The following is a 60,948-nucleotide window of genomic DNA, read 5'->3' as shown; positions in this document are numbered from 1 at the left end:
GATCTACGTGCGTAGGCTTCAAATCAGCGCGCGTCAGTAGGGTTTTTGGCTTTTGAAGTGGCTTAGGCTAGGATTAGATTCAAGGGTTTTGCAAACACTTATCATTTCCGAGGTGTTCTTGATCTAATTCATCATCGGGGAATCAAATACCGTAAGTAAACTAATCTGGAAGTCCAGATTGGGGTGTCTATAACAGCTGACTTAGTTTGGTTACAACAGCTCTTTTCTGAACTTCATATTCCATCTTCTACACCTCATGTTTTGTGGTGTGACAATAAGTCTGCTATTGCTCTCGCGTGTAATCCTGTCTTCCATGCTAGAACCAAGCACATTGAAATCGACTATCACTTTATCCGAGATCAAGTTTTGAATAACAAGATTGTGTTGTATCATATCAGTTCAGAGGCTCAACTAGCTGATATTTTTACCAAGGGTTTGTCAGTTTCCAGATTTCAGCTTCTTAAGTCCAAACTCAGAGTTACTAATCCACCCCTGAGTTTGAAGGGGGTGTAAAGGAGTTAGGGGCATTGACCACACCTGATTGTAGCTCTCACTCAACAGATACAACTCCTATCATCTCCATGTCAGCTGGGTCTGTTAGTGGAACTAGTAATTAGTTGTTTAGTTAGTTGTTGATTGAGTGGGGTTTAGGGAGTTGAGATTCTGAGATATAAAAAGCATTGTATTTTTCCTCTCTGATAGATAATCGAGAAAATGGAAAACCACTTTACTTTCTCTCTCTTCTTCTTGTTGAATCTTGTTTTGGTGAGTTTCTGTAAATTCTTCACTACCGCCCAGTTGCAGGGTCTCAATTAAAGCCAGAACAAAGCTCCGTATGGAGTATCAAATGAATGATTAAGAAGGCCATCAAATCATTGGTGAGCAAAATTTCTTAGATATTATCCAAAGAGTGGACTTCTATTGCTACTAAGAGTCATCTAAGGCTGTGTTCTTATGAACTTAACTTAAATATGAAAATTGTCTTTATTTGAATTTTTTCCGCATTTGTTAGTTTTGTTCCAAATTTTTGTATGTTATTGATTCGTCTCGACGAGAGAAATCGGAAAAATAATTTTTTTTCTTTTTTTACATAAGTATTCTAAGAAATAACCACTTTTTAGCCACAAAAAAAAACTTTTTGGCCTAAAAAATAGTTATTTCTCAAAATACTAGGATAAAAGTAAAAAAAAATTACTTTTCGGATTCCTCTAGTCAAGATGAATCAATAACCCAAAAAAATTTGGCACAAAACTAACAAATGCGAAAAAAATTCAAATAAAAACAAAATTTTCAAATTTAAGTTAAGTTCTTTAGAATGCAGCCTTAGAATAATGCTTATCATAGGAGGATGACTTTGAATGGGAAAAATGTAGAATAAGGTGCCATGCTGATCCCACATAGAACCAGTGGCGGCTCAGCTCCAGTGAACCAAGTCCAAATTTTACATAGATCAGGGATCAAATCAAAGGGTGCTTTTCATCATTTTCTTTGGAAAAGTCGGATGATGTGGGGACGCCCGCTTTCCAGATTTTTCAGTGCCGAGCGGATATATTCTACGTGGTACCCGTTCGGCGCATCTGAGCCGTTAGATACATTTTTGAATGGCTCGGATTGAAACCCTCTCTCTCTTCTCACAAAACACTTTCTCTCTTCTTTTTCTCTCTCCAAATCTGAGTTGTTCAAACACGCAATGAACGAATCAGATGAGCAAACGGACACCACGTGGTACCTGCTCGGCACTGAAAATTTTTCCCTTACCAATAGTCGTTTTTGGACATCCACTTGCCAGACTCTTGGAGCAACTGTAATAACGGAAAGAAAACCAGATCAGGGTGAGAGACTGACTAAGTTGAGTAGGCGGGCCAGGGGCGGCTGAAATTTTGGTTTGCCTTGTTGTCTCAAAGGCAATTAGCAATAAGTGGAGCTGTTCCAGATGTTATTAAGTGATTACCCATTCAACTTCCAAATAATGTGGGATTCATTTGGATTGTGAATTTTTAAAATGTGGGATGGAACGGGTCCCGTTCTGATACCATGTGAAAATTTTATATCCATCTCAAAGCCAATTATACTATGTGGAAACTTTTTATCCAAAAGAGTTTTTTTTGTAGAGCTCATGGTACTCTCTGATCAACTCGATACATTTATTTTTGACGTACAATCTGCTATTTACTGGTAATTTCTTATTGATTAAAACCTCGTCGGAGTTAATTGTAAAAAAAAATTAGCAACGGATATTTAGATTTTTGTACTTATGTTTTGAATAACATTATGCTACAAGTTATGGTGCTTAATAGAGAATATTCAAATTTTTGTGCTCAGTATTTCTTCATTAAATTTAAATTTAACTATGAATATTTTTTTTTTTTGTCTGTTGTGAAAAGGTGCCCCCTCTGAACGAGATTTCTAGCTCCGCAACTGATCTGCACATTCCGGCCAAACCACGTATATCTTGGTGTTAGTGTTGTGCTTGTGAGTGGGCCCCGATCCCCGATAACAAAGAAAGTTGTTTGTCCATTAATTGTTTTATCTAGAAGTTTAATTTCCTGCATAAGCTCTTTTGCTTAGCAATCCATACGTCCAATTCTATTATGAAAAAAGAAGAAGTCATCATGCTTGCCTTGATTAGATTAGAAGTATTAATTGATGTGCGCGTAAACTTGGCCATGCCCAGAGCTACCAAATAAAAAATTACTTGCCTCGGTTAGTCTCGAAATGTTGTTCATACACACTGACACACACATAGGAGCTCTGGTCATTCAGATTTCAGCAGTACAATAGCATAGCATAGCAAAACCAACATTTCCATGTAGAGCTACAATAGCATAGCAGAGTTCCTGACACTAGCAAAAGCAAGGAGTGGCAACAACAATTAGAGGTGTTTTCTTGTAGACAGTTAAACTAATGACCTCACTCGTGTCCAAATCCTCTCCACTAGGCAATGACAAATCAAAGCTGTGCACAACATTTGCCAATGCAAGCTCATTCACATTCATGGCGAAAAGGATACCGGGGCACCCCCTCCGACCAGCACCGAAGGGAATAAACTCGAAATCATGTCCCTTTAAGTCTACTGAACTGTTCAAGAACCTCTCTGGCCTAAACTCCTCGGGATCTTCCCACGTCAAGGGATCTCTTGAAATCGCCCAAGCGTTGATTAGCACTTGTGTGCCAGCCGCGATGTCATAGCCCATTACCTTGGCATCTTGGATTGATTCTCGCGGAGTGAGTAATGGCAAGGGAGTACGCATCCGGAGTCCTTCTTTCATCACTGCTTTCAAGTAGTGCATTTTATCCAAGTCATCATCGGTTACGTTCGGTTTGCCTCTGGCTATTTCCCTCACCTCATGCTGCAACTTCTTCATGACTTGTGGATGTCTTAAGAGCTCAGTCATTGTCCACACAAGTGTTGATGATGTAGTGTCAGTTCCAGCACCAAGCATGTCCTATAAAAAAGGACCAAAAGAGAAAAAGAGATGATCAAAAGGATGAAATGGATAATTCGTAGAAAGACAGGGAAATATGGGGGGGGGGGGGGGTTTGTGTGTGTTGGGGTGGGTGGAAATGGCGATCAGCCACCAAGAAAAGACTAAAATGGTGTAGAGGTAGAAAGAGAAGACTGGAAAAATCAAATATGTATGACAAGTAAACCAAAGCAGCCAAACATTAAATAAATAAATAAAAAGAGAGACTTTTGGATCGGCTAAACAAGAAATAAAAGATTCTTAATTTCGGATTTATGAAGTTAACGACTAGGCAAACTCTTCACTGCCCCAAGATTTGGAACATGCAACCCCATGGAGGACAAGCACTTTTCTCATGCCTACTTGGCAAAAACCCTTGGGGTTGAAACTTTTTCTGGCTGGCACGTAAACCCGATTTAAGATTTATATAATGATCGCAATAGTTTATGATGGGTTACTAACAAAAAGACTCTGATCATCATCAGCAACAGAATGCAAAGAAAGGAACTAGTTCCTCTGTTCAATCTGTTCACTCTTTTAAGCATTTGAGAAGTATCTGTTCACTCTTTCATTTACAGGCCTCGCGATAGGTCAGAGCCCTTTGTTCATATCAAACAACTGCTTATCGTCATTGAAAATTAGAAACCCAAAATCAGGAGACAAAACAACGCATAAGAATCAACTTTAAATAAAAAATCGGAAGTCATTTTTACCAATATCAGCGCTTTGACAGTATCCCTATGAACAGGAGAGCAGCCAGTTGCGTTCTCTCTTTGAATTTCAAGCAATATATCGACGAAGCCCTGCGTTTCCTCACTGTCACCGTTCTCTCGTTGACAGCGATTCATTCGTTCTTCCACTACTCCCTCCAGAAACTCATCCATCCCCTTAGCAGCTTTGTCCACTTTGGCATCGAGCCCAGTGATACTGTTAATCCAAGCAAGCCACGGGATGTAGTCTCCCACATTGGAAACACCCAATAGCTTCCCAAGTCCCCCAATAAGCTCCGTAAACTTCTTCCCTTCTCCCCCTCCATCATACTTTCTCCCCAAGGACGCCCTGCACACGATGTTGCTTGTGAGCGACATCAAAACGTCGGTCATATTTACCAGTGAAGAGGAAGAGGAACGAGATCGTGATCTTATCTCATCGATCATAAGAGCTGTTTCTTCCTTCCTCACGTCGCGAAAGGATTGGACCCTCTTGTTGCTGAGAAGGTGGACGACACAAATGCTTCTTAGCTGCCTCCAGTACTGACCGTAGGGGCTGAATAACATGTCTTTTGAGTCATAAAGAAGTCGACTAGGAATGCTCAGTTTAGGCCTGCTCGAGAAAATCAGATCATGGGTTTTCATGATCTCGCGAGCTGCAAAAGCAGAGGAGACAACGAGAACCGGTGCACTGCCAAAGTGAAGCAACATAAGTGGTCCGTATTTTTGAGCTAGCGTATGCAGGGAGCGGTAGGGAAACGGGCCAATTTGGTGGAGGTTCCCCAAGATTGGGAGCTTTGGTGGGGAAGGTGGAAGGTTTTTCCGACTAGTGTTGTTGGAGAACTTGAAAAAGTAGAATATGAAGAAGAAGAAGAAGGGTAGAAAGTAGAAGGACAAGAGAGGTAATGAGAACATAGCTTCTTAGTTCTTGATTTCTTCAACAAGGGTGAAGCGTGTGTTGTTTTGTCTTCCCAAAACATCTCCTTTTATACCATAACCAGTATAGAAACAGTGCCGGTCCGGACATTTGGGTTGCCCAAGCCCGACCTTCTGTTTGGTTGTCCACTAGTGTTAAGTATAAAAAAGAAAGAAAAAAGACATACAAACAACAAAAAAAAAAAACAAAAACAAGATTATATTGTCCATTTAACTTGAATTACATCACTCGTCCCTTCTTGTTTTGGCTATAGCGTCCCTTTTCTTTTTTTCTTCTTATCTGATAGGCCTCCTAATTTTCTCTCTTAATAATTTGCTCTCCTAATTTTTTTTTATTTGTTATTTACCCCAAGTATAGAAAACCTCTCTTTGCCCTCCTAATTTTCTTAAGTATCATAATTTTTTAAAGTGGGTGGAAACCATACATATTTACTTTTTTAAAAAAATTTGTGCAAAATTTTTTGAATGATGGCCCTAAATATATTTTTTGCTGGATTTTTTTTTTTTTTGTATACATACAAAAAAAAAAAATTTTTTTGTTGCCCCTTGCCGGGGGTTGCCCGAGCTAGCCGGCTTGCCAGGCTTACCCCTGGCCGGCCCTATATAGAAAGGCACATTCAGATCTCTGTAACATTCTCACTGTATAGTAGGGGAGGTAATTTGAGACATAAGACATGGCAGGTCTCTGTAACATTCTCACCGTATGGTAGGGAGGTAATTTGAGACATAAGACATGGGCATATCCGGACAGAGAACCATTGAGCATTTTTGTTTTGATCGTAACTGAGCCGTTCGGGCCAGTTTACAATCATCTTAACTAATTCTGGAGGAACGATATGATTGAGCATTTGAGAGCAATTACATTAAAAAAGGAAAAAAAAGGGACTTATTTCTGATAAAGAAGTTAATCAAGTGGTAAAACGATGGCACCAATGGCAGCTCCAGGAAAGAAGTTACCTATAGGTGAAAATTAGAAGAGTGGATAAGTTTTCTACTCGTTGGACTAGGAGTGATATCATAGGAGCAAGACGTCTATGAATAGACAAGTGTCTAATGGAGTAGTGGTTCACGTCTCTTGTGGGCCTTGCCCTCCTTCGAGTTTGTTTTTTTCTTTCTTTTCTACGGTGTATTCGCATCTTGACTATTTTTCATATCAGTCAAGTCAAAAGTAAGCCATCCATGCCAGATTAGTAGATTCACAAGAGAGAAATTTTCTCTCTTGTGACCTAGCCCCAAAAGGTTGTGTCTGCATCTCGACTATTTTTTGCACTAAACATTGGGCCAGCACTGAGGACCATTTAATTTGATATTAAAATTTGGCTGATCTTTATGACAGTCTCAGGCTAAAAATTAATACTATATATTAATTTTGTGATTGGAGCAAGACCCAATAAATTTTAGTCTTGAAACTTGGCCCATGTTTTATTTTTTCAATTGTTGGAGGAAGTCCTAATCGGAGCAGTTAATGGAAATCTTCCAGAATCAAAATGGAAGGGTATTTGACTTTGTCAAAATGGCCCCATTATGCAATGGAGGAAAATCAAGTAGTGGGATTTCCACGATCTTAACCCATTCCATAGAAGAAGGAAGTGGGCTGCAAACTTTATTATTCCGATGGAGTAATAAAGTTCTTCTTCTTTATTTTTGTTCTCTACTTGTTCTCACAGGGTTGGAAAATTCTAAGTCGATTTCGTTGTGGCAAACCACGAACTATATTGTGGCCTCACCCTTTGGGTCACAAGCAATCGCATTACATACAGAGTCAGATCGAGGCTCACTGACTCAGGCCTACAATCATTGGACGTCGACAACTCCTGGCACACCCATGCTTATACTGTACATGCCATTGATTTCCCGCTCATGTCCACGCGGCCAGTGGGAACAAACAGGTTGCCAAGTTTCGAACTCAGGATGTCTTGATTTACAGTCCATCCTTGTTGCCACCCTCCTTCAAGTTTATATAGTTGTGATTCGCTACTCCTGGGTGGACAGTAGAAACCTAGTATGAAATTGGAATTATTCAAGACTGACTCCTTACAAGGTTCACCACGGCTTTGGAGTTCTCATAGTCACGTCCAGAAAAAGTTACTATAGTGTCATCCCCTCTTCCATCCTTTTTGCCTAGCATAACAATATAAAGAGAACAATTAGGGATCCTTTGGCCAAACTTTTTTGTGATTTTTTAACATGGTCCTTTTTTGTTGTTTTCTTTTAATTCTTATTAGATTTAGGTCACATCGTTCGGCTTGATGAAAGGAATTGAAAAAGTATAGAAATTTAAAAATTAAAATTGAAAAAAAAGATAATGTAAGAAGACGAAAAAGATTAAAAAAAAAATCTGTGTTTTTGTGAATAATTGACTATTTAGGTCTTTTTCGTCGTCTCATATGAATTTGGCTTCTTGTTTTGTGTTGAAGAGTACTCTTTAGCCACGTCCAAATTTTTTACGGCCCTGAGATTTCGGGAGCCGTAGGCGAACTTGAAGAATGGAGCCTATATATTTGCTAATTAAAAAAATATTCCTTAACAAATTCAAATGATTAAGAATCATTTGCCACTAAGTTAGAACTCAGCACTAGCCCTACGTACAAAAGAGTAACTACAGCAGTACCTCTTGACTGATAGCTGCTTTGCCACGAAGCATATTCACCATCAACTGAGCATCACTGCTTGACGATTTCCTAGACCTAAATTAATGGGTTGCCCCAAGCGTAGGGCGGAGACCGACGCAGCATAATATCCGGTAAGACCGGAGTTGAATCCACAAAGACGGTAATGTGTGCTGAACAAACACTCGGGTTGTTATAATTTAAACGGGCTTTTAGGTAGCCACCATTTGTTGTTTTGTTTGAGATTAACTAAAACTTAAAGAAAACAACTTTTCTTTCAAATAATTAAAGGAGGTACGGTCGTAGGGTTCATAGCATTCGTAACCAGTCCTGACTAACCTGCTCCATTCGGTGTTCTTAAAAACGTTCAATTTTACATTGAAAAAGATACCCTGCAAGATGCGAAACCTTAGGGTCGCCGTTTACCCATGCGCAGCGGAGAATGAGTTTTGGACCCCCATTCCCCCGTTCACATGGACTACGACAATGTCCGGGTTCGTCCGCGGGAAGTATTTTTCCAATCTTAAATCATTTTTACAGTGTTTGAAAACAAGAGCATTGCCCGAACTAGTCACAACGTGCTAATCACCCCGCGACCCTACCAAACGACTACTCACTAATCATTGCGCATAAAATAAAAGAAACTCAAACTTGAAACATGCTTCTATTACGCAAGATAGAAAATAAACATAAAACAACAACTAATTGAATACCAACGAATAACTTTTATAAATAACTGAAATTAAAATGAGTTACTAAAATACGAGTAATTAAATAAAATTTTAAATAATTTGAAAGGAATAAAACTCAGAAAAAAAATTGTACAATATTCGGAGCAAAAGAATCTGACGGCAGTCTCGTTCTCCGTTTCTTTTCTGTAAAAACCTCTTCGAATGTATTGCAGCATGCGTCTGCTTTTATATCCTTTCTGTAGCCAACTTTCCTCGTAAATTACAAACCCTCGTGACATGTCAATCACTTGGGCCCAGCCTTGGTCAAACTAAGGAGCATAAAACATTAGGCCCATTCAATGAACAAAGTGCAAGCCCAATTTTATTGGCCGATTAGCTTCCAAATAAGTAGTAGTTTGCGACTGTCAATGGACCCACCAATTGAAACTATTTTGATAATGGGCTTTGCCTGGACATCAAATAAATCTCAATTCTGCGCTCTTTATGTATCAAATCCTTCAAATACCTATAACACAAAAATAAAGCATAAATCTCTAAGTAATAATATAAAAATAGACTTAGTAAGGATAAATTAAGGGACGCGTATGTGAACATTTACGCGCCTATCAATCACTTTCTATAATCACTGACCCTAACCCAAGATGTGATCCCAACAAAATGCCATGCTGAAATGCCAAAGCTTCTGCAACTAAAGAACTTGCGCACCACGGGAAATCCCGATCGAGGCAGCAACAAACAAGCCTCTGGAATACCGAATCACAATGCCATAACCCCCTCTCAACACCCCTTTCTTCCATGACCCATCCACATTAATCTTGTTGTAATTGGACTTGTAAATATCATTCTCATTTTCCTAACTGAACAAGAAAAAATAAATAAGGAAATGGAGTTTGGTTCATTTTGTTTTACTATGTGTTTCGAAACAACAAAAACAAATTTTAACCTCAATGAAATTAAGAGGGTTTCCGCTAAGAAAAATAAGTATTTATTTTTTGAATTAAAGATGAAGTATTGTGAGAGAATGACCTGTCTCGTAAAATAAAAAATAAGTACTTACGAAAATAAGAATCTCAGCGGAATGAGGCCTGAGCCACTAGGCTGCATATGGATTTTAAAAAGACGGGCCTACACATATTTGACATCGATGATCTGTATTGTTTTTTTTAGAGCCAGCCAACTGGATCATCCACAGGAAAAGAGAGATTGAGTGAACACCTTGATCCAATTACGTTTATTTTGAGACAAAATGGGTAGTCATACGCCTATGTATTTTATTTTGGACAATTGTTTTTTTACAATCGTGTGACGTTCAATGTCTGTTCAGATTATTTTCATTTTTCGGTGATCCGTAAAAGTGAACGACATGAATTATCAAAGTGTGTTTTTGAATTACCAACACATAATACAAATACATCATGCTTACACAATACCTGCACACACAGAGAGAGAGAGAGAGAGAGAGAGAGAGAGAGAGAGAGAGAGAGAGAGAGAGAGAACTTTCTTAACAAATCTCTCTCATTCTCTCTCTCGCCCGTCCCTAAATTGATATTTTCCTCAAAAAGATCTCCTATTTTTCAGATGAACGAAACGGATGTACAAGTATGGCACCTCGTCATCTCCATTAGAAAACATTGGCTCGTCACACAGCACCACTAAAAGATCTCTTACCCTCCCTCTTCAACATCTCAAGCAAGAAATCAGCCCAAGTGTCAATGGGCCCAGGCAAGCACCAGTGAACACAGTCATTATACATGGTCACACTCTTATTTGCCCAATGCCCATACCTACTAGGGTGCCCATCTGGCCTCAACAGCATTGCATATGTTGTGTCAAGCACCCTATACCTCAACCCTCTCTTCCTCCCTTCTCTCTCCCCTGCCCTAAACTCCTCCATTTGGGTCATGTAGAATTCCAAGTCCTCACCCTCAAAATGGGCCTCACTACTCCTCAAAGGCCTTTTCCTCACGCAATTTCCCCCTTCATTCCACAGCCCACCTTCAAAATGAGATGGTGCAAAAGTCCTGAGAAATACTATCCCTTTGAAGTTTTCTAGCCCGTTGATGGCCCGAAAGGCGGTCTGGAACGCCCTTCGATACCCATAATACTTTGGGAGGCTGGTGACGTTGTCAACCTGGTAGAACCGACAGCCGACCAGCTGGCGGTTTTCGTAGAACATGGCCAGCCTGTAGAACCAGTGGCCGGCCGAGATGATCACGTAGTCGAATCCATCGATTTGGGTCGTCCATGTCTCGTCGAATTCGTCGAGGTAGAGGTTGAAAAGGCCCGTGCGCGTTGGACCGGTTTTGTCGGCTTCTTCGGCCTTGATCAAAAAGGGTGTCGTGAATATTGCTAGGGTGAAATTGTAGGACGTGTATTTCCAGCGCTTGAAATTCTCATCCGACGTGTATGAAGCATCTATGGGATATTCCACCTGAAAAAATAAAATAGCTTCTTAAACTCGGTGAACTTGGAAGAGGGTGTTATCGTCAAGACATACTTCTTCTGACCTATATTATTTTTCCTTTTCTAGAATTCAGAACCCGCACTAGTTAGAATTATTTTGAAACACTACTACAAAAATAGATAAAGACTTCGGTTATTTGGTGTGATCTTTCACTTTTAATCTCGCATTCAAAACCGTGGTCTATCAAGATGTAACTAAAAGTCTCTATCTTTTAACCACAGGATAAAAACTGTGATTAAAACTCATTAATACCGTGACTAAAAACATAAAAACTGTGATTAAAAAAGACAAAAATGTGACCTTTAATAGCTTAACATCTCAGTTTCATTATAAAACCGTGATTGTTTAGAGAGTAATAATCTCAGTTTTTGAAAAAACCGAGATTGAAAGTGGCGTTTTCCTGAAGGAAAAAATCCCCTTTTATTTATCCTGCTGGGTTTTGAACCTAAGTCTCTTGAGTTTTGCATAAAAGCTTCAACCAACTGCACCACACACACTTTTCAATATATTATTGAAATATTTAATATATAACATATGCGTTTAACATTAAAATATATTTCGAACATCATTTTGAACCTTCAAATATTAAAATTAGAAATTTTGATAAACATGAAAGTTGTAGCCATTTGTGTTATTGTTCAAACCCAATTTGAATTATCTCAATTAATGGAATTTTGAGCATAGAGTTGTACTCGAAATACATTTGGCGACGAAACGCAACCTTCATAAATTTCATCACCAAAGGTATCCATTTGGTGACGAAATATATTTTCATCGCCGAAAGTATCTCATTTTTTGACGAAATATTTTTTTGTAGAATGGTTGAGAGTGACATTTATTTAGGGGTATTGCGCGTGTAGTCGATTAAGGGATAAGCGACTTTCAACTTTTCCTATATAAGAGCTTTCATCTCAAGTCTAAAAAAAAATGTGATGTATTCTCTAACTTACGATCTCAGTTTCTAGATAATTGAAATTAAAGGTTCTTTTTATCTCAGTTTTTCAAAAACGAGTTCTATTCTTTAAGTTACAATCTCACTTTTAGATTATTGAGATTAAAAAATCTTTTCATCTCAGTTTTTTTCGAAACGAGATATATTCTTTCATATATAATCTCAGTTTTTTTAGAATGAGATTTATTCTTGAAGTTACAATCTCACCTTTTAGATTACTGAGATTAAAAAATCTTTCCATCTCAGTTTTTTCGTATGACTGAGATTAAAACTATAGTCCATAACATTTTATTACGCTTTTACAAAAAGTGAGATCTTTTTAATTTTTGGACCGTGATCTTTATACCATTTTGTAGTAGTGAAAGTAATTGACACAAAAATCTACGAATATAAAAAGTAAGTAAAATAAATAAGCTAGGCCAGATCCCCAGCCAAGTAATTGCATTATCCAATCTATTTATGCATGGCTGGTTTAGGGGACCAAATCTCTGAAGAAGGGAACCGAAACTATTAACAAGATGAATTATAGGGGTCAGCAACCCGCCCGAGTGATTATTCATACAATGAGATAGAGAAGGTCACCACGTCCAGAAGCAAGTAATAATGTCTATCCCCATGCCAGCAACCCACGTTGCAATGGGCATGGCTTCCCTAAAGTTTTGTCACCACACTAGAAGAAAAATTGTATTGGGTGACGAATGAAAATCATCGCAAATTGTATGTTTTTCGTCACAAATAATATAGGTGACGAAAAATAATTTGTCGACTAAAGGTTGTCGAGGATTCCTACCTGGTGATGAAATCTATTTTTCGTCACCTATAGTGCATTTTGGTAACGAAAAATTTCGTCACGGAAAAATGACTTGGTGACGAAATTTTCTTCGTCACTTATTGTGCTTTTTTGATGACAAAAAATTTCATCACAAATTATTCCCTTTGGCTCGTCAAAGGTGACCCATCGGTGACGAAATTTTTCGTCGCGAAAGACATTCTTATATGTGAAAAAAATCTCACTTTCTTGCTCCTGCAGGGTTTCGAACCCGAGTCTCCTAAGTTTTGCACGTAAGCTTTAACCAACTACACCACACATACTTTTCAGCGTATGTTTGAAAATATCTAATATATAACACATACATTGAACATTAAAATGTATTTTGAAAGGCATTTTGAACTATTAAACATTAAAATTAGCAATTTTAATAAACATGAAAGTCGTAGCTCTTTATGTTATTGTTCAAACCTAATTTAAATTATCTCAATCGGAGTTCTGAGCAAAGAGTTATGCCCGAAATATATTTGGTGACAAAGCGTAATTCATAAATTTTGTCACCAAATGATAAATTTTTCGTCACTGAAAACGTAAATAGAAAACAAAAATATTTTTCGTCGCCAAATTGGTTCATTTGGCGACAAAATATTTTTTCCGTCACCGAATAGTTATCTTTGGAGACAAAAAATAATTTCGTCTCCTTTTTTACTTTTTTGGCGACGAAAATTTTATTTCGTCGCCAAATAGGAGCATTTGGTGACAAAAATATCTTTTTCATCGCTAAATAGTTATAATTGGTGACAAAATAATTTCGTCAAGGAAGTTATCAAAACAGTGACGAATTTATTTTTTTGTTGCCAAATATACTTATTTAGCGACGAAATTAAATTTTGTCGCCACTTTTTCGTCACTAAACATATTTTTTCTTGTAGTGTCAAGTCCTTCTATTATGATGTAGATGTAAAAGTGACCCCTCTAATCATACCAACTTTTTTTTTTCTTTTTCTTTTTAACGAAGGAACTTTACAACCAAGCCATTAAATGATCACCCGACTGCGCAACGCAAACTTCTGGAGAACCTAGCGTGACCACACCAGTCACGACTGACGACCCCCCACTTACTACAAGATACTCACCTTGTGAAAAATCGCACCCCAAACCTTGAGGAATACTTTCAAAGACTAGGCACCTGTTCGAATCATTAGGACAACCCCTGAGTGTGTTAATCATACCAACTTTATTCATAAAAGAGTAGTGGAAATGTGGAATGCCCAAAAGCATCTGACATGCATGTCCTCAGCTGGCAAATAGATATATTCTTCATAAGCTAGCCATGTGGCTGTGTGGCCTATGAAAATTGATGTCTCCCCTTTGTGTTTCTCGTCCACCTCCTTTTGGATAGAATAAAGTCTCCTATATAACTATGAGGTTAATATAGTACTTCTTAAAGTAGTTTGTCTAAAAGTAGAATTTGAACTGTGCATTGAGGATTTGTTTTAAAGCTTTTGGAAGCTAATTGAAGAAGTTCTCTTTACCATTCAAACCTGGCAGTAGAGTGAAAAAAGTGCTCCTAGTCATTGTTATTGACTAGTAGGTATTTGGAATTCTTTGTTGACACCTACAAATTATCATGAAAAGCTTCAGCATTATTTCACCTTTTTGTGTTGGCGAAGGAACGAAGATTCCCTCGTGTGATCTTCTCATCCGAGGAGATCAAAATGGAACTTGCATAATCTTATTTTAACGATCGAAGCTTTTCATTTTGTAAAGTATGTCTTCGTGTGAAGATTATCTAACCAAAAATTCGATAAATCAAGTATGCATAATTAATTATTTGGTCGAAAATCATAACCGTCATAAAGAAAATGACTAGTCAAAAGTAAAATGGAACCTTCAAAATATGACCACCCACTTCTATCAATGGGGTGTTTTTACTAACAAAAATCACAAAAAAGTTAATTTGTTTGGTTGACAGTTTAGTTTAATTTAGTTTTGGTAGTGGGTGAAGAGAGAAATAGAGTAATGATTGGAGAGTAGGTAATAATTGGAGAGAGATAGAGAGAGATGAGAAAGTAATAATTAAAAAATAGGATAATGATTGGAGAAAAAAGTAGGGTAATAATTGAAAAACAAAACTAAAACAAAACTAAATTGGCAAACGAACACTACCAAATCATTTCGTTTTTACTAACAAAAAAGTTTCAGCATTTTACAATCTCGTTTCCACTAATAAAAAAGTTGTCAACAATTTTTTTTTTGCTACAGTAACTCTGCTCACAAATCTATCAACAACTTATTCACTACCGAAAACACCTAACAACTTCTCAACTATAAATAAAATCTACAAATTTTTCACTACTGGAAACACCTCCCAAGAATAATGCTATCTATCGAGATAGCTTTCATTAATGCCTCAGTAATTTGATATTTGGCATGAACGAATTTTTTTTTTTTTTTTTTTGAAAACAGCATGAATGATTCATACGTGAAGATTTTAAACTTAATTTAAATGGCTCGGATCATCTCACCGTGATGGTGGATTTCATTCTCCTCACATGATAGTCACATGCCGATACTGTCCCCTTCATATTCTATACTTAACCATTATAATAAGAAGATTATCTTAGTGAAAAAGAAGTCCATAAAAGCGTGAAGAGTTAGCTGCTGGATAAAAAGGTGATCATTTTTTAATTAACTTCGAGGTTATATCCCTTCGGGTTTTTTTTTTGGTTTTTGGTTGTAGGTTTAAGGATTGTTTAGGGTGTGCGGTTGGCTTTCTGCCTTTCTTTGGTTTTGGTTTTCGGGTGGCGTTTTTGTCAGTGTACCCGAAATCCGTTTAATCTTTGTTATCTTCTTCAAAGATTAATATTTTTTTGTTTTGCCTAGCAGGGAAAAAAAAAAAAAGAAGAGCTGATAATATCTTTTTTAAGTTAACCACCCTAAAGAAGACAATGATAGTCTTGATTTATGTTTTGTCGAAAAGCATTTTTTTTTTTTTTTGGGGGGTTGTTATAAAGTCGTCCAAAATTTAATAATTATTTACCTGCTCTAGGTAAACGATACAGAGGAAAAGTACAAAACCTCTCATATAATTACAAAGGGACCTGGGGAACGTCCCAAATAATTCATTTTGTTTCGTCCGTCGAGTTTGTCATCATGTAAAAAAATCACACTGATCCTCCATAAGTAGCGACACGATCGAACGGACCAATGTTTTCATTAAAAAAATAGTAACCGGTGGAATATTTTCAAAATAAACTTCAAGATAAATGTGTTTCAATCTTGTGGTTTTAGATATTCAATCAATGTCTCTTACGTACATGAAAACTCGACAAGCCAAACAAAATGAAGAGGTCAAATATCTTTTTTGAGGCCAGAATGGCGCGCTTATTAAGAGCGTAACATACCTGTAATGCCCATGTATATATCCAAGATTGGAACTAATCACTTGCCAGAATAGACTAGATATTTGAACTAGTTATAAATTTATTAAGTGTTATTACTTTGGTCAAATATTCAGGCGATCCTACTTTCTGGATTCCATTTCGATGCAAAAGGGAAAAAGTAAGTTTAATTTGCCACACCTTATTACTTGGGAAAAGGAAGAAAGGAAAATACATACTCCCTCCGTCCCAAAATATTTGGTATTTTTCGATATTCGTGCCGTTCTTTAAACTCTTATATCTCCCAATTTATGATATTTTTTATAATTTTGAAAACTTTGTATTATAGATCTAATCGAGAACTATCAAACAAGATCCATATTGCATATTGTTGGAGATTCATATTGAAAGATACAAACGATTGAAAACTGACACAAATATCGAAAAAGTCCAAATAATATGGGACGGAGGGAGTAATTACCCTAAAGTCAACATTTTAGTAGTAGTAGTGACATGATACATACTGTGTTTTACCTAAACCTTGAAATGCGTGCTGCATGGCTTAGGTGATCAACTAACCTTGTCACTGGTCTAGTACTCTCACCTGATCTTCAACTTAAAAGTTAGAGAAATTCCTATAGAAATAACAAAACTAATGGATCTGTTTGTTTAATCGGGTATGAGCATCGCGCTAATTCGACTCTACATCTAAAGTGACCATATATTCGGAGAAATGATCCTATAACGTGTTTGGGAGACACAATACCATGAGGTGTGTGATATTATAAGTCCGATAAGATAATATATACATTTTATGAGAGGAAAGTAATTTTTTCACTTTACTCCTTTATACATGCATGCATACTCAAATTTGTTTTCTAATTCGCTTCAAAAAGTATATATTGTGTGTGATTTTGAGGGATTAATAGTCCAATGGGATTAATAGACCCACTAAATTTGGCTAAACCAGACAAAGGATTAGGGGACTCACTGGATTAACAAACCAATCCCTGGTATGCATCAATTATCAAACGTGCCCCTGAAAGACAAACTCTAGAGTACATTTAAGAAAGTGAATTGTGCAAATCATTTTCCTTTATGAGACTATTATGAATAGAACCTAAAGAAAAAGGAATCCATATCCTATTTTTTTTGATAACTTGGTATATATCCGACAACTCGGTGGACTGACTAAAAGAATAATACCATCGTCTACTAACGGAGCCCCAACTAACTCCGGGGCAAATAAACTCTTTATTTTTTATAATTCATAATAATAATAATCCCTGGATTTTGTCAATCTCTGGAAAACATTGAAGATTCTCTCGACCAAATTGGATTCAAATTTCGACAATCAAATTCTTAAAGAAGTTTGACAATATTAGAAAACATATATAATTACTTCTTGTTCATATTTCTCCTACTCTTTTCTTTCTTTTTGAAGTCTTCTAAAAAAATCTACGTACATGCAAACTTGACGTACCCATTATCGAGTTTATTATTTATAATATTTTTTCCGTTTTAGAAAAGAAAAAAAACTGCAAATAAAAAAAATTAAAAAAAATGATGAAAATGTAGATAAAAAAAGGTGATGGAGAATAACAAAAGTTACCCGGGACAAGAGGCAAATCAAGGACTGCATCTGATTCCTCCCGACAGAATCTCCAACAAATGCCAGTGACTTCCCTCTAACCATGTCCAAGAACTGAAACGGGTTAAAGATCGGCAAATCACACCCGTCGGGCTTCCACCTTCATTTCATGAATTCGGAATCAGGTCTCCCGTACTTCATGCAATTTTGATGCTCGTGGATCGCCCAGCACGTCGTGTTTGTGTAGTAGGGCGCGTGCGGATTCGGAACCCATTCCCCGGTGAATATGTCACATTTTTCATTTGTTGGTATTTTTATTGAATCCTCCTGATCAATTTGTGCATATGGAGTGGAAGGTGGTTGTGAGAAATTCTTCAGAGTGTACCCTAGTAGAGGGTAGCAGAGAGGGACCACTGTGAAGAGGACCATTGGTATGGCTACAAGGATGAGTATTGTTGGGATTTTTTGTAGTATCTGGTTTTTTGCAATGGGAAGCTCCATGGCTTGGAGCTTCATTGGAGAGAGAGAGAGAGAGAGAGAGAGAGAGAGAGAGATGGCTTGTCACGTATGCACGTGGAAGAGTTATGTGTCAGATAAAACAAGGGGGTGTTGCAATAAATGGAGTAAGGTGAATATCAGAATAAGGTACTGCCTAAGGAAAGAACAAGAAATATTTTTTTTTTTTTCCCCCATGGAGTAGAATTACCTAATATGAACCTACACATTAAATCAACAATATGAAGTCTGGGTTTTGTTAAGTTCAATCTCTTATTGGACGTGTTTTTTTTTTTTTTTTTTTCTTATTTTGCCCTTTTAGGCTTTCTCTATGATTCAAGTTTCCCATACATACATCTATAGTTGTCTATCTCGATGTACCTTTTATCGAGTTCAATAAAAAAAAATGTCGATCAAAAGAAAAAGAAGGGCCAGCCCTGAATATTTTTGGGCCTTAGGCTTGATCGTCATAATATGAGGTCTTATTTGTTTGTTTTACCTGCAGAAATGACACTACAATCTTTAAGTTTGGGGTGATGATCGATGTACTCTCTCAAAACAAAACAGAAAATAGATTGTGTCAAATAATGCAAAACAACGGAGGCACGAATTGCATTATGAAAGCCAACAGAGGACTATTTACATAGGAAACGAAGTGAATTGTTGGAAGTGGTGCTAGCGGCTAATCCAAAAGCACACTTCTCCGGTGATGAGACAGAGACATCTTTGTTTGCTTCTGACCGGTTCGATGCAACTAATCGGAAACGAACAGGTGCAAATAACAGTAACAAAAAAAATTCTAATAGCTTCTGTTCCAAAATATTTGTCTGGTCCACAAAACTAGAACTTAAAAATTAAAACTTTATTTTTCAAGGAAATAGTAAATTGCTATAATCTTTTTATGTTTTTTATATAAAAAATATAAATTCTAAGTTATCGTTTTGCGGATCAAGGTATTCGATTATCCGTACCTAAAGTTATTATGGGCTAGGCTCTTTCAACCACGAAACTTGGGTACCATTGGGGCCAAACCCAAGTCCAAACTTTAGCCTTGTCTGCACTCAAAATTATAAGTCTTCCTCATCTTTCCATTATCAGAAGGATGAAGTGCTTTTGATCAACCAAATATATAGTTTTGATTTCCACATGACAGTAAACATATATTTCCAGTTGAACCCACTGATAAGTGTGAGTCCTATGTTGTATTTTTCAATCATTGGTTAGAATCCAGCCCTTTCCCTTAATAAATGTTACTTTTGTCGAAAAAAAGAAAGAAAGAGTCCTACGTTTATTTTAGTTTTGTGTACTTTCATCTAAGTGTTTATTTTAGTTTTGTGTACTTTCACCTAATTATAAAGGTACACTTATGTCGCTAGAAATCTAACCAATCAATTTATAACCACACACACAAATACACAAACTCCTCTCGCATGAGGAGTGAGACCCACACATGCTGCATGCACACAGTGTGTGTGGGCCCCACTCCTCTTGTGAGAGGAGTGTGCATGTGTGGTTGTAGAAGAGTTGAAAATATAACTACAAATTCGGTTCTCAAATAATAATCCAGACTTCACACCTTTATTTTAAGCATGAGCTTCATCTGCCAACTAGTACTAATAATTAAGCGTTTGTAAATGTCAGCACCGTCGGTTACACGATCACTTTACTAGATCAGAGAAGCGAAAAAAGGGAACCAATATGGATTAAAATTGAACCATCGGTTGCTTGTTTTGTTGGAAACTTCTTTTTCTTTTTTTCTTTTTTTTTTTTTTTGGGGGGGGGGTTTCGACAGTTAGGGTGTCCGGGCCAGCTTATGTATCTCGATTATTTTTCCGATTTCTGATCCGGTCAAAGGCAGATCATCCACGCCGGAACTAGGAGATTCTCTCCTGTGGCCCGGCCCAAAAATGTTGCCAAGTTTTGAACTCAACATTTACGGATAAGCAATGCAACAAACGTAGTGTGACTTGTACTTATCAAAAAAAAAAACGTAGTGTGACTTCGTAAGACCAAGGGTGTATAATAATTTAGAGACCAAGTAATCCAGAAGATTGAGTGTTACTGTACATTAAACGTTACTTTCCTAACTAAGATTACACTTTTCTTTACTTTCCCTAGCTAATTCAAAAGCTTGAGTGTAATTCATACACTCCCCTTTATACGCTTTCCCTCCCCCAATCAAAATCTTGTTAGATTACACAATCAATCCAAAACTATTTCATGGATAAGATTCTTGAGCTTAATATTAACATTTGAGTGAGATTACCCTAGACAATAAGGAAGAAAAAAATTGATCATCTAAAGGCTAAAAAGGCTATGCACACATTACATAAACAGGGTTTATTGGCAGAATCAAGTCCGTCCTATCACACTATCTTTTGACAAAATTGAAAAAAATTTGAGTTGCAGTATACGAAGCTACATAGCAGAAGAACACCAACATTTGATAATTGCCTCGACATTAGATTCAATAACCAATAACGTAACAAGACATTCGCTTAATCGGGACGAAGACCAATGTCATAACGTGATAAGGTTAGATTCTAAATTATTCAAGTGCAAGAGTTTAATGAACCTTCGGTATAAATCTTGACAATGTCACTATATTGTAATCCAATAATCTCCCCATCATCCCATCTAACAAATCTAATCAGAAAAAGAAAAAAGAAAAAAAGGGGAAACCTATTGGGAATTACAATCACTTTTCTTTCTTTTTTAATTTGTTACTATCATCCAAGTTATCAAAACTTTTTTCCTCAAACTAATATGATGCCTTCTCCTCCCTCTTCAACATCTCTATCAAGAAATCATTCCAAGTATCGACCGGTCCAGGCAAGCACCAGTGCACACAGTCATTAGCCAAGGTGACATTTTGCTGCGGCCAATGCCCATATTTACTCGGGTGTCCATCTGGTCTCAACAACATTGCCTGTGTTACATCAAATAACCTAAATTTCAGCCCTCTCCTCCTCCCTAATCGCTCCGCGATTTTAACCTCCTCGACCTGGATTTTGTAATGCTCTAAGTTATACCCCTCCAAGAGCACCTCGGCCTTTTTAAACGGCGTTTTCCTCGCACAGTCCCCACCCTTGTCCTAGTACCCGCCTTCAAAGTGCGATGGTGCAAAAGTCCTAAGAAACATTATGCCCTTGAAGTTTTCCAAGCTGTTTATGGCCCTAAACGCGGTCCTAAACGCCCTCCGATAGCTAAAATACGATGTCAAGTGGGTGATATGGCTCTCGGGGCAGTAGAGGCAGCCCATTATACGGCCTTGTACGTAGAACATAGTCGGCCGGAAGAACCAATGTCCGGCCGAGATGATCACGTAATCGAAGTGCTGGATTTTGGTGGTCCATTTCTCGTCGAACTCGTCGAGGTAGAGGTTGAAGGGATGGGCATCGTCGCTTTGTGTGGTCTTTACCAGATAAGGCGACCAGAAGATTTTGACGGTGAACCACTACTACATTAGACAAATGATTGAGGAAAAAAAGAGTAACTACAGCAGTGGAAATTTCTGCTAGCCTATATTCGAAAGAATTGAGGAAAAAAGTATCAGGTGAGGGTGATACACATGCGGAGAGTTTGTTTATCAGGGGAAGAACAACAGAAAGGGAGGAGTCGAGTAATAGGGGAAGATCCAGGTCATCAGGTAAGAAGAAGGGAAAGTGCAATTATTGCAAGAAACCCGGGCACTGGAAAAGTGACTGTTTAAAACTCAAGGAGAAGGAAAAAGAAGACCAGAAATGGGGTAAAGTAATTGCTGGAAATTGCTGAAAGTTCAGATGAGTCAGATAACTTGTTATCAGTTACAGAGGGCGATTCTCGCTCTAAGACCGAGTGGGTTCTAGATTCTGGATGTTCATACCACATGTGTCCGCATAGAGAGTGGTTTTCTACTTATGAGGCGGTCAATGGTGGTACAGTTTTGATGGGCAACAACATGGCTTGTAAGACTGTTGGTTCAGGAACGATTCAGCTTAGAATGCATGACGGTATTGTTAGGACTTTATCTGAGGTTCGACATGTTCCGGATTTGAAGAAAAATCTTATCTCCCTGGGTGCTCTTGATTCTCATGGTTGCAAATTCCTCGGTGAAGGTGGAGTTTTGAAAGTCTCGAAGGGTGCATTAGTACTGATGAAGGGTTAGAAGCGTGGTAACCTCTACACACTCCAGGGCAGTACAGTTATAGGTGCTACAACAACGGTTGCTTCATCCAAGGTTTCAGATTCAGACTTGACTCGTTTGTGACATATGCGTCTTGGGCATATGAGCGAGAGGGGGATGACAGTTTTGAGCAAACAGGATTTGCTATGTGGCCAGAAAATTGAGAAGCTGAATTTCTGTGAGCATTGTGTTTACGACAAGCAGTGTAGGGTAAAATTTAGTACAGCTGTTCATCGCACCAAAGGCACGGTAGATTATTTTCACTCGGATCTTTGGGGTCCCACAGAGATAACTTCTACAGGTGGTTTTCGATATTTTATGAGTATTATCGATGATTTCTCTCGTAAAGTTTGGGTGTATATGTTGAAACATAAGAGTGACGCCTTTAATACATTCAAACAGTTTAAAATTTTGATTGAGAATCAGACTGGTAAGAAAATAAAACGTTTGAGAACTGATAATGGTATGGAGTTTTGTCTTGGCGAGTTTGATAGGTTCTGCAGTGATGATGGCATTGTGAGGCATCACACAGTGAGAAAAAACCCTCAGCAGAATGGTGTGGCTGAACGTATGAACATGACTCTTTGGGAGAAGGCACGTTGTATGTTGTCCAATTCCGGATTGGGCAAAGAATTTTGGGCTGAAGCCGTTTCCACAACATGCTATTTGGTGAACAGGTCTCCGTCGACTGCTATTGAGTGTAAGACTCCGTTTGAGGTATGGTCGGGTCATCCAGCTGATTATTCTGTGTTGCGTATTTTTGGGTGTCCAGCTTACGCTCATGTGAATGAGGGTAAATTGGAGCCACGGGCCAAGAAGTGTATTTTCTTGGGTTATGCAACAGGTGTCAAAGGGTACAGGTTATGGTGCTTTGATGATTTGAAGTTTTTGATCAGTAGGGATGTGACTTTTGATGAAAATTATCTGATTAAAGGGTCTAAGCAGGTTGATGATACAGTTCAGGAACAGAGTGTTCCAAAGCAGGTGGAGTTTTTGAGTGAATCTTCCGACTCATGGAAGAAGCACATTGAAAAGCCAATTGAAGAGGAGTTCAAGAGTTCAGACACAGAGGTTGATGCGTTAGTTGAGCAACCACACACTATTGCTAAAGATAGGCCAAGGAGGGAGATTCGACCTCCTGAAAGTTATTCAGCTTATTCTAAGATGGTGGCTTATGCTTTATCAGTTGCTGAAACAGTTGAGTATGAGGAGCCTTCAAGCTATACAGAAGCTGTTTTGAGTGTTGAGTCTGCACAGTGGTTTGTTGCTATGAATGAGGAGATTGAGTCTCTTCAGAAGAATCAGACATGGGAGTTAGTAGAACCGCTAAAAGGAAAGAGGATTGTTGGGTGCAAGTGGGTCTTCAAACGCAAGCCAGGTATTCCAGAGGTAGAAGATGCTCGGTTTAAAGCTCGGCTAGTGGCGAAAGGATACAGCCAGAAGGAGGGTGTTGACTACAATGAGGTATTTTCACCAGTTGTAAAATATAGTTCCATTCGCACTTTACTTGCTATTGTTGCATGTTATGATCTTGAGTTAGAGCAACTTGATGTCAAAACTGCGTTTTTGCATGGTGAGCTTGAGGAACAGATTTATATGCATCAGCCTGAGGGATTTGTTGTTTCTGGTAAGGAGGATCACGTTTGTTTACTTCGTAAGTCTTTGTATGGCCTTAAACAATCCCGTAGGCAGTGGTATAAACGGTTTGATACTTTTATGATAAGCCAGTCATATTCAAGAAGTGAGTATGACAGTTGTGTGTATTTTTGAAAACTTCTAGGTGGTTCATTTGTGTATCTACTATTGTATGTTGATGATATACTTATCGCTGCCAAGAGTGTATCAGAAATCAACAGGTTGAAACAACAGTTAGGTGGTGAATTTGAGATGAAAGATTTGGGTGCGGCAAAACGTATTTTGGTATGGAGATTTGCAGAGATTGAGTAGCTGGCAAATTATTTTTGAATCAGAAGTCTTATGTTCTTAAAGTGCTTGAGTGCTTTGCCATGCAGAACTCAAAGCCAGTCAGTACCCCTTTGGCAGCACACTTTCTACTTCCAGCTGAGTTGTCACCACAGTCGGAGGATGAGAAGAAGTATATGTCTCAGGTTCCATATTCGTGCGCAGTTGGGAGCCTTATGTACGCCATGATATGTACTCGTCCTGATATTTCGCATGCAGTTAGTGTCGTTAGTCGTTATATGGGGCGTCCAGGAAAGGCACATTGGGAGGCTGTGAAATGGATACTACGGTATTTGTGCGGAACTGCAGGTGTTGGTCTATTGTTTGGGGTTGCCAATTCTGGTGATCATGCTGTTGGTTATGTTGATTCGAATTTTGCCGGTGACCACGATAAGAGGAGGTCTCTGACAGGTTATGTTTTTACTCTGTCCGGAAGTGCCATTAGTTGGAAAGCTATTTTACAGGCTACAGTCGCGCTGTCTACAACAGAAGCGGAGTATATGGCCATTGCTAAAGCTGTGAAGGAGGCATTGTGGATGAGAGGTTTGCTTTGTGAGCTTGGTCTTGCACAGGATTTGAGTTCAGTATTTTGTGATTCGCAGAGTGCTATACATTTGACTAAAAATCTAATGTATCATGAGAGGACCAAGCATATCGATGTCAGGCATCAGTTCGTTCGGGATATCATCTCACAGAAGCAAGTTGAGGTGAAGAAAGTGGGTACAACAGATAACCCAGCAGATATGTTGACTAAACCGGTTCCGGTTGCCAAGTTCAAGCATTGCTTGGGCTTGCTTGGTATTTGCAGTTGATCGCCCCTCGGGGGCATTTGGCGAGTGAGAGGTTAGAAGAGGAGAGCTATATTTGGTGATTTGGTTCAGTGGAATTCAAGTCAAGGTGGAGAATTGTTGGGAATGCCTTGTATTCTTTAGTCCTACATTGGTTAATTATGTTGTTCCCGTTTTTGTAGCCTATTATAAATAGGGCTTTTGGGGAACTTCTAAAGTATCTTTTGGGCTTTCATATTGTGGCCTTTCTAGAGTTACGGATTATAGTCGGCTCTTTGTATCTCTTCTTCACGTTGCTTAGTGAATCCTCTCTCTCCTCGCCCGTGGACGTACCCATCTTGGAGAACCACGTATATCTTGTGTCTTTGTGATTTCTTATTTAGTTTTCAATTTCTCGTTCTTAACTTGCATTCATAGCATTCGTTACAACACTGTACATGCCATTGATTTACCGCTCATGTCCACGCGGCCGGTGGGAACAAACAGGTTGCCAAGTTTCGAACTCAGAATGTCTTGATTTACGGTCCATCCTTGTTGCCACCCTCCTTCAAGTTTATATAGTTGTGATTCACTACTCCTGGGTGGACAGTAGAAACCTAGTATGAAATTGGAATTATTCAAGACTGGCTCCTTACAATGTTCACCACGGCTTTGGAGTTCTCATAGTCGCGTCCAGGAAAAGTTACTATAGTGTCATCCCCTCTTCCATCGCCTAGCATAACAATATATAAAGAGAACAATTAGGGATCCTTTGGCCAAACTTTTTTGTGATTTTTTAACACGGTCTTTTTTTGTTGTTTTCTCTTAATTCTTATTAGATTTAGGTCACATCGTTCGTCTTGATGAGAGGAATTGAAAAAGTATAGAAATTTAAAAATTAAAATTGAAAAAAAAAGATAATGTAAGACAATGAAAAAGATAAAAAAGAAAATCTGACTTTTTGTGAATAATTGACTATCTAGGTCTTTTTCGTCGTCTCATATGAATTTGACTTCTTGTTTTGTGTTGAAAAGTACTCTTTAGGCACGTCCAAATTGTTGACGGCCTTGAGATTTCGGGAGCCGTAGGCGAACTTGAAGAATGGGGCCCTATATATTTGCTAATTAAAAAAATATTCGTTAACAAATTCAAATGATTAAGAATCATTTGTCATTAAGTTAGAACTCAACACTCCAATGTGGAGATACAGATAATCACCATGTGAGGTGTCCAACAAGGAATACGGGGCTTCAAGAAACTCGCCACCTATCGGAATCCACCGAAGGATAAGGGTTAACAAGTAGACTTGGTCTTCTCGCAAGCCAAAGGCCATTAAACTCAACACTCAAAACTACTCATTTCATTCATAGCAGATGATATACATAGGACTTGTTGGAATATCCCTCCAATATAGGAAAAATAAACTTAGATTTTCTAGACTGGAACTTAAAAAAAAATAAAGAGAGTTGACTACTAAAAACTAGAAAGACTTCTTAAGAACTTAAAAGACACCTAGGAACTTAAATAGACTCTTCGATCGACTCAATGTTTTCTTGAATGACTTTAAGGACATTGACTAGCATCACATACCCAGAGGTGTCAAAGAAAAATTACTTGCCTTGATTAGGCTAGAAATATTGTTCATATATATACACGCACTAACATACATATTGGAACTCTGCTCATTCAGAGTTCTAGCCTTTGCTGGTGAACCAAAACTCAATTTTCCATGTAGAGCTACAGTTGCAGTAGAGTTTCCGACACTAGAAAGAGAAAGGACTGGCAACAACCATTAGAGGCTTTTTCTTGTGGATAACTAAACCAGGGTTTTCAGTCATGTCTAAATCCTCTCCACTGGGCAATGACAAATCGAAGCTGTGTACAACATTTGCCAATGCAAGCTCATACACATTCATGGCGAAAAGGGTACCGGGGCACCCCCTCCGGCCAGCACCGAAGGGAATAAACTCAAAATCCTGCCCTTTTACGTCCATCGAATTGTTCAAGAACCTCTCTGGCCTGAACTCCTCGGGATCTTCCCACGTCAACGGGTCTCTTGCGATCGCCCAGGCGTTGACCAGCACTTGTGTGCCAGCCGCGATGTCATAACCCATTACCCTGACATCTTGGATTGATTCTCGCGCAATGAGTAACGGAACGGGAGCACGTATCCTGAGTGCTTCTTTGACCACTGCGTTCAAGTAGTGCATTCTTCCCAAGTCATCCTCGGACACGTTCGGTTTACCTCTGGCTATTTCCCTCACCTCATTCTGCAGCTTCTTCATGACTTTCGGGTGTCTTAAGAGCTCAGTCATCGTCCAGACTAGAGATGTGGCTGTAGTGTCAGTTCCACCACCAAGCATGTCCTATACAAATTGACAGGATCAAAATGGATAACGGGTGAAAAGAAAGGGCAAAAAGTGAAAATGAAAGGATGAAGAACAAAATGATTCAGAGGTACAAAGAAAAGATTGTAAAATAAATATATGACAAACATGAATGATAAGTAACCCACTGACAAAATCAATCTTGTGCCAAGCACTAGTTATTACTTCTTTTAAGTTATTGACACAAAACAAGAGTATAAGAGATTTTTAATATGTTGTCAAACGCTAATCGATCAGGCCAGAAAATAATCAATCGAAGAATCAACTTCAAATGTAAAACCAGAAGTCATTTTTACCATTAAAACCGCTTTGATAGTATCTTTGTGAACCGGAGAGGAACCAGCTGCGTTCTCTCTTTGAATTTCAAGCAGAATATCCACAAAGTCCTGCGTTTCTTCACTGTCATGGCCGCTTCCACTGCCACCGTTCTCTCTTTTATAGCGATTCATTCGTTCTTCAACTAGTCCCTCAAGAAACTCATCCATCCCCTTAGCAACTCTGTCCACTTTAGCATCCAATCCAGTGATTATGTTAATCCAAGCAAGCCACGGGATGTAATCTCTCACATTGTCGATACCCAATAGCTCCAAGAGCTCCCCCAAAAGCTCCGCAACCCTCTTCCCTTCTCCCGCTCCATCATACTTCCTCCCCAAGGCCACCCTACACACGACATTATTTGTGAGGGTCGCGAACATGTCTGTCATGTTTACCAATGAATGAGAACGTGATCTGATCTTATCGACCATAAGAGCTGTTTCTTCCTCCCTCACTTCCCGGAAGGATTGGACCCTCTTGTTACTGAGAAGATGGAGGACACAAATGCTTCTCACCTGCCTCCAATAGTCACCGTAGGGGCTGAATGCCACGTCTTTTGTGTCATAGAGAAGTCTTGTGGCAATGCTTGGCTTAGGCCTGCTCGAAAAGGCCAGATCATGGGTTTTCATGATCTCGCGAGCTGAGAGAGCAGAGGAGACAACGAGGACCGGTGTGCTGCCATAATGAAGCAACATAAGCGGTCCATGTTTTTGAGCTAGCGTTCTGAGGGAGCGGTGGGGATACAGGCCGATTTGATGGAGGTTCCCCAGGATTGGGAGCTTTGGTGGAGAAGGAGGAAAGGTTTTTCTACTGGTATTGGAGAAGAACCTGAAAAGATAGAATAAGAAGAAGAACAAGGGGAGAGAGTAGAAGGGTAAGAGAGGAAATGAGAACATAGCTTCTTAATTGCTTTAACAATGGTGTTTCTACTTGAAGAGTGTGTTGTCATCTTTCCCATAACATCTCATTTTATACCATTAGTGAGCATGGAAGAAATAGAAGTCCAGCCACTAAAATCAAATGAGCATTGCGTGTACTTCTAGTTGTCAATTAAGTCTCTGTACCGTTCTTGAACTTGTCGTATGGAGATAATTTTGACATAAGATCATGGCCATATCTGGACAGAGAGTGATTCAGCTTTGATAGTCACATACATTAAAAAAGGAAAAGAAGGACATATGAGTCAAGAATCACTTCAAATTGGTGAAGGAGTTAATCAAGTGGTAAAATTTAATAATGGCCCTCAAACTATTGCTTGGTAAAAAATTGTAGCATAATTACAAGAGTGTGCTAGGGTTTTTTTTTTCTTTTAACTTAGGCGTGGGGTCCAGTTTACACACCTCGACTAACTCTTAGAGACAAATCCGTCATCCACTCATAAGTCCCGAGCCGAGTCGATCGACTTGGCCAGCCCCTTAGGATTAAAGAGTGTACTAGTTTTCTACCTGATTTATCGAATTATGTTTGGCTATAATGGACTGTCGAATGCAGTAACGGTTCATGCCCTTCGGGCCTTGCCCTCCTTCAAGCCCAGTTATGACTTGTGAGCCACTCACCCTTTAGTAGGGCAGACAAAGTAGAAATAAGAGAGTTTGTTATATCCCGTAGCCAGATCCGGGGACTTGTAGTGCACCTCTGCACGATAGGGCTACAGTGGAGTATTCCCACAGTTCATCTCAGTAATTAATGGTTCATATTTAAAAGAGACTCTTTCATAAAAGAGTAGACTCTTCGATGCAAGTTCATTTTTTTAAGTATGAACAATTAAAAACACTTTTGGATCGATGGCTGGAATATTGCCCTATAGCCCTGTAGTGCAGGGGTGATAATATAAAACAATTTGAGGAATAGCCCATCTTTTGACTTTCTTACATACATTGGACACTAAATTCATCGCTAGTTAGTCAATTAACTTGTCAATATGATCAAAAAGAAAAAATTGAACTAGCTTGTCAATATCATCAGCAAAATTTTAACTTGTCAAGCACTTAATTTGTTGGATTCCAGAGCATAAATTCAAATAATTAAGGAGCCTTAGGATTATATTAACTACAAATATTTGATTTGCTTTGCTTTCACTGCTCTTATTGCTCTCTCCTTGACGAGAGAGAGAGAGAAGATCTTAGCTTTCTCGGTATTTGATTTGGTAAGCACAAACAGCAGAAAGACTCCTCTCTTCTTCTTCTTTTCTAATCAAATTGCAAAACTACATTAAATGGATTTGGATGAGGGACTGTAGCAAGGCCATTTGTTGGTCTTTTTTAGAAAAAATTATTCATTGCCTCTGCCCCAAACTCTTTCTACACCACACATGATGGAAACTGCTCACTTATATTTGTGTTTCAGATACCTAGGTTTCAACTCAATACCTTCTTTAATTTTGGTCAAGATAAAAACTTTCGAAAACCATATCAAAGTAGAATTTTTGCCTTAATTTTCTAGATCATCACCAAATGAACCTTAGTCACATAATCCTTCAATAGGTCCCTTCGCTCATGCTCTGAATCTTTGTCCATTAGTTGTTCTATCTCCAAGTTTAGTTTTCTAGATGAATTAGCATAGCTCATTTGCTTTGCAAGAAATGCGTCATATTCTATTATGAAAAAAAAGGTCATCATACTTGCCTCGATTAATTTAGAAATCGGCGATTAATTTAGAATGTTCGTCGATGTGCGTGTAAGCTTGCCCAAACAAACAGAGTAATCAATGAAAAAATACAGGCCTCGATTAGGGTAGAAATATTGTTTATAAAAAGACACTAACATACATATAGGAGCTTTGGTCATTCAGAGATCTAGCCTTTTCTGGTGACCAAAACATATTTTCCATATAGAGCTATAGCAGCATAGCAAAGTTTCTGACACTAGAAAGAGGAAGGACTGACAACAACGATTAGAGGTGTTTTCCTGTGGATAGCTAAACCAGTGACTTCAGTCATGTCCAAATCCTCTCCACTGGGCAATGACAAATCAAAGCTGTGCACAATATTTGCCAACGCAAGCTCATTCACATTGATGGCGAAAAGGGTACCGGGGCACCCCCTCCGGCCAGCACCAAAGGGAATAAACTCGAAATCATGCCCTTTTAAGTCTATTGAGTTGTTCAAGAACCTTTCTGGCCTAAACTCTTCAGGATCTTCCCACGTCGAGGGGTCTCTCGCGATCGCCCAAGCATTGATTAGCACTTGTGTGCCAGCCGCAATGTCATAGCCCATTACCCTGACATCTTGGATCAATTCACGCGGAACGAGTAATGGAACGGGAGCACGTATCCTAAGTGCTTCTTTGACCACTGCTTTCAAGTAGTGCATTTGTTCCAATTCCTCCTCGGTTACGTTTGGTTTACCTCGGGCTATTTCCCTCACTTCATTCTGCAACTTCTTCATGACTTTCGGGTGTTTTAAGAGCTCAGTCATCGTCCAGACTAGAGATGTGGCTGTAGTGTCAGTTCCAGCACCAAGCATGTCCTATATGAAAAATGAAATATGGAGTATATAGTAAAAAGGACAGGATCAACATGGGTGAAATGGATAACTGGTAGAAATAAAGGGTAACAAGTGAAAAAGAAAGGATAAAAAGAAAAGACCGAAATAGTTCAAAGCTAGAAAGAAACGATTGTAAAATGTGAAATATGTTTGACAAGTAGCACACTTACAAACTCAATCTTGTGCCAAACACTAGGAATTACTTCACTAAAGTTATTGACACAAAAAATAAGAGATTCTTAATATGAAGTCAAACATCAACACTAAAGCAGTCACCTAGTGTACAACTATTATGTGAGTCTGCACCCTATGAACAACTTGGACAATTATATTATTCTAGAGGGATACTTATTTACGGAGCCGCTTTCTTTACGGAGGCCGGCGCTCAATCTTGACCGTTCAAAACAAAATATTACCGGTAAGGGATAATCTATTAACGGTAATAAATTGTTTTCAATCCGGACCATATAATACACTTTTGGACGGCCGAGATTGAACTCCGAAAACTTTCTTTACGGCAAGCTCCGTAAAAAAGTTTTTCTCATTATTCTATTGCTGATTAGCTTTAAAGAAAGGTACTTTGATGGGGGTTAGAGTAACAGACTAAAGCTTGCCTTTCTTCAACCACTTTTGGTTTGGGTGTTTAAACCTAATTTTAGATTAATTATACCAGGATAGAGAGTCGAAAGAGACGATCAAGACTATGATGTCCATGAAAGTGAAGTAATTTTTCATATGGAAATTTTGCTGAACACTTTAGGTCATGTGAAGTGTGTCCACCATCTCCTTTTGTTTATGTTCGCGCTCTTAATTATCAGAATTGTTTAATTATATATGTTTTGTCACAAAAGATTGTACTGTTTGTTGTTTGCTCACTAGTCAGTACTCACTAGCCATTTTCCGGTTAGAATCGCGCTAGTTTAGGGCCCTTTCTTCATGTGCAACAAGTGTTTGCGACCTTGAAACGTTAAATGATCAGAAAATGATTTATCCAACAATTAACAAAGCCCAAGAATAAACTTTAAATGAAAAACAAGAGGTCATTTTTACCATTATAAGCGCTTTGATAGTATCTCTCTGAACAGTAGAGCATCCAGCTGCGTTCTCTCTTTCAATTTCAAGCAGAATATCCACAAAGTCCTGTGTTTCCTCACTGTCACGGCTTCCTCTTCCACTGTCACCGTTCTTTCGTTTATAGAGATTCCTTCGTTCTTCCACTACTCCCTCCAGAAACTCGTCCATCCCCTTAGCAACTTTGTCCACTTTAGCATCGAATCCAGTGATACTGTTAATCCAAGCAAGCCACGGGATGTAGTCTCCCACATTGGAAACACCCAGTAGCTCCACAGCTCCCCCCAAAAGCTCCGTAAACTTCTTCCCTTCTCCCGCCCCATCATACTTCCTCCCCATCGCCACTCTACACACGATGTTATTTGTGAGCGTCACCAACATGTCATTCATGTTCACCAATGAAGATAAAGAGGAACGAGAATGAGATCTGATCTTTTCGACCATAAGAGCTGTTTCCTCTTCCCTCACACCCCGAAAGGATTGGACCCTCTTGTTACTGAGAAGATGGAGGACACAAATGCTTTTTAGCTGCCTCCAGTAGTCACCATAGGGGCTGAACGCCACGTCTTTTGAGTCATACAGAAGTCTTCTAGCAATGCTCAGTTTAGGCCTGCTCGAAAAGACCTGATCATGGGTTTTCATGATCTCGCGAGCTGATAAAGAAGAGGAGACAACAAGGACCGGTGTATTGCCAAAGTGAAGCAACATAAGTGGTCCGTATTTTTGAGCTAGTGAACGGAGGGAGCGGTGGGGATACGGGCCAAGCTGGTGGAGGTTCCCCAAGATTGGGAGCTTTGGTGGAGAAGGTGGAAAGTTTTTCTGACTGGTAATGGAGAAGAACCTGAAAAGGTAGAATATGAAGAACAAGAAGAAGAAGAAGAAGAAGAAGGGGAGAGAGTAGAAGGATAAGAGAGGTAATGAGAACATAGCTTCTTAATTTCTTTAACAATGGGGTTTCTACTTTGAAGAGTGTGCTGTTATCTCTCCAAAACATCTCACTTTATACCATTAAGCACAAAGCACAGAGTGCAGCCACTCCACACAAAGCCATGTGAAGCCTTAAGACATTGCCGTATGGGGACAGTGAATGATTCAGCATTTGATAGGGACTTTTTTCTCTATAATTACACGCACCTCGACTAATATCCTAGGATTATAAATTTCACCATCCAATGGCAGAGGCGCCATTTGAAGCCAGACCGAATGCTCTGTATGTATTGGCCCCAAAGAATTTGATATCACTGAGTGGTTTTGAACCTGAGACCTTAGGAATGAGCAAATTACCCCTAATCGTCTCAGGCGTTAACCACTAGACCAACACTTGGCATGGGGTTAGCATTTCTTAGGGACTTAATTAAAAAAAATTTAAAAAGTGGCTTATGAGTCAAGAATCACATAAAATCGATAAAGAAATTAGTCAAATGGTAAAATCTAATAATGGCTCTCAAATTATTGCTTAGTAAAAAAAATAGAGGATAATTAGAAGAGTGCACTTGGGGTTAGCATTTCATAGGGACTTACATTAAAAAAATTTAAAAGGGGCTTATGAGTCAAGAATCATTTAAAATTGATAAAGACTATCAAGTGGTTAAAATTTAATAATGGCCCTCAAATTATTGCTTAATAAAAAATATAGGATAATTAGAAAAGTGTTGGAGATCAAAAATAAATAAATTAAAATTTAGAAGAGTGTACTGGTTTCTATGACAGAAACCATTATTGATTTAGAAACCTATGAATAATTGGTGTCTTACAAGATTCACTGTGTATCTGGAGGCCTCATAGTGAGCAATAAAACTATGGTACCAACAAAATATGGTGTATATTTGGTATACACTAAATGGTGTACCGATAGCTTTTCCTTAGAAAAATTTTCTTTTCCTTAGAAATGTTTTACGCCTGCTCTAATTCTACGTCGGTTTAGTAGTATACACACAAAACCCTAATTCGTTCCCTTCTCTCAATCCTCTCACGACTGTTTCACCCTGCTGGCCTTCTCTACCGCCCACATTGTCGCCACCTCGTCCTCCGCCTATCTTCTTGCTCCTGGAGTCATCGTCTTCCTGCCTGATCCGTCGCCATATCTTCTGCATACTTGGGTCACGGTATTTCACAAACCAAAGCCAATTATATAAAGTTATTGAGATAATAAGGCGTGAGGTTTAAGTGGGGATCGAGCTAGCCCTGATATTTGAAGTGAATAATATTTTCGATGAGCTCTAAAAGTAAACGTACAGTTTCCATCATCGTGAAAGTAATCCCTAAAAAGACCTACAAATGGCCTTTATACAGTCCCTCACCAAAATCCACGTACGATACACCCATGCATCATGGTAGTTTCGCAATTTGATAAAAAATGCAGTATTTCTGCTGTTTGTGCTACCAACTCAATTTTTGAGAAAGCTTAAGATCCAGCGTCTAGAAATTCCACCAAAGTGAGAGCAACAAGAACAGAGAAAGCAAAGAAAAAAAAAAAGACTTACCCAAAATATTTTATATATATATATATATATATATATCCCCTTCTTCTAAGGACCACCTTATTTTAATAAAATAAAGACCTCTCTTTCCCGACCAAATTTTGATGATCTGAGCCGCTCAATGTGTTCAGAACTTGATTTTAAGGGTACTCGCGAGAAATCAGTAAAGAAAAAACCGGAGCAGTTTTTGTTACGTTTTTATCAAACGGTTCAAATAAAAACTGCTCAAATCAAGCCCTTCCCGGTCATTTTTTTTGCCGATTTCTCGCGGGTACCCTTAAAATCACGTTCTAAACACATTGAGCGGCTCAGATCATCAAAATTCGATTGGAAAATGAAAGAATTATTTGAAACTAACTGTGTGTGTAATCAAACAACAAGTTAATTAACTAAAGATGAATATAATAGTGTACTACTATGTACTATCTTTCTTTTTTTCACCGAGTGTACTATGTATCTGAGAAAGACAAAAGATAGGCTTTTCCCCAAATTATTTTATAATATCGTGACTCATGATCATTTGGACGGGCTACGAGCACTCATCAAACATCACAAAATAATTGAAATCACTGAGTAAAAATAATACTCCCTCCGTCCCACTTTGTTCCGCCTGTTTCCTTTTTTGGACGTCCCAAAAAATTATCTATATCTCACAATCTATAATATTTTATATATTCAATATGGATCTTATTTGATAGATCTCAATTTATTTTACTAAACAAAGTTTTCGAAATCATAAAAAATATTATAGATTGTGAGATATAGACAATTTTTTAGAATGTTCCAAAAAGAAAACAGACGGAACAAAGTGGGACGGAGGGAGTACTTGCTAGGCATAAAAGGTCAGGAAGAGGGCCGGGGCAACATGATATAACAACCCCACAATGCTAAAGGTACCAATGTACCAATGGCGTGTGGGGTCCACTTTTAGGTCTCATACAAATAAACACTGAACCGTTTTAAAATAATATTTGGTAGGCATAAAAGGCGAAGAGTGTGACAAAATACTAGAGGTACCGACAAGAAGAGTATCGACAATGCACCGATAGCATATGTGGAGTCCACTTTTAGGTCTCACGCGGATAATCTGAACCGTTCGTTAATATATTTTAAAATAATTTTTCAAGTAGCCTTGCAAAAAAATCAACTCAATTTAATATGTGTAAGTGATTGATCAAATTTCTAATTTTCGATTCAAAATTCAGGATGTGAAGCTTTGAATGAAAAGTTAGAAAATTGGATTTGCACTTGTACATATTCAATTGAGCTGATTTTTGCAGGGTTGTTCAAAAAATTATTTCAAAATGCATGAACAATTCGGATTAACCGTGTGGACCCAAAAGTGGGCCCCGCACGTCGTCGGTACATTATCGGTACTCTCACCATCGCTACCCATAGTGGTACTGATAACCACCTCTCTTAATGGGCCCCACACGTCGTCGGTACATTATCGGTACTCTCACCATCGCTACCCATAGTGGTACTGATAACCACCTCTCTTAGTGAAAACAATACCTGCACACATTATGCAAAGATTTCTATGGGCCCCTAGGGCCGGCCCTGACGACCATCCCACCACCAGCGATACCCACCTCTCTCTCTCTCTCTCTCTCTCTCTCTCTCTCATACACACACAAAACCCTGTTGGCAAAACCCAAATTAGTAGCTGCGAAAAATCAAAAAATCAAAATCAATTTTTTATTTTTTTCCAAACCAGGCTTCAACCATCTGTTCACCCAACAAATGCCTGCTCGATCCAATGGACTTTATAGATATATTGTGTTACATGCAATGGTAGGGTGTAACTTCATGGAATGGCTTGTATGTCGCTTTTCTCCCTGTATGTTCCAGTTGAGTGTGCCAAATTGCTCTCCACAGTTGGCACCCGCGATGCACTACTCCTAATAAAATCCCATGATTGAAGATTCCAAACCACAAAATTGGCTTGCACCCAAAACTTGAAATCATTTGATCAACTAGGTACATCGCGACGTGCATGGCACGTCCGTCATGCCCATTGAATACATAGTCATATAGTTGAAACTGGAGAGGATGGAGGAAGTCGCTCAACATGCCAACATTGAGATGTCCATTATCAACAGATATTAACCAAGTTCGACTGGCCATTCAAACTGTTATATTTTGCAAATTCAGATTCTCAAGGACAGGTTCAAGCCTACTTTCAAATTCCTGCATTATAGAAAGAAATTATGGAGGTATTAACATAACAATATATGTGATAAAAGTAGTACGTAAACACAAGCATTTCAACTATACCTGAACATAATTCATCAGTGGAATACACCAATATCCAGATTTGATCAGTGGGGAATCATCTTGAATCGTTGATGGCAGACAAGCAGCTACAAGATTATCTGATGTTATCAATAATCATATTAATATTAATTGGACAGGAGCAATAAATCTTTCTTATATATTTGAAATATTATGGAGAATGAATTTTGGATGATGCAACTTTCCAAAAACAGTTACCTTGGAGAGGATGTAATTGCTGCCAATAACGATTCACTAATATTGACCAATCATACGAAACTTCAACATTATGTTCATCAAGAATTATTGCATTGAAAATCCACTTTCGTTCTCACGTCAGAATGACTACTGTATTGACATTATATATGCTGCAGAAAGCAGCATATATATGAGTTTTAACTTTCGAGTTGCGTGGATATAGAAAGCAGCTTGGTATGTACAAGAATCGTCTTCATTTTCTCGAATCAGTCAAAGAACAAAGTTCAACTTGATGTATTGCTTAATTTTCTAATTGCCCAAAAAAAAAAATGAACAGAATTAGAACAACAAAGCAATAACCACACAAGCGCTCTCAGAAACATTCTCAGTGTTGAAGTATAGCATGGCCGCATCATAAATTGAGATTAGTCCTCCACAGTCAACATTATAAGGCGATAGATAACTCAGTAGCTGTTGTATACAAAAGTAACCACCAAAAAAATTCATGGGATTTGAACCTAAAAATGGCGTTGTTGTTTCAGGTCAAACTGTGCTTTTGGTTTCAAGTATACACTCCAGGGCAGCCTTTCTTGTATGAATTGATCATTAAATTGCCTTTACGCTTGTGCTTGTTGAAATAAACTCCTAAAAACATATCTTTTAGAATCCACAACCATAAAGAGTTGCAAAGGCTTGTGTGAACCTTAACATCTAACCAATAACATTATGACGAATTAGATGGGACTAATGAAATGGCAAGTATCTATTCTCCTACATGTGTCTTTAGGTTCTTGAATGAATTTCTCAAGGTAGGCATTAGGGAGAAAGTTACCTTCTTCAGATATCTCTTTAATGATGGCGTTAACAAGATAACACATTGTTGGAATTGCTTGATCAGTGTCTGTATTGTTAAGTTATTGTTGGATGGCAACTGTCACCAATGATGCATTAGAATTGAAGCCGTCAGGTCCATCAGGCATTAGAGCAAACCCTGAAGGCTGCACCGGCACAAGTCCCGAACTACCGACCGAGAGAGCATTGTCGACATCTAATTTGCTAATTGGTGTCGAAGTAATGAAGAAGCAAAATCCATCCCTTGAAGTCTCTTGTAACAGATATTCAAAATCCTGTCAAATGACAACAGTACTCTATCAGTGTGAAGGAAACTCCAGGGTGAAATTTATTATTGAGGCATCCTTTAAAAATACTTGCGCTAATGGAACCTGTGTGGTCTTGTCTAGGAAAACTACTTTCTTATGTAGAGTAATGCAATTACTCTCGGAGGAAAGCCTGATCACTTCTTCTGGCTCCTCCACATTTAGTAATGTAGGCCACTGCAATGTGTTGATGTGTTAGAAACTCCTACAACCTGATGAATAAAAAGTCCATCTCCAGCCTTTGCTTAATTACAACCCATATTCGTGTAAAAATTGAGGTACTCCAATGGGCGAACTCAACGTGAAGCATAATTTTGAATTAAAGCTTCATTAATGGTATAATTGCAAATTTGGTAGACCCAAAAAGGCCTTCAAAAAATGAGCAACGATTAGAGTCTCCCAATACGGATTTGATTAAAACTCTATTTGATATGGGAGAAAGAATGAAGCTTTTGCTCATATGTGAGTTTGAGTGGAGATTAAGTAAGGAGTGGAGTTTCACTAAGAGCATTAGTTTCGAGTATATACCTATATATCCTTATTCTTTTTTACCAGAAAATCAATAAGTGAGATGGGTTTTGTCTGAACAAGCAAATCCAAAAGACTATACTACTTGTAACTTCTGACTTTCAAATACTACACTCACCAGACTAAAACACAGCTAAGGACAATAGCCACTGCAAAATTTGAGAATTAAAGGACAAAACCAAACATGCAACCAAAAATAGCTCCAAAATTTTAGAACAAAGCAACAAAAGCAAACTCCCAACAAATATCAGCAAAGGGACAAAACCAAATATGCAAAATGCAGCACGAATGGCGTACGAAAAAGAAATGGGAAAGTAAAAATCAAAGTTCTAAACAAATCTCCACACAAAAATCAAACAAAAAAAGTGCAAAATCACAAAATGCTAGTAAAAAAAAACAGGGACGAAATGCATTAACAAAAGCACACATGCACCACGAATGTCGTACGGAAAAGAGATTAGAAGCTAAAAATTGGAATTCTATATAAATCCGCACACAAAAATCAGACAAAAAAATTATAAATTCACAAACTTTTAAGAACAGAGCACAGCACAACAACGCAAAACAACTAATCATCGCATGCAATACCTGTCACAAATGGTGAGAGGCACAACATTTTAACAAATGACCTCAAAGACCCAAAAAAACAGCCGATAAAATAGGACAAATCAAAGGGAAAAGATCCGAGAAGAAGCAGTTGTCACAGCTGAGAACAGAGAAGAGTATAAGCAAAGTTTCTCTCATCTGCCGTAAATCACCCCACCCAACTTCAGAAATCTCCCCACATTGCCTTCACCCCTTATGATCACGACACGTACCCACTTCACCCCCTCATGATGACAACACGTAACCCACTACATGGAAAAAGTAAAATGACCCTTCTACCTAACCAAACAAACACAAAATCCATACAATTGAGGGACTAATTGTCCAAATCAGGCCAAAAATGCCTAGCGATGAAATCAACCAAAGTCTTTCTTCTTTAAGAGGAGTAGGAAATAGCATGTATACATGCATGTGACGATCACTTGCTTGTTACTACTATTTATAAAACAAAACAATTTATAGTTAGTTAGAGTGGGATAAAAGAATGAAGTAGACGAATAAGAATAAGGCATGTTTTCGCTTAATAATTTTGGAGGATTATTTCGTCTTTATTCAATTTTTTTACGTATTTTTTGGTTTTACGTCATTATTTGTGAACTATTGATTCCTCTTGATAAGAGGAGTTTTCGAAGTAGTAAATTATGTTAAGAACTAAAGACAAAAATTAATGCTCCATAGTTATTTAGCCAAAACATACCTTATTTCCTATTGCTGGAGGTATAAATAAGATAATTCATAGGGTGTGATTACATAAGATCTCAAATAATATTGGTTTTTATTTGCGCAAATTAAATTAAGATGTCTAATGCTACAGTGATTCTTCCTTTTGGTGGGAGAGATTTTGCTTGAATCTGGTTCATCTCAACACAGTTTTGATCCAAGCAATTGCTACCTATGTGGGGGGTTAATGTTGTTAAATGGTCTATCTGAAACTAAGATTTGTATCTCCTCGTGGAGATTTGTGCCTTGGAGTTCTTATTTGGGGAGTTTAGTTTTTTACCCCCCACTTTTTGGCACTAGAACTCTTGAGTTTAGGCCCCGTTTATGCTACCTACAACTTTTTGATTGTTCTTATTCAATTTTCTTCGTATTTATTATTTTTTCGCCAAACTTTTATGTATTATTAATTCGTCTCTGCCAACAAGAATCGGTTGATTTTTGGGGCCTTTTCTTGGATATTTTTAAAAAGTACTTGTGTAAGAGTCATAATTTTTACTTTTCCGATTCCATTCGTCGAGACAATTCAATAATACATTAAAGTTTGGCGCAAAACTGACGAACGCGAGAAAAATCTGAATAAGGAAAAAAACCAAAATTTTGATTAGCAGAAACGGGGCCTATTTCGGTTTCGATGACAACATATTCATGAATAGTCTGAGTGCTTCATTTAAAGAGGAACATTCGAAGAGCCTCCCTTCAGGATATTGTATGCTTGTTTTGTCACGGTATCTCCTAACCATATATGGACCGGATACCACACTTAGTAAATCATGTGCAAAACAATCACCCCATATAAGTTATCCAATAAAGCATTAATGAATGGGGCAAAAATAAGAATAAAAATAATGCTACGAACTAGATTTTTTATTTGGGAAATATCCCATCTAGGCACCTCTTCAAATCCTCAACAAAGTACACTTCTGCGAAGTGTTAATAATTTAAGCGGGAAGTGCTATAATACACACTTCTTATTTGGGTGTGTATCATATGCACCATCATTGAAACACGCCAAAATATTATGATTCCCAAAATGTTATGAATCTATTGCTAAAAAGTTACGAATCATATTGATGAAAAGTTACAATACGAAATAAAATGTTATGAATGACCGGTCCTGCAAATAATGTTTTATCAGGTGGCACAGTATGAACCACACAATAGGTGCATATGGTACACACCTTATAGGAGTGTGTATTGAAGACTTTCCCAATTTAAGCACATACCCATACTTCAATTCTCCTACTTAATTGGATATAGTGGTCTCATGTGTAATTTCCTCTAAAGCCATATGGCACTTACAGAATATCCATCCGGCAACAATGATAAAAAAAATAAAAAATAATAAAGTATACTCAATCCATATATGACACTAATACTAGACAATAATATCAATCAGAAATCTTTATGCGCGCACCTTCCTGCTTCTATACCCAACAGCTTGAATGACATTATTATGTTGTTTTTTTTCTAATAAAAAAAAAAAAAACAATGAGTGGCCGCTTGATCGATCGATTTGTTTTTTGTCGTCAAAAAATTTCAAAGTTTTCGCCATAGCCCAAGGGGTACAATATTAGAACATTGGACATATCGTCAATACTTTTTGTGTATAACTAAAATCAAAATCATCAATGATGATGATCTGATCAATAGGATTTTGGTCCAAATGATTTTACGGTTATTTGAATTATTAGCACAATGATTTTTAATTTGACTGCGGATCAGATTTCATGGGGGGTAATATTGGTAGAGTTCTAGTAAGTTTGCGATGTGACATTATAGGATTGAGATAGAGGAGGAGATAATGGTAGAAGAGATGGGGTTCTTGTAAGGTTGCAGTGCACCTAGATTGAGCTTTTTGTGATCTCATCTTGATGATAAGATAAGAAAAGTAAGGTTAATGTGACATTAACAATCACATCAACGAGATAAATTTTCATTCTCTGAATCATGCTTGCTATCCATTTTACAAGTATAACTATCGTCGAAAATCCTATCGATTATATACAATATTAGTTCAATCTATTTTTCGTTACGAATCAAGTTTTTCATGACCTCAATGAAATGACGATGAGATCTCGAAATAATATCCCACGTAGATCTGCCCGAATCCCTTCTGAAAAGTGAAAACAACTCTACAGTTGAAATTTCAAAAAAGAATTTAAATACAACTATTAATTTTAGTTTGTGTCTATAATCGGAAAGTGACATTGACGTTACAAAATTAATACTAATAGCAAAGGAGAAAAAACGAAGTGAAGCAGAAGAAGAGAGATTAAATCCGAGTCGTCCATGCCGAGATTGTTACGGCCTAGAATTTTAATTTATTTTATTAATTATTTTGGCCATTATTTAATTGGGTGTTATGGTTGGGTCCTGGTTAATTATTTTTGCGTACACAACAAATACAATTGTCGTTATTATAACTACAAGGGTATGAGCTTAATTAACCATAGTACTTTAATTTTTACCTCAGATAGAATTTTAGATATTTTGTTTAACTAGATGGCTATAATTGTGGGTGTTTGATAGTAGTGGGTAGTTTTATAAACGTACTTTTAGGAGGTAGGAGATACATACACCGAATAGGGTTGTAGTTGGAGAGAACTTTGGGAGAAGAAGTTTGATAGAACTATTGTGAGAAGAGAGAAACCACAATCAACTGGTTTGACGGATTATTGATCAATCGAGTAAGTGGTTTGTCCTATTCATTCTTTGTTCCTGTTTTCCTTCGTTTCCTTTTTCCTCATTACAATAGTTGAGTTAAACCTGGAGAACAAAACTTGGGTTTTTGGTGGCGTATCAATGGGGTCGATGCGGGACAAATGCGGATTTTGTTTTTAGTTTTGCTCAAGTTCCACTGAAAATATTGGCGGTGGAGACCAGTGTGCTGTGGTGTTTTGTGGGTGCACGTGGTGTGTGTGTGCGCGCGCGCTAGTGGTGAATGGTACGTGTTTATGGTTTTGAATGGGTTAGGAGAGGACAGGTGGAATGGTTAGAGAACAAATCACTTGGTCTAGGTGTACGTGGTTGAACAGAAGGTTATAGCAATGGGAATGGAAATTGGATAATGGTTTTGGAAGGATTAGTCTTAAATCATTTTTTAGGCTCAAATTAGTATAGTTTCAGGTAGCTTTAAACTACCGTAGATAATATTGTACTTCATACAATTGGTGATAATATTACTATATGATGCCTTGTTCAGGTTAGGCTCGTTTTGCGTGGTTCGAGTGGCATTATTTTTTTGGCTCAGGTAAGTGGTTAAACATGTTACGTACTTTCGAACTTCCCCGTGTCCCTGAAATTCTTATTTTGGAAAATTTATTATTGAAATTGGAAACACATATTGATATATTGGATTACATTAAATTGGCATGCGGTATTGGTGAAACCATTTGTTATTCGAGAAATCTTTTGGTGAGAGCTTTGTGGATATTGATGGAAACATATTTTGGAAGTCTAGGGAAATTAATCATCTGTGTGCGGGTGACTCTGGCCATTAGGGAAGAAATCGGATTAGGCCGGTGACCCTAATACTCAACGGTTGTTATTGACCAGATCATTTTTAGGGAAAAGTTCCACAGGCTGCCTACTCGTGGTGACTCTAAGTTTCGATATTGGATCCAATTATGAGACATTTATTCACTGGCATTTGGTACTATTGATTTTGGTGGTGGTTTCACATTGTTGTTGGAGATTGGATTGAGAACACCATTAAGATTTATCGAATGAATGGTTTATTGGATTAATTAATTTTTTTATTGTTCACCTCTATGCCAAATTTATATTGACATGGTAAAATTATTATGATCCCTATTTCACAACTTTATTCTAATATACATGCTTTACTACTTACTGAGCTCGTCAGCTGACGGATTTATTTCAACTTCTTTTCAGGCAAGTTGGGGAATTAGACAAGGACTCTAGTGGCATCTCGGGGATTTCTTGTATTGACCTCCTTAGGATGTCTCATCATATTTTTATTTTATTAATCGCTTCCGCATTTGAAATATTTTATCAAACATCTGGATTCTTTTATTACTGTTGAATCACTGGATTTTATTTGGTTCATGGGATGTTTGTACCCCATTCTTTTGTGGAATTTATTGGTTGGAGATGTTCTGAATAAAAAAAATGGTTGACTGTTTGGTGGATCTTTGCTTGGGAGTTTTTATAAAAAAAAAAAAATTTAGGCTACATGTTCTACAAGCTTTGGTCTTGTGGTTCATGGCCGGTCACTTCTCATTTTGGAGTGTGACAGAGATGGACGGCCGCATCTGCCGCACTATACTGTGTAGTGTGGCGGGTGCACTACAGCCTTTCCCATTTCGGTATTAGGATCTTTGTTAATCATCGGTTACTACATGATAGCCAACTTAATACTATCAAAAGAGACAACATGCTATGATACACACCCCTTTTTACATGTGTACGCTATGCGCGCGCTCCTTTAGTCTCTTGAATTCGTAACACTTTGAATGAAAATTTATAACCTTAGTCTCGAATTAATTAACTTTTGTATAATGATAAATACTATTTTGTACATATGTTTGTAAACATCGACTTTGAATACATAACACTTAGATATATACTCCATTCATCCCAATTTGTTGAGCCTGTTTTCTTTTTAGAACATCACAAAAAATTATCTATATCTCATAATCTATATTTTTTTTTTATAATTTCAAAATCCTTTGTTTGAAATAATTAATTGAGATCTATTAAATAAGATCCATATTAAATATATAAAATATTATACATTAAAAGATATAGAAAAAATTTTAGCACGTCCAAAAAAGAAAACAGGCACAACATTTTGGGATGGAGATACTAATATTTTGGAGTTTTATGCAACTGCCATGAATTTTTATCCAACTGCTACAAATTTCTATATAAAATTGTATGAGTTCAAGGCGTTTACCATACACACCTAATTAGAACTGTGTATCGTAGCATTTTTCGCCAAATATGTCATAATGAATGTAGCTTATATTTAGAAGAGATAGACATGGGCGATTCATTCACAAAGAAATTGTGGTAAGAATGGCTCTAACACCACTATTGCAACAATGGTGTCAAGAGCTCAACGAAACCATATCCATCAGTTCCTTTCTCTTCTCATCCCTCCTCTTAATATTGCTCCTAATTGCACTCAACTTCTTCAAAGGTAGCAAAAAACTCAACTTGCCTCCATCTCCGCCGCGGCTTCCTGTAATTGGACACATGCATCTCCTAGGCACACTCCCTTACAAGTCTCTCCACACCCTCTCTCAAACCTACGGCTCTCTGTTGTTGGTATACTTGGGCCGTGCCCCGACTCTCGTTGTCGCATCAGCAGAGATGGCCAAAGAAATCATGAAAACCCAAGACGTTACTTTCGCCAATAGATTTCAAACAAGGGCCGGCAAGAGCATAATGTATGGATGCCGTGATCTGGCATTTTCTCCCCGCGGAGAGTATTGGAGACAAATGAGGAAGATCTGTGTTACGCAGCTTTTGAGCCTCAACAGGGTGCACTCATTTCATTCACTTAGAGAAGAAGAAGTTATGGAGTGGATTGAAAAGATACGTCACGCAAGTCTTGATAGTGCCCCTTTAAACCTTGGACATTTGTTTGTTCATTTATCCAGCAACATAATATCTCGACGTACTTTAGGTAGAAAATACGAAGGACAAGATAATATCAGAAGATTCGGAGAGCTAGCAAGGTCTGCCTTGAATCATTTCGGAGAATTCTGCTTTCGGTACATTTTCCCCTCTCTCGGCTGGATGGATGTTTTAACTGGCTTTGTCAAGAGACTGAAGGACACTTCAGAGGGATTGGATGCTTTCCTTGATGAGATCATTGAAGCACATAGGAGCTACAAAGAAAATTATGATCAGCCCGACAAGAATTGTTTCATCGAAATCCTGCTCCAACTTCAGAACGAAGGCATGATGGGGATTGATATCACTCACGACAGTATTAAAGCAATTTTACTGGTTAATTTCTTTCTCTCCTCTGTCTCAGTACTTCTCCCCTCTCCTTTTCCATCGCCTTCTTTACTAACTCAATGTATCTTCTGTTCTTTCAAATTACAGGACATGCTTTTGGCAGGAACGGATTCTATTTCATCAATCATGGAGTGGGCAATGGCGGAGCTGATGAAAAACCCAACTACCATGCAAAAAGCTCAAGAGGAGGTAAGAACGGTGGTCGGTATGAAATCTAGGATAGATCAAGATGATATGGATCAAATGGACTACTTAAAATGTGTCGTCAAAGAGACTCTTAGACTACATCCCCCAGCTCCTTTATTGATTCCTAGGGAGTTGACTACGAGTGCTAAGTTGGGAGGTTACGATATTCCTCCAAGAACAAGAGTCTTGATCAATGCGTGGGCAATTCAAAGGGATCCTGATTTGTGGGACAGGCCAGAAGAGTTCCTTCCCGATAGAGTTCATCCCATTTGGTGCCGGGAGAAGGGGCTGCCCGGGAATCTCGTTATCTGTCAGGTGGTGTCAAGAAGGACCTGGACATGAGTGACACTTTCGGACTAGTTGTCTGCAAGAAAGTAGTTCTTGAACTTGTTCCAGTTGTGCATTCTCCTGAATCTCTCAAGTAATCTCTAGCATCTCTGTATCAGTGTATCCAATTTCCAGTACTTGTATCCTAAAAGGTTATTAGCCATTGTGGTGAGATATGTGAGGTGCAAATAAAAGACAATTGTTGTACGATTGAAATAATGTTTAGTGATCTTTTCTATAGTCATTCAATAAAAATCATAAGATTATTTATGTATCTCAATGGGAGGAATTATAAAAGTATTAAAATATACGTCGTATATAAAAGAAAAAGTTCAGTAAAGACAAATACAGATATAGAATGACAACTTTTCAATTTTTCGTAACTTTTGTATGTTTTTTATGGAAAATCCTATGTGTACCGACCATTTTTGGACCGAAACCGTACCGACGGCCGCGCGCGGCCGTCTCCGGCCACCGGACGGCCGATCCGAGCCGTCCAAAAATTTTAAAAAAAAAAACCGAGGGGCCCAACGCGGGAATCAACGTCATCCGATGTGTGTAGGGTGCTTGATCTAAACACCCTATTTTTCGTGTATATATGTATACACGAAAAATAGGGTGTTTAGATCAAGCACCCTACACACATCGGATGACGTTGATTCCCGCGTTGGGCCCCTCGGTTTTTTTTTTTAAAATTTTTGGACGGCTCGGATCGGCCGTCCGGTGGCCGGAGACGGCCGCGCGCGGCCGTCGGTACGGTTTCGGTCCAAAATGGTCGGTGTATATAGCAGTACTCGTTTTTTATCATAATTTTTATCTTTTATTCAAAAACTTTGACACAAATCTTCAAAAAAAAATTAAAATTAAAAAGGCAAACAAAATTACTCCTACTGAAATTTCGGCCAACCTAGTTATTGTTGATCACTTCGCTGTGAAGAAAATCTTTCTCTTGTAATCCATGGTTGTAGGCTAACCACAAGGATTTACTCCATTCTCGATCTTACAGAAATGGGAATTGAGATACCTGAAAAGTCAAAACTGTAGCGGCCTCGGTTACCGAGACGGTAACCTGGCCATGTGTTCCGAACCAATGTCCCCTTCGAGGCGCGATCGTTAAGACGGTGGCGGCTAGAAGTCTTGTCATACAGTTCGGTTTGAGGCTCAGTTAATGATGACACGGCGTGCTCTCGTTTCGGTGCTCCCTTAGCCTCCCAGGAGAAGTTATTCCAAGGGGGGGTCCATGAGGATTACGTGGCGGACGTAATCATGAGAATCAACCTGGCTATGTACTCCGTAACTGCCTTATCTGATGCGTCACCTATGATGTCACCCGAGGCGGTTACCTGAGCGTGACCCCCACGCGTTAACTTGGAGGCCAAGTAAACCTAAGTCTATAAATACAAAGGGATACTCGTGAAGAGAGGTATGCAATTCTTCCCTAGATCTACATCCTCCCCTGAGGTCTGACTTGATCGTCGGAGGGTCACTGGGCCATTCCAGCCCTAGTGACTTGTTGCAGGTCCAGAGGCAGGGGAACGGAGCAGTAGAGGAGAAATATTAATTCAGGTCAAGGTCCCGTCAAATCGAACCCCTACAATTGGCGATTCCGCTGGGGACCTAGCCACCCTTTCAGCTTCCACCTCCCCCCTTTCTGCTCCGTTCAGCGTTCCTGAATCAAACATGGTTGAGATCGACGACGCGCATCACGGTGGTACCGCCCACGGGCTCGGTTCCCTCGTGGACCACAGCCTGGCTTCCGGCGGAGCAACCGCCCTAGGAAAAACCCATGTATCCATCGGAGTTGGCGCCGGAGCGTCAGTTCCAGACGCAGGCCCATCCTCCAAACTCCACTCCTACATCCGCCATCTTAAGCGGAATATCGACGATCTCACGACGGTAATGGAGCGCGACAGACACGTCCGAGACGAGTTGGCGGAGATCAAACACCTCCTCTAAATCTCCCCGTCTCATTCCTCCGGGAGTCGCAGCGGAGGGAAGGGCTGTCACACCCCCCCCCCCCCCCCCCCCCCCCCCCCCCCCACGCAGTCACGAAGTCGGTCACCTGCTGGAGCACAGATCCCGCCCCTTAGTCAAGGATCGTCTCGAGTCACCAAAAGGCAAACGCTCGAGTCATAAAAGACGCGTCGCACAGGGATTGTTCCCGCTCCCCCATGCAGCTTCGAAAGAGACCATCGGCCTTCGAGAGACTCGGTGCTGGGAGAGTCTCTCCCTCCTCCACCCACTCGGTCCGAGTGGGCAAGACAGGCTGGGAATCTACCCCTAGCCTCACAAGGGCTGCCAGGAGAGACGACGGCCTTGTGGAGTTCCAGACCAGGGGATACCGTGAGCGCCTGAAGGCCCCCGAAGCCAAAAGTCCCATCGTCTCGCACCCCGGCGGCGCACACAGCAAAAGCCTAGTCACTGAGCGCCTCGAGCCTTCAGCTCGAGACAGCTATCGCCATCACCGCCAAGAACGCTTTCCTAGGAAATCAGTCAATGTTGCTCCAAAGAGAAAGGAATATGAACGATTGGACAAACTTGTCCCCAAGAAGCGTACAGCGATTGAGCGTCCAGACGGCCTCGACCGTTCGATCCGACCTCATCGTGACGCGCAACTTACACGACTCACGACCTCCCCCTTTACGAAAGAGATCGACTCGGTTACCCCTCCCCCCCCACCACCCAAGGGATTCACCCAACCCAAGTTTGCCAAATACGACGGCAAAACCGAGGCATACACTCATTTGGTTCAGTACAAGCTCGTCATGTCTTTGTTTCTTCGGAACGAACCTTCGGACGATGCCTTCTTGTGCAAAGTGTTTCCCGCAAGTCTCGGCAACCTGGGCCTCACCTGGTTCAATCAACTCCCGGCTCGGTCAATTTCCTCGTTCGATTCCCTTTGTGATGCCTTCATGGCCCAGTTCGTAACTAGCAATAAGCACGAAAAGGAGATCGACTCTCTCTTGGCCCTCCGCAAGAGGAACGACGAAACGCTCCGATAGTACGACGGACGTTACTGGGAACTATTCAATGAGATAGAGGGTTGCGATGGCGTCATCCAGCCCGAGGATTCAAGCTCGGTCTCACCTCCCAGGACGAGCAAGTCTATGACGACATCGCTTGCCATAAGCCAAACTCTATGAAGGACCTTATGACTCGTATCGAGGGTTGGTGTCAGCTCATTGAGTCCAAGGCAGAGAGAAGCATCGGGAAGCCTACTAGTTCAAAGACATTAAATACCTCGGTATCCACACCGGTTCCCGCACCTGTCCCAACACCAAAAAAATAGGTCAACACCATCAAGCAGTCGCAGAGGAGGGGACCGAAGCCAAGCGATTTCAACGCCGAGAAAACCGTCTTCACCATTCCTATCTACCGGATCATCGATCAAGTGAAGGATCAGCCTTTTTTCTCCTTCCCAAATCAAAAGCTAGGAATCGAAAATGGGAAAATCAAGAATCCTGTCGTCCGATGCAGTTACCGCAACGAGCAGGGTCACTTCACCACAGCATGCAAGCCCTTCAAGGCCTACTTGGAGCAGCTCATTGCGGGTGGATACCTCGGCAACTTCATCGATCACGAGAAGACGACGGCTCGGGCACAATGAATTGAAACCAACACCGAGGAAGAGGTCCAGACGATCCACGTCATACACGGTCCGCTAAACTCTGAGGCCGCTCGCATCATCCGGGACGAGCTAAACGAGGCCTCCTCCTCCAAGCGCGTCATGTTGGTCGGTCCCGAACCGAAACGCCCCAGAACCGATGACGGTTCCAAATGGACGATCACATTCACCGAGAAGGATCTCGACCGCATCCAGCTTCCCCACAATGACGCCCTCGTAGTCACGCTACGCATCGAAACTTTCAACGTCCGTCGCGTCCTCGTGGACCAGGGCATCTCGGCCGAAGTCATGTACTACTCTCTGTTCAAGGATCTGAAGATTCCCGACACCGACCTCCGTCCCTCCAAAGTTCCTCTTATCGGCTTCAACGGAGCACCGGTCTAGCCCATCGATATGATCACTCTTCTAGTCCGTGCCGGCTCGGTGACGCTTGAAATGGAATTTGTGGTAGTCGACGTCCCTAGCCCTTACAATGCAATTGTCGGGCGCACCTGACTGCATAAGCTTAAGGCGATTGCCTCCACGTATCACCAAGTGGTCCGTTTCATTGGAACTCTTGGGCGCCAGGAAGACTTGTACGGAGATCAAACCGTGGCAAAAAAGTGCTACGTTAACGCCGTCCGAAGTAATAAACAGACCACCCGGGTTAATCTCATTGAAGTTCCCGAGACCCCAGTTTTGGAGGACGTCGGTAGACCCGCTAACGACAAGACCGTAGAAGACGTGGCCAGCATCCCAATAACCGAAGATGGTTCCCGCTTCTTCCTTGTCAGTTCCTCACTTTGTGATACTGATCGGAATGAGACGGTAGCTTTTCTCAAATGGAATATCGAAGTGTTCGCTTGGACCCCATATGAGATGCCCGGGGTCGACCCCTCCTTCATTTGCCACGAACTCAACATCGACCGAGACAAACGCCCGGTCATACAAAAGGCACGACGGTCCTCTTCTGTTCATTCCGAGGCCGTTATTGAAGAAGTCAACCGGCTCCTGAACGCAGGGGCAATTAGAGAAGTCCAGTACCCCAAGTGGCTGGCCAACACTGTTGTAGTCAAGAAAAAGAATGGCAAATGGCGGGTCTGCGTCGATTACTCAAACCTCAACGACGCCTGCCCAAAGGACTTCTTTCCCCTTCCTCGTATCGACCAGCTCGTCGACGCCACCTCCGGACACGAGCGACTCAGCTTCTTGGATGCCTACCGAGGCTATCATCAGATTGCCATGAGCGCAGACGATGTCGAGAATATGGCCTTCATCACCCCCCACGGCATCTTCGGGTACCTTGTTATGCCATTCGGTTTAAAGAATGCCAGGGCCACTTTTCAGCGAATAATAACCAAGATGTTCAAGCGGTTACTAGGCGACACTACGCTGGCTTACATTGACGACATGGTGGTCAAAAGCATGCGCGCCAGTGATCATCTAACTCACCTCGCCGAAGTCTTCGAGATACTCAAGAAATACAAGCTCCGCCTCAATGCCGAGAAGTGTGTCTTCGGTGTCGGCTCCGGCAAATTTCTTGGCCACCTCGTTTTTCGACGCGGTATAGAAACCGATCCTTCTTAGATTCTCGCTATTGATCAGCTCTCGGCTCCCCACAACAAGCGCGATGTTCAGCGTTTGACTGGCGTGGCCGCAGCCCTAAATCAGTTTATCAGCCATTCTTCGCACTCTTAAAGGGCAGCCGACGGAGCTTCAATTGGACAGAAGACTGTGACTGAGCCCTCCAGCAACTAAAGGAGTATCTTTCCAAGGCTCCACTCCTCGTCACCCCTCGGGACCAGGAAGACTTGTTCCTCTACCTAGCTGTCTCTCCGCACGCTGTAAGCTCCCCTTATGACTCCCACAAAATCCTATTACTCCAGCAAAATTATGACTCCCGCCGAGACACGTTACCTCCCCTTGGAAAAGCTCGTGCTCGCCCTCATCTCAGCCTCCCAAAAACTTGCCCCGTACTTCCAGTCGTATCGCATCATCATCTTGACCGAGTACCCCCTCAAATCTCTTCTCCGGAAGGCCAACCTCTCTAACCGAATCTCTCAGTGGGCTGTCGAGCTTGCAAACTTTGAGATCCACTTCCAACCGCAGATAGCGATCAAAGCTCAAGTCCTCGCCGACTTCATCGCCGAGCTCACTCCAACCGACGCTATCACTTCGATCCCGTCCCCGCACCCCGAAGCGGCCCTCCAGACAAGTCCAAGCTCTGCTTGGAAGCTCTTTCACGGGGATATCTGGAAAATGTACGTCGATGGCGCCTCCAACAGCCGAGGCGTAGGGGCTGGGATCGTACTCCTCTCTCCCTCCGGCGTCTTGCATAAAAGCTCACTCTCTCTCACTTTCCCAGCCTCCAACAACGAGGCCGAGTACGAAGCATTGATCTCCGGGCTCAAGACCGCCCAAGCACTGGGCATCGAGGAACTTATGGTCTATAGCGACTCCCAACTAATAGTCAACCAGCTGTCGGAAGAGTACGAAGCCGGGGACGACCGAATGCGGACCTACCTTAATTCTGCCGTCTAGCTCATCAAAGCTTTTAAGGCTATCCGCGTCGAGCATATCGCCCAAGAGCAGAATGCCCATGCCGACGCACTCGCAGGGCTCGCCTCAGCCTGCTCCTCTTCAGAACATCGATCTATCTCCTTCAACGCCATTGATAAGCCCAGTTTCGAGCTTGACATATTAAGCAACGGGATCCTCAACATAGACCTCGGCCAAAGTTGTATGGATGAAATCATTGGTTACCTGCGCGATGACACCCTGCCTACCGACAAGAAAGACGCTCACCCACTCCGAAACAAAGCCGCTCTATTCTGGCTCAATCCCAACGGCAAGCTTTACCGAAGATCATTTACCGGACCATACTTATTGGTTGCGCACCCACATCAAGTTTCGGGCATCATCGAAGAGCTTCACGCCAGCGACAGCGGTTGCCACTCCGACGGGCGGTCCCTCGCTCACCGAGCCATATCCCAAGGGTATTGGTGGCCGACAATGAAGAAAGATTCTGAAGAGTTCGTCAAACGCTGCAAGAAATGTCAAATGTTTGCCCCTATCATCCACCAGCCAGCCCGGGATCTTAGCCCTCTCACAAGCCCTTGGCCTTTTTCCCAACGGGGCATGGATATCGTCGGTAAGCTCCCCGTTGCCCCAAGAGGATTTAAGTTCCTCCTAACCTCCACAGACTATTTCTCAAAATGGGTCCAGGCCGAACCCTTGGTAACTATTGAAGAAGCAGACGTCATCCGTTTCGTCTGGCGAAATATCATTTCGCGCTTCGGTGTCCCTTTCGCCATTATTACAGACAACGGACGGCAGTTTACCGGATAGAAATACCGAGCCCTATTAAATGAGTACGACATCAAATGGGACACATCCACTCCGGCTTACCCTTAGGGCAACGGACAGGCCGAGGCTGCAAACAAGGCAATTTCATCTGGACTTAAGCGACGACTCGAGTCACGCCGAGGCAAGTGGGCCGAAGGGCTACCCAGTGTACTCTGGGGCTACCGTACTACACCTCGGCGATCCACTGGTCGCACTCCTTTCTCCTTGGCATTTGGAATGAAGGCGGTCATCCCTCTCCAAGTCGGACTTCCGACAATGCGTACAGAAAACTTTGATGAGTCGGTGAACAACGACAGCATTGCTTCGGACCTCGACTTAGCTGAAGAGGAACGTGACAACGCAAGGATCAAGCTCGCGTCGTACCAATAGGAGGTTGCAAAAGGCTACAACCGAAGCGTCCGCCTTAGGTCATTCAAGCCTAACGATCTCGTCTGGAAAAAAGTGGTGGAGAAATCCAAAAAGCGAAAGCTAATGCCCAACTAGGAGGGCCCTTACCGAGTCCTCAAGCACCTCGGCTCAGGAAACTACAAATTGGAGAAGCTGAATGGTTCCCCCATTCCTAAAACATGGAACGCAAACAACTTGAAGAAGTTCTATGGATAGTACTCGGTTACCGAAGCCCAATTCATTTCTTTTATATTTCGTTTTCTTTTAAGTTTCAAAGGCAACCTGCTTATGTAATGACAGCACCTCAACAAGTATGAATGAGAATTTTCTTTTCTTAGCACTACTTGTACCTTTTGCTGTTTAAATTACTTACACTTCGGTCAGTTCTTGCCCGGACCGCTTTTACACCGACTTCAGGGATATTGTTCTTTCAATGGTGATACCCTCGAACAAAATTCCCACCAAGTCACCCCGGCCTCTTTGGTCGTTTGGACTTTTGGTCACTCGCTGTAAGGATACTCGGCTTCCTCCCGAGCCCCTTATACCGACCCACCAAAGTCTCTCACTGCTCGGACTCGCTACGTCCCGAACTTGTGGCCGAAGCCATATCCCTTCGCGACTTCAGCCTACGTCCCCAAGCAGTACACCATCTCACACCTCTACTCCTCGCTAGGCTTATTTCCGTTAACAAGCAGGGGCGTGAAAATTCAAAATTCAATAAATTCTTGCTTCTAAAGCAGGGGCTCCGGATCAGGTCACTTTTCCCTGAATAAACATCCTTTCTATGCTTGCCAAAATTCTTTGGTTAATGCTTCGGTTAAACTTGCTTTACAACTCTTTTAATCTCATCGAAGCAGGGGCATCATCACCCAAGCAGTAAACCAATCAGACAAGCATTTCAAAGAAAACATTCAGGAAAAGAAAGCATTCATTCATCAAGCATCATGAGTTATAGCGCCAAAACCATAAACAAAAGGGTACAGTTTCGGTATCAAATATTTACAAACCCTGGAACGGCAAACTCCAAATGTCCGGAGCCATCCAATCAAAGCTACATAATCAAAAAACATGAAATCTCAAAGATAAGGGGAAAGGAAGACACTATCCTAAGCACGAGCGTTGGGGTCGAGCTGGTCCTCGGGCGCAGGAGCATTTGGACTGGCTGGGTTCCCGGGGTTTTGGTCCTCGGACGCGGGCTCCAGCACCTCCTCCTCTTCCTCAGGCAGGACAAGCTCTTTGGGAGGCGCCTCGGGAAGTGCTCGGAGTCTTCAGGGAGGTTAAGCCTCTTTACCAAGGCTTCATGGCCATACCGAAGGCCGTCCAAGAAACGGTCCCGATGCAGCTCGGCCTCGATCTCCCGAACTTGCTTCTTATATTCTACTCCGGCTACGTCCCAACCTTCATCGTAGCCTCGTTTCCTCGCGAAGTCAACCTCTGTGGCCCGGGTGACTCTCAGGGTACTGGCATCCTCCTCGGCCTTAGTGGCCCTGCCCTCTGCCTGCACCCTCTCCCTGTCGCATCGTTGGAAGTCCACCAGGTAGAGCTCACAAGTCTCCCGAGCCAGCTTCAGGTCTTCCTCCTTCTGGGCTAACTCCCGATTCAACTTCTCGATCTCATTCTCCTGCGCTTTGCACCGGTCATTGATAGCCAACGCCCGAGCGCCCGCCTACAAACAAAGAACAAAAGAGATTCACCAAGTGCAAACATTCAGATTGAACAGAGCGGGGCGCAAAACCATTAACTTACAGTGAAAAGGGCCCTATCTCGGCCGTGATGTCCTCAGTCAAGCCCGTGACAGCCCGGGCATCCCTCGTAGAATGCTCCCCCGGAGCATCCCGAAGGCTACACCGAGGTTCTTGACACTGTCAGCATGATGGATCTGGCGACCGACGAAGTGGCGAAACTCCGGAGCCCAGGGGAGTTCCCTCGGATTGACCCAAGAACCTTCCTCCGCTCCACCAATCCCCCCTCCGGGCTCTCCCTGCTCCTTCTCGATCAGGATCGTCTCCTGATCTCCTCCCCCTTCTCTGTCTCTCCCTTCATGCCGAGCCCTCTTTTCCAGGGGCTCCTGTGGTGAAACAGGAGTCGCCCTTGAAGTTTCAGCGCCTGACGTACCGGGGACTGTTCCCCTGCCCCGGCCTCCCGGCCTCCGGCGCCTGAGATTCAGTACCTCACGAGTTTCGGGACCTGCCATCTCCCCGCTAAGCCCGGTTCTCTCGGGCGTATCTCGATCAATTTCCTCGTGAAGGGTGCCCCGAGGCCCGGAGTTACTTCCCTTGGTCTCGGTCGCAGCCTCTCCTCTTCCCTTCTCCCCTCACCCTCGTCCTCTCCCTCTGCCCCATCCTCACCCTGCCCTCGGGACCCCTTGCTGCCTCGGTTTCTTCTTTAAAAAGCTCGTGTAAGTTGGGGCATACCCGAGCAGCTCTGGTGCGTACCAACTTGTGATGAGAATGGCGTAGGCCGCTGTAATCTGGGCCCGAATAGCTCTTTCCCGAAGCTCTTGAACGATGCCCTCGGCTGCAAGGCGATACCAAAATAAGGGATCAGTATAAGTATGCAAGGCATAACAAAAACATGCAAAGCATCTACCGAAGAGTAATTTCTACCAACCAGGAGCTCCGGTTCCAAACTGCACTCTGGTGACTGTATTCGCATTCTCCCCGGGTCCGAACATAAAATTTTCGGTTACCGAGACGTAAATGTTCGCCCATTCCTCGGAGTCGGGGAGACGGTCAACAAGGAACGTATCATACCCCGTCCTGCAAGAGAGGTAGTACCGGTTGCTCTCTCGGTTGACTCCCACAAGATATACGCCGAAGAGTTCCTCGACCCCAAAGGTCAAGTTGAACTGCCTACTTAGCTCAATGACACTGGTGATAATTCGGTAAGAGTTTACCGTGAGCTGGGAGGAGGTAAGAGAGAGGGTCCGGATTACCCGTCGGACGAATTGATGAAGGGGGAATCTAACCCCTCCCTCAGTGATTGCCATCAAGGGAAAAATCAATTCCCCCGGTCGGTGAGGAAGAGTCTTGGGGTTGTTGTCAGGAAGCAGCCAAACCTCTACGTCCAGAGGGATGCTGTAAACCCTTTTGAACTCGGTGTAGGCAGCTGGGGTCCCGTTGAAGTATTGATTCAGATAGGGACACGGCCTCATCGGCCTCCTTCGTCCCCGAACCTCTTCGGGGGCATCGGCGAACGGGCCCGGTCCGTGGTTCGACGTACTGGGGATCTCCATTTCCCAAGGGACAAAGGTTGTGACGGGACGTGAGGCTCTAAGAGGGTCTGAAGGTTCAATAGCATCCAATGGAATTCGGTAAAAAGCCTGAGCACGAATTTCCTCAAAGATCTCCTCAAGATTAGCAGAAGATGAGCTACTGGAACTGTCCGAGGAGACTTGAACAACCATTCGCCCCTACCTAGCAAAAAATGTGCAAGAGCCCGTTAGCTATATGCCCAGGGAAAAGTAACATGACCTAGCATATGGGACGGAATGGTCGTCGCTCCTCGGTAGATTTTCGGGGACCCTTCTCCGGGAAGGGTCTCCGAGGCCAGTGGTTGTTCCTATGATCTCGGGTTGAAGATTGGCCTCGGGATGAATATAGTCCTCAGGTCGAATTTAGTCCTCGGGAAAGTTAAGAACAAAGCGATGGAGACGCCCAGCGCCACCGTAAGCCAGACAGTGGCGAACGGCGGCACAACCACAATGCGTAAAAATGTGGATTAAAGAAAATGAACTTGAAGAAAATGATCAAAACATGAAAGCTAGCAACTAAAGATCATTATACCTGGGTTTCGTGTCAAGATCTGCGTCCAAAACGCTTGAATTCTCGATCAAGAAGCGGAGGGCAGCGGCGGCGGCAATGGTTCGTCTTCGAAGCACAGAGGAAATGGCCGGTCTGTCTTCGTCTTCCCTATTTATAGTGAGAGGGTCAAAGAGTTGCGCGGGAAACGAGGCGTCGTGCTCAGAGCCGTTGGATCTCTGACACGCGTCCTCATTGGACGGTCGGCATTAAGGGCTCTACACCGAGGTCAGAAGCGCCGAAGAGTCAGGCCATTAGCACACTGACACGTGTTCCCGAGGAAGGTGTTTCGTACCAATCAGCTGACACGGCATGTGTCGAGACAGCAATCAAACTCCTTGAAGGCCGAGAATTATCGACACGTGGCCCCGACGGCTAGGGTTAACTGTTTGTCACCTCCCAAAGTCGCTCAGTAACAGGAGTAGGTGAGATTCTCGTACCGGGGGTTCGTAAGGATATCAATTCCCCGGAGCCAAGATGTAGGGCTCCAGAGAGTTGAGGGGCTATTGTAGCGGCCTCGGTTATCGAGACGGTAACCTGGCCATGTGTTCCGAACCAATGTCCCCTTGGAGGCGCGATCGTTAAGACGGTGGCGGCTAGAAGTCTTGTCATACGGTTCGGTTTGAGGCTCGGTTAATGATGACACGGCGTGCTCCCGTTTCGGTGCTCCCTTAGCCTCCCAGGAGAAGTTATTCTAAGGGGGGTCCATGAGGATTACGTGGCGGACATAATCATGAGAATCAAACCTGGCCATGTGCTCCGTAACTGCCTTATCCGATGCGTCACCTATGATGTCACCCGAGGCGGTTACCTGAGCGTGACCCCCACGCGTTAACTTGGAGGCCAAGTAAACCTAGGTTTATAAATACAAAGGGATACTCGTGAAGAGAGGTATGCAATTCTTCCCTAACCCTAACCCTAGATCTACATCCTCCCCTGAGGTCTGACTTGATCGTTGGAGGGTCACTGGGCTATTCCAGCCCTAGTGACTTGTTGCAGGTCCAGAGGCAGGGGAACGGAGCAGCGGAGGAGAAATATTAATTCAGGTCAAGGTCCCGTCAAATCGAACCCCTACAAAAACCAAGAACAGAACATCCATTCTTTTACACCAATTCTATCTGAGATATTTCACAAAATCGTAGTTTTAAATAATAAGCAACAGGAGCATATAAAGAAGAACACATAAACTTAGATGAACTATCATTCTGCACCAAGGATTTTCACTATACCGATTTCAAAAAGTGTACTGACACCACCCCCACATGACAAAATGAAGCAATTTCAATCCAAAGTCTCATTGACAAGAAGAAACAGCTTCAAAGTTCCGTTCAGTCTCGTATAAGGTTGAATCACAATCACAATCACATTTGCGTTCAGTCTCATATAAGGTTGAAGGAACATATGTTTTTTTGAGTAAGCAAGTAAAACGTGTCGGCTTTACTTGTGAGAGTTTTGAAAGGCCTATTGTTCAAAGAATATGGGGTTCTTCTGAATTTGTATATGCTGAGTCTGGGGTTGTTGGTCTGTCTGGGGGAGTATTAACGATATGGAATCCAGAAAATTTCAAACCAAGAGAAGTCATAATTCATAGGCATTTTGTTATGTTGACTGGATTTTGGTAGGGCTAGACACTACAAGAAATTTGGGATCTCCCAACGGTTTTTTTAGTAACGGTTGAAAAAACAGTCGGTATAGATGGTGTGTAGCAACAGTTTGCAAAACGTTACTAGAAACAGGACTATATCAACGGTTTTCATGCAATCGTTACTAGATTACAAGACTATAGCAACGGTTTTCCATAACCGTTACTAAAAACCGGACTATAGCAACGGTTTCCAATAACCGTTACTATAAACCGGACTATAGCGACGGTTTTCATTAACCGTTAGTAGATTTTCACACCACCAAAACCAATTTTCTTTCATGCGATCTGTTTTCCAAATTCGAACTAACGATCGAGACGGTTGACTTTTTTTTCATGTTGATTAAATCGTTCTCGTAAAAATTTGACTCAATCGGATTTGTAATTATATTTAAAATATATACGTTTCATGTAATTTATGATAACAATTAAACTACGTCTTGTGTTGTATTTGAACGTACAATAGCAACTCGACCACAACACAACTATGATGATTGAGACCATTGATTTTGTTTTCCTTGTTGATTAAATCATTCTCATAAAAATTTGGCTTGATCGAGTTTAGAAAACTTCTTTATTGAGACAAAATTTTATTAGTAAAATAAATTTTTCTGCCCGATCAAGTATGTAACAATACCTGATTAATTTCATTTTTCATATGAAGGATGTACTCTTTACTATGTAAAAAATAAACGGTTCCAATCGGAAAAAAAAAAAGTATGTGTTTGTATAGTATAAACCGAATTTAAGAACTTGGATTCAGAAGAAATCGATAAGACTCTAATGACATAAGCTAGCCCAACCAGTTTGCATAGTATAAATATTAGAAGGCCCTTAATATTACATAAGATCTGTTGGGCTAGCCCAACTGGTTTGCACTCGTGCGTGCATACGCGAGGTCCTGGGTTCGATTCCCAAGAGGAGCAAAATTGTTGTGTTGCCTTCCATGCGCCACGCAGCGTCAGTGCCACGTGGGCGACAAGTGGGGGCCACGTCAGTGCCATGTGGGAGACAGGTGGAGGCCATGTGGCTGCCATGTACCCCATATTTAAAAAAAAAAAACTTGCCTTTAGCAACGGTTACAAGCGTTGCTAAAGAAACCGTTACTAAAAAAAAATCTGCACCAACGCTCGTCAAAATTGTTGCTATACCTCTACAACGGATATCTCACAACGGTTGGTGAACCGTTGGTATTGTTTTTAGCAACGCTTTTTGTATTTTTTAGTGACGTTTTTTACCGTTGTTAGATCCTGATTTTCTTGTAGTAGGAGTATGTCATTGTCAATGTGTATGCCCCCAATGAAGCAGTAAGTAGACAGGAATTGTGGAGTGTATTATATCAGTTGAAGTCAGTAGGTGCATTGGTGGAGACTCTAATAAGATTAAGGCTTTGTGTGAGAGATCAGGTCTGGATGGTGGGGATTGGGGGTGTTATGATTGGTCTCTCTTTTGTTCTTGCTGGGTGT

At 40.9% G+C, this 60,948-nt stretch overlaps 3 protein-coding genes, 1 long non-coding RNA gene and 2 pseudogenes across 6 annotated transcripts; 1 reads left to right on the top strand and 5 right to left on the bottom strand.

The window, feature by feature from the left end:
* Window positions 1–2,686: 2,686 nt before the first annotated feature.
* On the bottom strand, window positions 2,687–5,177 carry LOC131335914 (cytochrome P450 736A117-like). Its single transcript, XM_058371473.1, has 2 exons — window positions 4,178–5,177; window positions 2,687–3,446 (listed from the first exon to the last, which is right to left on the bottom strand). The coding sequence occupies exons 1-2, from the start codon at window positions 5,087–5,089 to the stop codon at window positions 2,844–2,846; spliced, it is 1,515 nt and encodes a 504-aa protein (XP_058227456.1). The 5' UTR covers window positions 5,090–5,177; the 3' UTR covers window positions 2,687–2,843.
* A 4,602-nt stretch (window positions 5,178–9,779) lies between these two features.
* On the bottom strand, window positions 9,780–18,142 carry LOC131335913 (protein trichome birefringence-like 19; annotated as a pseudogene).
* A 2,624-nt stretch (window positions 18,143–20,766) lies between these two features.
* LOC131298734 (protein trichome birefringence-like 19) lies at window positions 20,767–22,332 on the bottom strand (annotated as a pseudogene).
* Window positions 22,333–26,578: 4,246 nt separating this feature from the next.
* LOC131335912 (cytochrome P450 736A117-like) lies at window positions 26,579–33,283 on the bottom strand. Of its 3 annotated transcripts, none has more exons than XM_058371470.1 (2): window positions 32,196–33,245; window positions 26,579–27,325 (listed from the first exon to the last, which is right to left on the bottom strand). In XM_058371470.1, the coding sequence occupies exons 1-2, from the start codon at window positions 33,141–33,143 to the stop codon at window positions 26,723–26,725; spliced, it is 1,551 nt and encodes a 516-aa protein (XP_058227453.1). In that variant the 5' UTR covers window positions 33,144–33,245; the 3' UTR covers window positions 26,579–26,722. The 3 variants fall into 3 exon arrangements, with proteins under 3 accessions (XP_058227453.1, XP_058227454.1, XP_058227452.1); XM_058371471.1 differs by lacking the exon at window positions 32,196–33,245 and adding an exon at window positions 27,643–28,649; XM_058371469.1 differs by lacking the exon at window positions 26,579–27,325 and adding an exon at window positions 30,389–31,127 and having other exon boundaries at window positions 32,196–33,283.
* A 3,398-nt stretch (window positions 33,284–36,681) lies between these two features.
* LOC131335911 (uncharacterized) lies at window positions 36,682–39,628 on the bottom strand. The gene is made up of 5 exons (XR_009202680.1): window positions 39,442–39,628; window positions 38,001–38,295; window positions 37,190–37,338; window positions 36,974–37,071; window positions 36,682–36,886 (listed from the first exon to the last, which is right to left on the bottom strand). It is a non-coding gene; the product is annotated as an uncharacterized LOC131335911 (long non-coding RNA).
* Window positions 39,629–45,219: 5,591 nt separating this feature from the next.
* On the top strand, window positions 45,220–46,698 carry LOC131298733 (cytochrome P450 71A1-like). The gene is made up of 2 exons (XM_058324207.1): window positions 45,220–46,158; window positions 46,258–46,698. The coding sequence occupies exons 1-2, from the start codon at window positions 45,220–45,222 to the stop codon at window positions 46,696–46,698; spliced, it is 1,380 nt and encodes a 459-aa protein (XP_058180190.1).
* The last annotated feature ends 14,250 nt before the right edge of the window (window positions 46,699–60,948 follow it).

The sequence above is a fragment of the Rhododendron vialii genome, chromosome 8a (genome assembly GCF_030253575.1).
Source record: "Rhododendron vialii isolate Sample 1 chromosome 8a, ASM3025357v1".
Lineage (NCBI taxonomy): Eukaryota > Viridiplantae > Streptophyta > Magnoliopsida > Ericales > Ericaceae > Rhododendron > Rhododendron vialii.
Note: the sequence above shows the minus strand (reverse complement) of the source record. Positions and strands in the feature narration are given on the sequence as shown.

What these genes read in the sequence shown, in the direction of transcription:
- LOC131335914 (XM_058371473.1), bottom strand. Translation starts at nt 5,089, where the DNA reads ATGTTCTCATTACCTCTCTTGTCCTTCTACTTTCTACCCTTCTTCTTC. An exon ending in CTGTCAAAGCGCTGATATTG is followed by an intron (nt 3,447 to 4,177) that starts GTAAAAATGACT and finishes CCTTTTTTATAG; the next exon opens with GACATGCTTGGTGCTGGAAC.
- LOC131335912 (XM_058371469.1), bottom strand. Translation starts at nt 33,143, where the DNA reads ATGTTCTCATTACCTCTCTTATCCTTCTACTCTCTCCCCTTCTTCTTC. An exon ending in CTATCAAAGCGCTTATAATG is followed by an intron (nt 31,128 to 32,195) that starts GTAAAAATGACC and finishes TTTTTCATATAG; the next exon opens with GACATGCTTGGTGCTGGAAC.
- LOC131298733 (XM_058324207.1), top strand. Translation starts at nt 45,220, where the DNA reads ATGGCTCTAACACCACTATTGCAACAATGGTGTCAAGAGCTCAACGAA. An exon ending in GTATTAAAGCAATTTTACTG is followed by an intron (nt 46,159 to 46,257) that starts GTTAATTTCTTT and finishes TTCAAATTACAG; the next exon opens with GACATGCTTTTGGCAGGAAC.